Raw genomic sequence first — 60,948 nt, forward strand, 5'->3', positions numbered from 1 at the left:
AAAGTTTGATTTTCCTTGCAATGGTAGGGAATTAGAACATAACCATTTAAATTTTTTGTTTTACTATTCCTGTACCATTTGAGCATTGCCGATAAAAAGAAAATTGAGCAAAGACATTACTTGCCGCCATGAGAGAGCCCAGAAGGTTAGATGAAAGGAATGATTCATTAATTGCAGGGAGAGAGAGAGAGAAATAAAATTACCATAACACCCATTCACTTTAGTGGTTTTTAAAAAGAAAAGTGTGGGTTTTTGTTCCAAATACAAAAGGTGTACATTGCTAATGCACACCTTCTATTTTTTGAATGAGTGTGCATTAGCATTCCCCATATATATATATATATATATATATATATATATATATATATATATATATATATATATATATATATATATATATATATATGGGGTTTGCTACAATAGACCCATTCATTTTCATGAAGGTCTATTTTAGCAAGCAACACCTTTTCACTTAGACACAAATGCCCATGTTTTTGTTTTTTGAGAAAGTTAATACTAAAGGATACAAATGTAATTTCCATTAAAATGTTAGATTTTCTTTTTATTTTTGCGAGATCTACGCGGGTCCACTATTCTCTTTCTTCCTTCTCTTTTGCTATTCTTCTTCTCTCACCATTTTACCTGAGTTTACGATTCATCATCAATCTCTTGAATTTACATAATTGTTACCTGCGTCAATTTCTTTTCACCAAACATGTTTTTGGTTAAACAGAGAAAAAATGAACCACCGTTAATTCCAGGAAATGACAATGATTCAATATCACAAATCTCTACCATGAGGGATTTTTACTCTTATTCCTAAAAGTTTGATTATCACTGAGTAAAAAATTGAGGTCGATAACATTTGCATTCCTTTGTTTTCTTTCTTGTTGAAGTTTAGATTTTTGTTCACGTGGCACTTACAATCCTCTACCAATATAGTGTTGAAAAAAGAGGTTGTATAGTTTTGTTTTATTGAATTTTAATTCAATTGAATTGTATCGACAATCATGTGTTGAATCTTAAAAAAACTTTTTTTTTTGAGAGAAATCTTAAAACAAACTTCTGGAGTTGTTGTTGTTTTCTTTTACCCATCACGTCCTTTTTTGTTTTTTTTATAAGGCTAAAATCTAATTTAATGATACACAATATAATACCTCTTATTCAGTAAAAGAATTCCTGCATATGATTTCAAGTGAATGGAAGCAAAGTAGAGTAGAAACACATCACCAATTCATAGAACATGGTGAGCGGCAATAACAAAAGAGAAGGAAGAAAAGGAATGGTGGACCTGTATAGATCTCGTAATAATAAAAAGAAAATCTAACATTTTAATGGAAATTACATTTGTATCCTTTAGTATTAACTTTCTCAAAAAACAAAAACATGGGCATTTGTGTCTAAGTGAAAAGGTGTTGCTTGCTAAAATAGACCTTCATGAAAATGAATGGTTCTATTGTAGCAAACCCATATATATATATATATATATATATATATATATATATATATATATATATATATATATATATATATATATATATATAGGGTTATGTTACAAGCCACCCTTTGGTGGTGTCTTTTATCAAGTCACACCTTTAAGGTGTGATTTTCACTTTTTAGTTATAACTTTGATAAAAGACACCTTCCTAAAAGTAAGTTGGTGTCTTTTCGCAAATGCTCATAGAGTAACTTGATAAAAGACACCTTCATAAAAGGTGTCTTCTATCATAACCCATATATATATATATATAGGGGAAATTGTCACTTTAGTCCCTGAATGAGGAAAGAATAGTCACAATAGTCCCTCAATGTATCGAAATTTCAAAATAGTATCTGATTGTGCATTTTGTTAGTCAAAATAGTCCTTTATATTAAAATATTTCGTTAATATTGTCATATTAGTCCTTAATAGACTTACTTATTATCATATTAGTCCTTATACGTACTTACTTATTGTCATATTAGTCCCTATATAAAAAGAGTTATTGTGAGTATTAAAGGATTATTTAAGCATTAGGGACTATTTTGACTAACAAAGTGGACAATCAGGGACTATTTTAGAATTTTGATACATTGAAGGACTATTATGACTACTTGCTACACATTCAGGGACCAAAGTGACTATTACCCCATATATAAGAGAAGAAACTGCACAAGATACACCAAAAGAGCCGTCAAAAGACGCTCCCGATAAACAATCCCTAGGAAAAACAACACGAAGAAAAGGAAAAAAAAATAAATACAACGGGAACAAAAGCAAAGAAAAAACCCCAGAAGCCGGCCAGGAGGGAAGAGACAGAGAGCCCCCACCCAACCCCACACAACCAAGGAAAACCACCACCAGAAACCCTACCGCTGCCAACACAGGACGGGCTGCACCTCCCACTCATGGTAAGTGCAGGAATAGCAGGGCACTTAGCTAGGAATCACTTCCAAGCTAAGAGAATCGCTCTATCCACCACAAACTCCTCACGGAGAATTATATTTTGCCTCATAGTAGAATTATAATTTCATCTAGCTTCGTCATTGTCCCTCTCAGTTAAAATCAAAGTTTTTCGCTCCAAACAGATTATAGTTGTCACGAAAAAATAACTTCTTAAAAACACCCTAATTAAGTTGGTAATCATTATTAGAGACTAGTGGCTCAATGATAAGTGAATTAGAAGAATGAATTGGAAAAAAAAGCTATACATAATTCACTGCAACTGCTTGGAGTTTCAGTGTTTGTTAATGTTGGTCGGCATTGTATAAGAGACCGACTGTCCATAACATCGTATGATAAATATGTGTATAGTTTAGTTTATTACACAACTCACTACTACTGGCTTGGAGGCATGCATCTTTATTCTTTTTCAGTAGATGGATCCAACTAATATGTAGTTTTGAGACATTCAATTGTTAAGTACTGCAAGAGGTTTGTATCATTAATTTCATGAGAGAATCCAATTTGATAAGAGGAAATCCATTCCTATTATATTCTTTACCTTATCCTCACAATCCTCTGCTTAACTGGCATTAGTGTGCCTTTTATCTTTCTCACACACTCAACATTATACGGTCATTGACTTCCACATATCTATTTTTAGGTACAATTATATATATCCATAAAGTATATTTTCCTTCCGTCAAAGAAATAGTATATTTTCCACGTAAAGTTATTATTTTTTGTTTCCTTCTAAGATTCTCAATGCTTTGGTATCATGGCTGATTTGATTCTCATTCAAAACCCACTATAGAACAACTTTTAGCATCATTATAGAAACGCAAATCCAAGTGAACCTTTGTACGGAACACCTAACTTTGGACCTTTCTTATGGGAGCAATGTTCTATTATATGAACATCTAAAAATCAACAATTTTTAGACAACTAGTATAAAAATACATCAATTATAACTAGTGATGTGACTATAAGAGAGAGAAACAACTAATTAAAAAAATGATATAGTATCTATACAGTATAGAAATACGATGTTGGACAACCAAAAGGTTGTCAATATATCATTTCTCTTCTTATGGCCTCCTAATTGGTTAGTTCATCTCTCCTTACCTATACAATCTAATGTAAGGTCTAAAATGTTTTGGGGGTTAGTTAAGTTCTTATGAATCACTACTATTTTACCAAATGTTATCCTTACAAGGACAATGTTTCTTCATATCACTTTTATTCTCACATAAATCATAGTGAATATCAAAAAAGCATTCCATTGAAATTTACATGGATATAAACAAGTGATGAGGATGTTGTTTCCAATTTAATAGTAAGACCCACTTAGTGAATCTCATAAGTTTTAGTTCCTAATGATAAAAAGGTATATTAAAAAGAGTATATTACTAACTTTTCTTTAATTAAAAGTTTTGGTGTAACTAAGTGAAATCAATTGGTAAAAAAGTATATGTATCTGCTTTCCTCAGGAATATCAAACTAAATTTTTTTTATACATAGAAATCAAAATAGGTAGATTGAGTTTACAACACTCATACATCCTGCGCACCAACCACATGAACAAAACACTAGTGGTAGAAGAAGATCAAACTAACATATACATAATACATGTCATATTAAAAATAATTTCTCTTAAAATTATCGATTTTGAAGGCAAATTTAAGCTAGCTACTAATAGTTCACCCTTACTCTCGTTAAAAAAAAAAAAAAAAAATCACCCTTACACAACACTACGAACATAACACCAGGGTTAAATAACAGAGGAAATCAGCAAGGACTTGAAGCATTGGGTTTACATCAATTGGGTTGACCATGACATAAATGACCTCTGAACAGTTAAGCCACAAATGGTACGCTTTTGTTCTTTGTCCGGCAAAGAAAAAGGTAAATATCTCTTGTTTATAGGGATTAAAAGATTCATTACCAACTTAGAAGTTCAAACAGAATATTCCTTAAGCCACAAATGATATTATCTAATCATTATAGCTGAGCTGACTATGTAATAGCAAATTAACAAAAGGTAAATATCTCTTGTTTATTGGGATTAAAAGATTCATTACAAACTTAGAAGTTCAAACAGAATATTCCTTAAGTAAAAAAAGATAAAAATCCTTCGACCTTAGTGCCAAACGAAGTCTTTTTTTTTTTGTTGATAATTTTGGTTGTGTATTCTTTCCCATTAAGATGGTTTGATGGATGGATTCTTTTCATTATCACAAACCTTTATCTCATGCACACGGTTGTTCTATCTCCTCCCATGTCCTCCGGTCACAGTTACTTTGAAGTGATGGTGTGCATCTGGGCCTCCCGGACTCACTCGAAGGGGTTTAAAATACCGGTTTCTTGTTGCGTTACTCTCTCTGAAGCCAATGCTGAAAGAGACCTTGGCACTTGTTTTCAACATTTTATGATCTATCTTTGCCAAGCTTCTTCCTTTTGATCCTGAATAAAGGTAGTGTTTGACAGTACCAAGGAAGAGACTAGAACTTGCAGGGAAATGAAAAGAAAATGGATTGTGATTCCTCAGCAGCCGAGTCTCGGAAACAGAGAATGAAAGCAACAGGAGTAAAGTACAGAGACAAAAACTTAGTCTTGCCATTTTTATTTCCCACCTTTGATTTTGAAGAATGCTAGTTAACTTGATATATTCAAGCAAGGAAGGTACGATATATATAAGCAACATGGTTATTCATAATTTTTTGTTATAGTGATCCAAGTGGAAGTCCAAGGACATCAAAACATTTGTCTGAGTATGTATCGCAATTTGTTTTTGTATCTTAATGAGCACTTCCAACTAATCGCCAAAAGCACACAAGCTTTTAATCGTCCTTAATATACGTTAAAATAAATACACACGAATCTCTGTTTGGACATATGTTAAAAAGATACATCTTGGATTTATATGTAGAGACAAAATTGATGTATTCGATCCTCAACCACATCATTCACCTCCCTAGTGCTAATTGTTGCCTACTGAGTGTGTTGCTATGTCGTATACGGAAAAAAAAAAATTAAAAAAGGCTAGTCTGACAGAAACGAGTATCCCCATTTTTCACTCGTGTCTGCCTTCTGACCTTTGAAGTTTGAAGAGTCAATTGTCAAACTTATGTTGGAGTTTTTTTTTTGACCGAAAACTTATGTTGGAGTTAACTAACATGCATAGTTGCTTACTTAACCGTTCAAATTATGTATTTCGAGTGGTGTTTAACATGGGAAATGGTTTTGATGCTGTAATAAACAACACAGTTTTGATCTCAACCATTTCTACTGTTTTAACTCTATCAGTTTGAAAGAAAAAGTTAAGGAGTGGATGCATACATAGGCCTAAAAAATTATTTGGATTCTGTTTCACCCCCTATTGTATATTCTTGCTACAGCCTACATATTGAAGATTGCTCGTTTGATAAGCGTGTATTCCTCACTCTCACACTACAGTTGATTATATTAAATTTTGCTACAAGAAAAATTAGGTTTCATTTTCCACCCGCTTTACAAAAGATTAGCATGAAATACTATTCAATTCAAGCATACAAAATGCTTTCAAAATGACTAAAATATATTTTCAAGTCTCCTCTGACGGAATTATTTTTGTCTAATAATCCATGCCTTGTGGTCAGCATCTAGTTTATAATATGACTGAGGAACAAAGACATTAGAAAGAAAAAAAGGACTTAGTGTGATTAGAAGAAGCAGCTGATTTTGAATGGATGGAAACTTGACGCAGTGTTGTTTAGCAAAGCAAGGAACATAGACAGCAGAAGGCCTTGCTGAAAACACAACAGAAGGATTCGTTATTGAAATTGTTATCACAGTAATAGTATCAAAATTTAACTTGCTAATAACTCAGACCGTGAATAGGATAGATATAGGAACAAACAAACAGGAGCCTCCCTCTGTTTCTCGGAACTTTATAGTTTGGAAATTTTTCTATACCAAATTATTTCATAATCAACAACTAGCAACACTCTGTAATTACTAGAACTTGCTTCCTTTCCAGTAATTGGATTGACCTTAGTGGTGTTCTTTTAATTTGGCTACTAATTGTACAATACAGTTCAAATTTTAGCTCTGCACGTATGAACCGTCTTTCTACCTCACTATTTATTCTCAAGATCAAATATCTGACACTGGAATCTTCCTAGACATGCAAAATCTATTGCGAAACCTTTTTTTCTTCAACAACGTCAAAATGGACTTGTCATGCATCACAATAGACTTCATACAAACTTGAAACCTCAATAGACCAAAGAGATAATTTTTTTACAGTTTTTCATCTTAAGGAAATGACAAATGTTTCTCAAGTCCAGACAACACAGAAGGAGTAACCATACAAATTTTATATGAATGTACTCGGTCCTTAAATTCAAATGGTGACTAAAACCCAACAAATAGTATAGTGCAGAATAGGCTACATACCTTCGAATGTAACGATTTATTGCAGTTCAAGTTTGAATCTCCTTAGACATCATTTGAGAAGCAAATTTCTGAACCTTCCGGATGTTTAAAAATGTTAAGGAAATAACCAGCTGTAATATCTGCAAATAGGGTAGGAGAATATGGCTGAAAAGAAAAATGGAAGGATATTTTCTCTTCATAGATGGGATGATTAAGCATCAGCAAGTTATTGTCATTGACAACAGCTCTCACTAATAACTCTTTTGCTTCCTCATGCCTTTTTTTCAGCATGTTACAAATCTGCAAGTAATCACATTTAAAAAGAAATCAACAAGGTGCATTTTTTTTTTTTATTATAACGGATACATGGATGGAAAAGAGAATTCATCACCATCAAGTATTATTGAAAAAACTCAAATTTAAAATCAACGCAATTGCATAAAATTGCCATATCATTAAGCGATGATATTTTGGTTTGATTATACAAACAGTTAAATTAAACACAAGTTCTGTGAATTAAGGAACTAGAAATCGTGTTGTAAAAGGAGATACAAGTATCCTTCCTTTGCATGCTTCTTGATCAGTCTCAGGTCAGCACAGACATTTGTCTACATAACATGCTTCCTCCCAAATTCTAAAACGAGATACTACACATTATATTATTCAGAAGACACAAAAGCTAATATTTTATTTTTACACATTGGTTTGAATTTTATGATACTCGTGAAATTCGGTTTCAAAATGTCCTATATAGTGATACTGATTAAAATAAACATTTTCATTGTTACTAAAATTGAGCATTGGGTTATTTTAGTGGAAATGACAACATTTGAAAAGTAAAATGTAATTTTAGCTATCAGCTCACTTAACTTGCTGAATTCTATCAAACTGAGGTAATAACTCCTCACTTAACTTGCTAAATTTCACTTAGCTCACAGCACACACTAGGTTATAATATGGTAGAATAACTTCTCATATCTTATATTCCTTATCCGAGCCATCAAGCATATCCTTGTTGTTTTTCACTAGACTTTGAAATCCAGTAAATTGAATAATTTTTATTAGTAAGCTTATGATATAGTCTATAGATGAAAAATATGTTTAGATAACTCACATTTTCAAGTTCTTTCATATATGCTTCAGCCTTTTCAACATTACTGTTATCTTCCATGAGTACAGAATCAGGTATTTCCACTTCTGTTACTTTAATCTCTGATGGACTTTCAAGTCCGGAGGTTGAATGATACGCGAAGTCGCTGGACTTTCTCTCTACCTGATTTTCACATACAGGTGAAATTGACTAATATATATATGAACAAGAAGAAAGAAAACTAGTACTAACAAGTAACAATTATCACATTTAAAATATCCATCCCCAAGCCTCCTTGCATTTTTCTGTAATCATCAAAATATAAGACAACAGAACAAATAAAATAACGCCGACATTTGTTAATTTACCTGTTCAACTTTTTCTGAAGATTCTTTAGGTTCGGCATTTCTGGAGTTGTTAAGAACTATGTTACTCGAAAGAACCAATAAAAGAAAGAACAGATGATCTATGCAACAAAAAAGAAATCAATTTGTTCTGCAGGACCTGCTTCCAATTGGAGACTGAGATAGGCGCTTTAGGGGCCTCAAGGATGTTAAATCTGCTTCAGAAACCTGCAAAATAGAGTCTTATATATAGGTGTTCTTAGAAATTCTTTAGGATGATTATTTCCTGTATAGGAAGGTACTTAATCCTCCTATTAGAGTTATATAGTAGTGAAGTTCTACAACGTTCTTACTTTTTGTCATTATCTTTTCTTCCGTGGATAAAAAAAATTATTCCAGACATGCAGTTGAGAGTGGGCCAACGGGAATATTTATGAACCAAAAGTATACAGTAGGAGACATTAAATGAAGAAATTTGCAGCTTTGACATTAAGGGAGTAAAAAGGAGCAAAGACATAGGCTATGCCCATCAAATTATTTAGTGATGATTTCTCCCATCAATTGTTCAAAAGGAAAAAAGTCGTATCAAAACCTCAATACTCTTCCTCTTCAAGAACAGGGCTGAAGGCTTTTGATTGTCACCACTGCCAGTCAGATGATCACTCTTTGATACTGTAATAGTCTGTATCTCTTTTCTTTGTTCAGAACTTGCCAATGATTTTGCCTCTTTTTGGTGTAAAGACGTTGCTAAAACTGAGTTACCCCCAATGTTCCTGAGATAGCGAAAGACTTCATTCAAAATCCCCACAAGAGTTTAAAAAGAGCAACAAACTCGGTACAAACCTTGAAGTCTTTAAGCTAGAAAAAGCAGGTGTGATCTTGCAAGATTTAAAAGAAGAAAGTTTATTTCCTTCTATGGAAGTCATCTTTGATTTCTGAAAGGACTCCTTGCCAGAAGCTTCAGGTTGAGAATTTACAGATATCTGGGTAGTAATTTTAGCTGTCTTCTCTGTTAAGCTGCAAGGATTGACTTGAGAACTGAAAAATTTGACAAAGAAATAAAATGAATAAGTGATCACAATGAAGACCCTAGAAATGATATATGTCATAAAGTTCACAATATCAAATAAACATGTTTAAATTATTTCTATCATATTGTGTGAAAGAAATTTTCTAAAAATATCAAAATTGTAAATCACATAAACAGGAGACTACGGGAATGGGATCCAAATGTGTAAAGATGCATCATTATTCAAATTACTCCATGAACTAACTCTACAAATTTTAATCTGCCCGTTCAACTAATTTATCTCCATTAATCCATGGCATCGAGCATATGACCTCTTCGCATTGTCAAAATCATTCGAATGAAACTCATATTTTTTTGGCTATATCTACTGTGACATAATAAATTGCTGGCTATGAAGATGTCAATTCAACAACTTGAATTTTTACTATTTTGCCACAAAAGTAACTTGTCCGTAATTGTCACCTCATATTTGGAAATTTTAATCAACTTGATTAACCATTCACCAAATCATATCAGTTCTAAAAATCAATATCATGGTGGTATAATGAAATTGCAGTGTTTTGCAATAGATACTCGAAGGGATAGGATATGATGCAGACAGTGAGGTGCACATCTTGCGTATGTTTCTGGCCTTTGTGGTAATGGTGTACAACCCATAGTTGCCAAAGCGGAAATGCAAAGCGGGTATCGTGTACAACCTATCATACTTTCAGTAGGTTATATAGATGATAAAGAACACAATCAGTGGGTTTTTTACACTAGCAATTTTTTTCCCCTTTTGACTTCTAACTTGTGTCATTTTATCACTTTCTTAATCACATGAATTACTTACATGGTTTATCATCTTAATGCAAACTTAAATGTCTGTATTATTTATTGTGCATCAATTTGTTTTCTTATTCATATTTTTTACTTTTGTAACCTCCTTTCGTACCTTACCAGAGGTATTTTGATTTCTTTTTTCTCATTGTCCTTTCCCCCCATTTTTTCCTATAATTATTGAAAAGCCATTAAGTGGTAACATATGCACAAACAAGAATCAACCAAACAGCCAAAAGTTTGAGAACAAGAACAAGGCATGAGGGAGTGTTGAGAAAAAGTTGTCATGTTCTGGTTGTAAGGTGAGCTGTGTTAAAATTATATGATCATTCAGCTTTACAGAAGTTATAACTGAAGACATATGATGTGTATTATGTAAATATTAGAACATGTTTTGTAATTAAACAAAATTCAAACCGAAATTTATTTGCTAACTCATCGCACGCATGGGTTTACATCTAGTTTGAATAAAAGCGAAGCCAACAACAAAAATTCATATCTGGACTCTGTTATGATTTTTAGTTCTGCCACCAACTTGCAAAACAAAAGTCAGCAACAGCAGCCTTACCTCAAAATATTAACATTTTTTGCTGACATGCCAGTTTCAGGAAACATGGCCTTCCTTCTATTTACATCTTCGTGAAATGATTTCATATTTCCAGCCAACTTGCCTGCACTTGGTGTAACATCTAAAACAATGCCCTCCCTGGTCATGATCAGAATTCAGAAGTAACAGTCACATTCAACAACCTAACTTCCACAAAGATAGCATCTTTGCAGTTGCAAAAATAGTCTTTATAAAATAAGAAACTTCTCGTATAACAGAATTCCATGAGCATATATATTACCCGGTGTTACAACTTTTAAGATCATCTTTTCTGCCAAGCAACGCTGGTGCATCCCTCGTTACTTTGCTAGAACCTGGGAGTGAACCGCTTGCCATTTTGCTTCCAAATTTTGTCTCATTTGATTTGACGCTGTTCCTGTTGTGGAGTATATATTATATATAACATTCTACAATAAAAAGACCATCAAATACATTTGTTGAGGTAAGCATAACATACCTTTCTTGGGTTATGGATCTCTGGTGTATGTTAGCATTTATTTCAGAGTCAAAAGAGACACTCTTTGTCCCAGCTGTTGATGAATTATTCTTTAAAGACAATTTGTTCTCTGGTATACTGAATATATTTGACTTCTTAACTTGGAGCTCTGTATCTTTCATCAACATGGTTTTATCAACTATGGGGTTACTGCATTAAATGAGTGAAAAACAGTAAATACTTATAAAAAAATAACCATTATGTCCTCACTACCTTGCAGAATAGGAGTTTCAGCAACTCAGCTGATGATAAAAATAAACTTGCAAAGACGTGATTATAAAAAGGACAGTAACAGTTCGACCTGCTTGCTGTAGTCAAATGACACTCCAAAGCTGTTCTTTTATTTTCTCTTATCCTATTGTCGCTTGAATTCCTCGTCGAGGCGTCAATTTTGGTAATACTTTCATGACTTGAATCACTCTTTTCTGGTTGAGGATCATTGAAATTTTCTTCAGCACTGCTACCTACATTAACTGCTTCTTTAACAATGCCACCTGATTCAGTGGTAAGAGGTGGGGATGAATGTTCTAGCTGTATGTCTACAACATCTGAATCTTCAAATGCTGCCTTATCATTAACCTCTTTTTTATCAGATGCAACATTAATTACTCTTGTTCCAGATAAAGGAACCTTTGCATGCTGTTCTGAGATAGTGTCATGCTCTAAATCACTTTGACCTACAGACTGGGAAGATACCTTGTTGAGAACCTGCTCAGATTTCGATTCTGTTGACTTTGTCTCCTCAGGTAAGTCTTTTTCTTGGTCCATTTCTTTCATACTTGTTATTTTACTTATATCAGAAGTCTGATTCTCTGTGGCCATGTCAAGATTCTCAGAGGAAGAAAATTTTGAAACAGAAACATCCTGTCTGGAAACTAGATTCCCTGGGTTACCAACTGAAGTATCAGTGTTCAAAGTTTCCAGCCTCTCTGATGCTTGAGGTTTCGTAGTCATATTATCATTATATGCACGAACACTTTCGTCATCATCCCCGTCATTGATTTTAGGCTTTTTAGCACCTTCACTATCATTTCCTTCTGTAGTAATTCCTTTCTTTCTCAGGTTACTGTCATCATTACTAGCATCTACTTTTAATAAGTTTGAATCGAGATTAAAGCTATCCAACCTACACCAGTAAAAGGAAAGAAAATATGAGAATATGTATATACCTTTAATCGCTCAAATTGATGCTGCAGAACTCAAAAATAACATATATGTGCATTAAGATGCCTTCAATAATTACCCCCCCACTTACTCATTAAAGTCAAAGTTAAAATTGAACCCATCTTTCTTCCCTGCTTTTGCACTAGAAGCTTCTCCCTTTTTATCCGTAGACTGGGAAGACTTTTTGGGCGAGCATGTAAAATCAAGGTCTGACATGTCCACTTTAAATGATGACATTTTGCCAAAATCAGTATCCAGGTCGAAATTCATATCCCTGGCAAAGATCGTTTGTTAACTGGTAAGGAAGTAACTCACAAATACATTGTATAAGCATATATGTATATCCAAATAATATGTTCCTTAAATGAGATATTATTTTACATAAACAATCATAATCACTGTAAATCTGCATAAAAATCAAATTATTGCACACTTAATTCATCTGCAATACTGACCGTGGAATCTGTCAGCCTAAAAACAGAGAAGGTTTCAGAATGAAACCATTAACTGAGTCCTTGCTATCCATATTTGACTTTAAATAATTGAAACTAACTTTAGGGGGGCTTACATTTTGTCAAAGTTGAATGTCTTTTTCTTGCTTTTAGAAACTGTGTCAAAGCTAAAATCCATGGCATCATCATCTGCCATTGACATGGATTTCCAGGAGCCAAGAAACTCCTTCCCAAAATCATCATCTGCTTGAATTAAAAAAATATATATCCAAAGGAAAAGAAAAATCAATACTTTTGTAATGTCATCGTTATTGTTTAAAGACAATCACTGAAAAACGAAACACCGTGTGTGTGTGTGTGTTTACTTTTTCCAGAGTGTTGATGAGAATGCAATCTCCCAAATTTACAAGAAGTTGAGAGAATCTAAGAATCTCATGTCAACCCTTAGGATAAAGCAATGGTATAATAGATAATAGCCCTAAAAAATGTAAGAAATATTTTTTTTTCCATTACAAACATTGTCAAGTTAAAGGGAAGATGAAAGAATCTACAAGTGGTACTCAATACATAATAAAAGTAAAAATCAATATAGAGAAAAACCTAGCAATGAATTTTTCTCCTTAGAATCTTTAGGAAGGGATTCCTTCTTTTGTTCTGCCATTCCTTGAGGTTGAAAATTTTCCTGGTTCACATCAGGTAGGATAAAGCTGTGATATTCCAAATAAAAAACAGGGAATTAAAGTTTCTACCCATAAATCCAGCCACCAGAAAAAACAATACCAATCATTAAGAATTATAAATGTTTTAGGAGGTTACAAAATGAAAATAAATCCAGGTGAAATGTCAAACGAGACAAGTCTTTAGGTTACTCTAATGGTGAAATATTGTGTCACATATTTACTGAAACAAGACCGGAAAATATGAATCACTGATAACTCATTTGAATAATAGAATATGGAGGATTATAACATACAGTATCCTATCGAACATATTCCCAACATAGAGAGACTTATTATATGCAATATCCTATTGATCAGATTTCTAACACAGAAGGCTTAAACCAAAGGACGATTGATGAAGTTTGCATATGAACTAACACTCAATGTTGTAGGCCACTCTTTTGGTCAATTTGCCTCAGTGTTGTTAAATAACAGCTATAGCAGTGCTATACCGCTATAATGCAGCAGAATTTGTCCGCTATTGTTCCGTGATACGCTATTTAGTACAAAATGTTGTCAAATATAGGCTGTAGTAGCGCTATAGCACTATTACCTAGCAGAATTTAAACAATCTGCTATTTTCCACTATCACGATTGGCAACATTGATCTGCCTAAATCAGAAATGTGTTTACCTATAAATCATAAATTGTAATTCAACCGGTAAGATATGATAAGTGCGAGTTCACAAGTTAAATAAAAAGTTCTAAAATGTTGTTTACATGCTTCGAGCTTCGGACTTCAAAGTATCATAATCGTACCAGAAAGCAAAGTATAAACAATATACTACCTAGAGCAACAGGAGAAAGAAAAAACTAACCTAATTATGTATTATGAAAAGGAAAAAAAATCGGAAACACAATGTCTTCAAAAATCAGAGAACGTTAAGTAGATAAAATTCAAAAATATAACAGAAAATTCAGATTCAGAAGTCCGATTCCAACCGTTTAGAGTATCAACAGTGACTATCCACGGAAAATTCAGATTCAGAAGTCCGATTCCAACCGAAAGACACCAAATCAACAATGTTCAGTGAAAAAAATATTCATAGTCAAGCAAATCGCAAGTTCGTAGTTAGTTGAAATCAAACAGAAATATATCAAAAATCAAGCACAATGCATGTATGATTATTGCATCAATTTGCATAAATTGAACTCCATAGATAGCAATTTCAACCAAATTGATGCAGCAAATGAAACGCGGTAACACAATTCGCAAATAGATATATTCAGAATTTCAGAACAAAGCGGAAATGCGTGATTTACAGATCGAAGAAACGGAGTGGAATCGGATACCGTATGATCTAGATTTTGAGGAGATGGAAGCGATTTGCAATTTCAGCAACCGAATGAGAGTGACGATCGACGGAGATAGGGTTTTGATGCGGTTGCGATGAGAAGAGAGATGCGAGAAAATTCACCGTTTGGTTCAGACGAAAATGAACGAGAAAGTTCTGAGAGGTTGAAGAGAAAACAGTGGAAATGAGCATTGTGATTTCGAATCGGGTTTATATAGTAACGGCTTCAGTGTTCGGACTTCGTAAAGGCGGGTAATGTAATTGACGAGAAATGGAGGCAAAACGATTTGGGATCAGGTGAGGTGAGGTTGACCAAGGTCAAATTTCATTATAGGTGTAGAATAATGTTTTTTTATTACTTGCATACTTCTCTAATTTATTACTTGCCAACTTGTATACTTCTCTAATTATTCATACCTTCATAGGTGATTATATTACTCCCTCCGTCTCACAATAATAGTCTCTTTAGCATTTTTTCTTTTTCTCAAAATAATTGTCACTTTAGAATATCAATGCAGCATTTATTATTTTTTTCTATTATTATACCCTTATTTATTGAATTTCATCAAACTTAACTACTCCACTAACTACAATTAATAAGGGTATTTTAGTAAATGATACTAATTTTATCATTGAAATCAACACAATCAATCATTTCCTTAATAACCGTGCACAAACCTTAAACGACAATAATTTAGAGACGGAGGGAGTATTTAGAAAAAATTATGGTCCCACCTACCGGTGGGATTTAGTATGGGAAAGGAGAGTTGTTTCCCACCATGGGAAAGTTTTTTTCAACCATTAGATCCAAAGGAACATTGATCTTATCATGATCTCTCATCACTAGATTTTTTGTTTACACTTTCTTCAACCTTTTAACCTTGAATGAAAACAGCCCAGTGGCTTCTTTCTTCATGCACTAATTTCGTTTATCTCACCAGTGGCTTCTTTCTTCTTTCTTTTTATCAGTAAAATCATGTTTAACAACTTTCTCTCTTAAAACATTAATTTCTCATAATTTCTACTATTCTCATCTTCAATTCAATAACTCAAATCAAAATCAAACCAATTTGAATATTCTCATCTTCTATTTGTGAAATGAAAGCTAGATATGTAAAAAATCCACTTTACATATCCAAATTTTAAAATACAAAAGAATAAAACTTCATTTTTCAGTTAAAAGAAGTTCATAATGTTTCCTTACATACCAAGAATCGGTGCTATTAATGTGAACTTTGTTATTGTCAACCTAGCATGTATAATCATTGGTTGGAAGAGTGTGTTTGAGCACTGAAAAAATTAAACCAACTACCAGAGCCGTGTACACTGGAAAAATTGCTTCCAAACATTCTTAGTCCATCTAATTGATTTTACACTTATGAGCCGGTTATAGATCTTAAAAAAAAAATTGCAGATTTAGGAAAGAAAAAAATTCCAGATCTGAACAAAAAAAAAAGTTGTAAGAGAAAGAGAAAGGAAAAAAAATATAGTATTGGCAGTCCATGATAAAATTGATACACCTCTTTAATCTAATAGTTGAAAAAAACTTTCCCATGGTGGGAAACAACTCTCCTTTCCCATACTAAATCTCACCCCTACCGACACTCTAACATTCAAGTTAATATAATGTTTGAGGTGGGTGAGAGGTTTAGAATATGACATACAGTGATAGATGATTATGTGATACTTACATAGACGGAAAGATGTTGTATTGAGTATGAGACAGTCTAAAGTCCACTCCAGAACATTGGCCCCCCTAATTTATTATTTATGGTGATATGAGAGAATCGACTTGTAAGCATAGTCATTTTTGGCGTAAACTTCTTAGCTTAATTGTTATATAAATAGGGTGCAATGAACACCATTAATGTGTTTTAAACGGAGAATACTTCGGTGCCATTAATGGCACCGTGACATTGCATCCTGTCCACACAAACAAAGCATCCTGCACATGTGTCAGAAAATGGATGGTATGGATGGGGTTGGGCAGCTATGGCACGGTGACATTAAGTCACTGAAGTGCTGCCCGTTTTAAACTCACTGTGGAATATGTGACTTTTAAAGATTGGAGTTTAGATGTAATATACTCGTGAGATGTCAAGGTCCTCTCTATCTAGCTGAAGAGCTAGGTGGGAACTCGACTTATCCTTTTATGTTGAATAGGCATGTTGGAGACAAGAGTAGTTATTCTCTCTCAACCAAGTGTGGGAGCTTAGATGAGAAAAATATGATAGTGTCATCTGTTTGGGATACCGACCTTGGCAATGAAAGTCTCTCTATATCATTTTCATCAATCAAATCATATTAACCTCGGTGGATTTAATGATGGTTTGATCACATGTGAATTAGTGAATAAGTGAGTTAGAGTATTTAACCAAAAGTATTGGACTCCCTACCAATCATAGGTGCTCAAATGGAAGATTTGACTCGGTGAAGTTGAATATAAGATTTCCTCAATCAAGTGTCGACACTCGAGAGGAAAATCTAACTTGTTGAATTAAATGATCGAGATTCTACATCAATACCTTGTATGTTATGTCATTTAAAGCATGTCACATCATTTTTTTGAAGTATAAAAATATGAAGAATGTATCAAAACTAATGAGTTTTAAAATGAGGGCCAATAGCACGTAATGAAAAAGCTCTAAATTATATTCGTTATGTGATTTTAATGAGGTTCTTGTAAGTTTTTCTTTGTAAAAAAAATGCATTTAAGAGGATTTTTTTTAAGTAATTTAAGTGGAATAATTAAAAACTATGAGAAATCAGAGATGGAGAGGAAACTAATCTAAAAAAATAAAATTTTAATATTATGTTTAAATTTTGATAGAAAAAAGCAAAAAGGGTAAAAACAATCACATTTGATAAAAATAAGCAAAAAGTCCTCGTGAACTTAACTGACAATGTATAAAATATACAAGGTCCGAGATTCAAACCCCGACCACAAAAAAAAAGAGCAAAAAGTATAAAAAAACTGAAATAATTACAAGACTATATTTTTAAGAACTAAAATATATTTTAGTCAAAGAAAAAAAGAACTAAAATATTGTATTGGTTAACAAAAACATTTTTAAATCTAATAAAAAACATATTTAAATATAAATTGTAGCAAATAAAAATGTACTTAAGCAGAATTTAACAAAAAATAAAATAAAAATGTACTTTGTGTACAAAAAAAAATAAAAGTATTTTGGAGCAGACATTGGTTTCGCTTTCTGGTAATCAAAAAAAGTCATTGGTTTCGCCTTCCAGTTTCCATATCAAGCAATTGTTTGTTAGTCATCGGCTGGACCTGCTGCCGCTGTAAAGTGTGCTTTGTTCTTCACGATTTCACATTCTGCGTTCATTTTGTAGGTTCATCTCTTTCACTTTCTCTTTTATTTTTCTTTAATAACTCTTATCCTGTGATCGCATCTGTTTCTGTTCCACCGGTGTAAGATAACATCATTCCTGTTAGAGCTTGTAATTACGAAAGTCTCTCTCCCCACTTATAATCAGGGCCTTAATTGGATTCTCTGATCTTGTTGAATTACTCGATTATACGAATTTGGGTTCAATTAGATGAAATTGATAGCAGTATTGACAATTATGTCCCTCCACTCATGTATAGGGGTTTTGATTCATCTCTTTCTTTAATACATTTTGTAAAATGATGAGGATGAGCACGAATACATTTTAATTTCAAAAAATTGACCTTCTGCTACAATCTTTATTACTATGCTGATTCATTGATTTCATTTGGTCCAAGTTTAGGTTAGAATGGACGAACAGCATCAGAAGCAGAAAAACAAGTACAGTATAATTGTTCCTACATATAACGAGCGACTCAACATAAGCCTCATTCTTTACCTTATATTCAAGCACCTTCAGTAATTTCTCTATCTCTTCATACTAAACATAATGCCTTGTTCTTCCCTTTTAGACTTTACAGACCTATCTTTTATGTCATTTGTCCATCTCTATATTATGATCAATCATCTTTATGAATACTCCGTTCTGTTTCTCAATTTTAGGGATGTTGATTTTGAAGTTATTGTTGTGGACGATGGGAGTCCTGATGGTACTCAGGATGTTGTAAAACAACTGCAACAGGTTTATGGAGAAGATCGAATTGTAAGCACTAAGCAGTAATATTTACAAAATTTATTTTTCATATATAAATGACAGTAACTCATGATCTTTTATATTTTCTGGGAGTTATCTCAATCCGTTTGCATCGTTTAGAGTAACGTGTTTATTCTTGTTGTTACAGTTGTTAAGAGCGAGACCTAGGAAGATGGGTTTAGGTATGTTCCTGATTCTTTTACTAACTGGATTTGATAAATTAGCCTCTGATGTGATAGAACATTATGGCGTCGTTTGATCCATGTTGCCTAACCCACTTAGTGGGATAAGGCTTGGTTGTTGTTGTTGTAGCCTCTGATGTGATTAATTTGCAGGAACGGCCTATATTCATGGCATGAAGCATGCTTCTGGAAATTTTGTTGTCATTATGGATGCTGATCTGTCACACCATGTAAGTTGTTCTGTTTAGTCACGAAGACAACAGTGTGCAGTTATGAACAATGATTCAATTTGTAAAGGAGTAAAAAATCAAGAAGACTTGGATGAACTTTGTATAAGATTTATTGTCTTGAGGATTTGTTAGTTGCAGCATTGTATTTTTATTAGGAAAATGCTAACAAGTGCCCTTAGGGCATTGTTTAAGCATCCAAAACTAGTAACTTTTACATTGAAAATTGTGTAGTTTACGACTTTTATGTGTTTGACTTGTATTTTCAAGATAAAATTTCTTTTTGTGGGTTCTTTAAACAATGCCCTTAAGGCACTTGTTAGCAAGAACCTTTTTATTATTATTATTATTATTATTATTATTATTATTATTATTATTATTATTATTATTATTATTATTATTATTATTATTATTATTATTATTATTATTATTATTATTATTATTATTATTATTATTATTATTATTATTATTATTATTATTATTATTATTATTATTATTATTATTATTATTATTATTATTATTATTATTATTATTATTATTATTATTATTATTATTATTATTATTATTATTATTATTATTATTATTATTATTATTATTATTATTATTATTATTATTATTATTTTTCTAATCTGTTTATTCTTCTGCAGCCAAAATATTTGCCAGGCTTCCTTAGGTTAGTAATAACCTTTTAATAACGTCTTTCTTTTTTTTCTTCTTACCTGCCACAACTTAACTCTTCCCTTTTGTTTTTCAGAAAACAGTTGGAAACTGGTGCTGATATAGTTACCGGGACTCGTTATGTTAAAGGTGGTGGTGTGCATGGATGGAATCTTATGCGCAAACTAACAAGCAGGGGAGCAAATGTTCTTGCACAAACACTTTTATGGCCTGGTGTCTCAGATTTGACGGGGTCTTTCAGGTATAGAGATTGATAATGGATACCTAAAAGTTTAGTGAGTGTTTTTGCTCCCTGTTGATCACTTGATTGGTTTGAGATTGATGTACTGTTGTTATTTGTAGACTTTATAGGAAATCAGCGCTTGAAGATATTATTAGTTGCTGTGTTAGTAAGGGATATGTCTTTCAAATGGAGATGATAGTTCGAGCATCCAGAAAAGGGTACCATATTGAAGAGGTGCAGTTGCTAATTTGTGTTTTCTATTCTTTACATTAACCTGGTTGTTATGTCAACTTCATAACTCATGAGTTAGATATGTAGTTAGCATTAATCATCACTATATGTGCTTGCCATTTATAACATCTTGATATATTGATCGTAATTTTCTTTTTCCAATATCTAACATGTACCTTTTATTCATAAAACTTGTGAACTGAATGATGGCACATCCTTTTTTGTAAAGGCAGTCAGCCATGTACTTATTCATGTAGACATTCTATTCCATATATTGATAGGCTATTGGTCTTCTGTAGGTCGCTGGTAAATTGAAATTTGTATGACATATAATTATTCTCAAAGATGCATTTGATATTACGTTGCCAATTTGACTGGCAGTCATACACACACTGTCTTGTCTTGTGCTTTGCAAACTTTCCGAAATGATAATCGCAAAACATGGAAATTATTCCAGGATTGTCCCGATTCTTTCTACTGTTAGTTATGGAGAAGTTTTGACACATTTGATGATTAGATAAAATATGATTCTCTAAATCTTAATATTGATAGGCCACTGGTATTCTGTAGCCGACCCCACTTAGTGGGATAAGACTTGGTTGTTGTTGTTGTAAATCTTAATATTTAAATCTATTTTGCATATATTTAAGTAGAGGATTTGAATGCTTGTTGGTTTAGCTTTTCCTTTTCTCTTTATTGTGTCTGTTCATTTCCTTCCCAAGTACTTGTTGCATAGATGGCTTAGAGTTCTATGTAATTACCCTGTTTGAGCTTATTCACTTTGTAGCTTACCTCAGTTTCACGTGTGTACAGGTTCCTATCACATTTGTCGATAGAGTATATGGAAGTTCAAAGCTTGGTGGATCAGAGATTGTTGAATACCTGAAAGGCCTCGTATATCTTCTGATCACAACATAAAACATAAACGATAACAACTTGGGACTCGTGTCTTTCAGTTTGACATGAACTCTTGAAGTTCAAAAACCTAATTATTGAGGACACAAGTTTGGGTGCTAGAATCTTCATAGCTCACTTTTTGAATTTTGTAGGAAGCATCTGTATGGAATATATACGGGTCCCTGTGTTTTTAAGCCTGTTGGCAAATATTGATGATTAATCGATTTTGATTTAGCTGAAGTTGTGATTTATACTGATCCATTTGCTGGTTTTTCCTTCTAGTCACCAATCATTAATATGTAACGCTTCCTAAATGGAAATAGAACTACTACTTTGTGACTCAGTCTAGGAGATATCTTGAACATGAGACAAACACGGACACATCGGTGTCGAATGTTGATAATGTTTTGAGAAAATTACATGATTTAATATAATCATGTGTTGGAATTGTGTCAATGTTGAACACCAACGTTTGTCTGACACAAAAACATGTCTAATCTGAGGAGTGTATATGCTTCAATGAGTGTGACTCCTAAGAACAAAGCTACATTTGTGAGAGGAGACTAATAAAGAGGCACCACCTACGGCATTTTGTTAGTTTTATAACTTTGGTGACAATTATTATTGTTTATGACTTGTTATATGGTGATGATGTACAAATGAAACAAGTCTTGTATCATGCATGACTTGTTATATGGTGATGATGTACAAATGAAACAAGTCTTGTATCATGCATAAACTTGTTGATACCATTGGATTAATAACTCTTACCTTTGAATCAAATGTGATATGATGTGACTTATTGATCCAAAGGCATAAAACAAATTTGTTACGTTACAATACTAATTTTGTTGTCCACACTAAACATAGACTTTATAATTTTCAATATATTTATAATCATGCCTTTCGATTAACCAATAATTTAATCTAGTGCAAATGATTGGTGTATACTCTATGTGAGTGTTGTAAACTCCATAATACCGATTTGCGATTTCTAGTTCTACTAAAAAAAAATCACTGTGGAGATAAATGAGTTTTTTTTTTCTTTCATTCCAAAGACAATAAAGAATCCTCAACTAAGAATTTTTCACCAAGAACATTAACTAAATAAAATAGATAGATCATCCCTAAAAAAATACAGATAGATCATGGAAATATTTATTATTATTTTTTTTTTTGAGGGAAGAATATAATATTGATATTAATTCATGGTAACCCGAAAAAATATTGAATATATTACTTTTTAATAACTAAAATGATTATCTCTCAGAAAAATAACTTTTTAAATGATTACATATTTCATAAATTATTAGTATTTTGTACACAGCTGATTTTTTTTTTTTTTTGAAGAATACACAACTGAAATATTGAAATCTGTCTTCTGCTTTTTCTCACATACCACCAAGGTTCTGAGTGATTTTGAATGTGAAGAAAAACACACAACACAAGGAAGAAGCTGAAGCTGCTGCTGCCGCTGCATAAAAGTTATGGCATCAACATTGAGAACTTCTTCAATTGCAGTCTTGTCTTCACGACGTCACTCTTCCCCTTCCATTCATTCTCTCCCCCTAACCAAAGGTAAACCCTCTTACAAACTTCACCTTCATCACAACCCGTTTCATTTCTGGTATTTATTTGGGCCAAAGCTATGAACTTTGTGATCTTGAAGACTTTTAAATGGAAATGGAAACTGGGTTTTTCATATTTAATGGTTGTTGCTTTGCAGGGAAAGTATTTGGGTGCAAGTTTTGTGGTGGAATTGGATTTCATGGCGTTAAGGGAAAGTCTCAGTTTTCAGTTTTGAGTGTTGCCACTGATTTTAACTCTACTGAGCAGGTAGGTGAGGGATCTTCCATTTTTGTACCTAGATTTTTGTTAAAAAGAAATTCATGTTTTCTAGTTCATTCAACTGTTGTCACTTATTTTAGCAAATCATAGATTGAATTGAAGACATAATTATTGGATCAAGAGGGTTTTTGTATCTACTGCACTTAACATAACTAGTGTGGAATTTCATAGTGATGAAATGTCAAATGAAAAATATGGTTGGGCTTAAATTGTAGTGTACAAATCTAGTTAGAATTTAAGAAACACGGACACGACACCGTGATGAGTCAATACTAGTTAGAATTTAAGAAAATGAATTAATTGAGTGTAATTATATGTGTCGGTGTAATGTCCGTGTTGAACACCTGACATGCCGTCAATTGGAAGAGTCATGCTACAAAGGCACACATGCCTTGCCAGTTTAAACCTTGTCAGTTTTTACTATTCTGTTTTTTACATTGCCATTTTTGCGTCTGTCATTGTTTGCAGTTTCTGTATTTTTTTTGTCTGTTTGGTAACATCTCAACTCTGTAAACTTAGCATATTCAGACTCAGAGGATTGCTTATAAAGAAAGCCAAAGGCCGGTGTACCCATTTTCCGCCATAGTTGGACAGGATGAGATGAAGCTTTGCCTTCTTCTAAATGTGATTGATCCCAAGATCGGAGGTGTAATGATCATGGGGGATAGGGGAACAGGGAAATCTACGACTGTTAGGTCATTGGTTGATTTGCTTCCTGAAATCAAAGTTGTTGCCGGCGACCCATATAATTCAGATCCAGAAGATCCGGAATTCATGGGTATTGAAGTGAGAGAGCGTGTGTTGAAAGGAGAGCAGCTTGAGGTTGTGTTTTCCAAAATTAACATGGTGGATTTGCCATTGGGAGCTACAGAAGATAGAGTCTGCGGAACAATTGATATCGAAAAAGCCTTAACCGAAGGTGTGAAGGCATTTGAGCCCGGTTTACTGGCTAAAGCTAATAGGGGAATTCTATATGTGGATGAAGTTAATCTCTTGGATGATCACTTAGTTGATGTCTTATTGGATTCTGCTGCATCAGGCTGGAACACGGTGGAGAGAGAAGGTATTTCAATCGCACATCCTGCTCGGTTCATCCTAATTGGTTCAGGAAATCCTGAAGAGGGGGAACTCAGGCCACAGCTGTTAGATAGGTTTGGAATGCATGCTCAAGTGGGGACTGTGAGGGATGCTGAACTAAGGGTTAAAATTGTAGAGGAGAGAGCTCGTTTCGACAAAAATCCAAAGGAGTTTCGAGATTCTTACAAAGCTGAGCAGGAAAAGCTCCAGCAACAAATTACCGCAGCAAGGAGTTTTCTTGCTTCCGTTCAAATAGATCATGAACTCAAGGTGAAAATTTCCAAGGTTTGTGCAGAGTTGAATGTGGATGGATTAAGAGGTGACATTGTAACAAATAGAGCTGCAAAAGCTCTTGCTGCCCTCAAGGGAATAGACAAAGTAAGTGCAGAGGATATTGCTACTGTCATTCCTAACTGTTTGAGACACCGTCTTCGAAAGGATCCATTGGAGTCTATAGACTCGGGTTTACTTGTCATTGAGAAATTTTATGAGATATTCACCTGAACATGGTATGACTTGGTCAGTCTTCTGTGGTATTTATTCCATATGTTACCACATCATGGTTTACAAATTGGATTCCGTTGTCCTAGAACCCGAAAGTAAGTTGTCCTAGAACCCGAAAGTAAGAAAGATTCTGAAATTCCATTCTTGGCTCTTTTTTAGTTTCTTCTGTGTGTGTGTTTAGTCTGCCAGGGTAAGATAGGTCCTTTAAACCAAAATGACGAATGATGAGGAAAAGCATGAGCTTGAGAGGCCTAAATGAGAACAGGACAATCAACAGTGAACAGGTTATTGTAAACTTGGTTCTTTCATTAGCTTTGTAAAGACAGTTAGTATTTTGTTAAAATGTTAATATCGTCTCTTGAGTACTTAGCCTTTTCAATATATATGTTTTACGCCTGAAGTAATTATCTGACAAGATATTCATACATATGCTTACATAAATATCCCCTACCCACGCCACTCTTAAGTTTAACTATGTACTGTCATATGATGCTTATGAACAAACATACAGATAAACAGCACCAAGTCACCAACAGTTTTTGTAGAACTGTCTTTCGTATAAGATGACTGGTGTTGCAGAGACAAGTAAGTCTATTCAGCTCAAAACTCACAAAGTACTGTCCTCAAGTCTATACATTCCAAGTTTCCAACACTCATTTGGCAATAGTGCTGTCCTGTGTTAGGATGGCAAATGTCCTGTGTTTGGTCTCTTAAAATCATGGATCTTCAACTAAGCAACGGGAAAAAATCAATGTGGTAGCAAAGTACCAGACCACTAGAGACGACGTATAAGGTGCATAAGACATTCAAGAGTAGTTAACTAAAGATACTAGAAGTCCTTAACAAATCAAAATTAGATACATGAACTTAAATAAAATATAAATTTCATTGAATAAAATCTTTAAAAACAAAGAAAGATGTCATTCTATCGAGAAAAAAAAATGTCAACATCTTAAATAGCAAACTGCCATCACATCTATGGATTAAAAATGATATGAACAATCCAAGTTCATTTTTCACCATCTTATTGCTTATCATTTCATACACTAGAATAAAACCTTTACAACATTTTATTATTCCAGATCCCAAAATTAGTCTGGAATTTTTTCACACCCCTTTTCCATTTGATTGATTCTACCGATCATTAGATATCCAAACACAAGGTGAGCAGAAATATGAATTCCAAGTGATGGACAGCTTCCTCTTCCTTTCTTTCAGGAGATATAAATTATATTCCTGACGAATATATATTATTGTATGATGAAGAAAAGAAATATATTGAGGACAATATGATACAAATAGATACTGCCGTCAAGTCATTGAACTATCCTTGCTTACAACCTGTGGAACTTTGAATTTGGGATTCTGCTCTATGAAAGCCGGTGGCCGTTTGTACACAATTGATGCAGCCCTAATCAAAATTCCGGCAGTCAATCCCCATATGAGATATTTTTTCTGCTCGATGTCAATATAGTCAAAAAAATGTATCAAATACTTCTCTCCCATCCACTCTCTCTCTTCCTGACTCCGATTTTCATCCTGCTTAAAGCAATCGCTTCAGATAACTTGAAGATGAATATGAAAAATGAAGATGACTTGAGATACAAATAAAACTAAGCATGGTACCTTGAGAAACATTTCTAAAGGTGCGTCAAATACTGATTCCACTTCTGCAGGATTCAGAACAGGTTTGAACGCTTTCTTATCATGAAGTATGCCGATGACAGGAACTACTCTTAGGAGGTGCTGTAAAAGAAACAATGATAGGTGAGATGAAGTACTGGTAAAATTTCCTCATTGAACACTTTCAATCCGAAGCAGATGAGGAATAGACTAATAGAAAAGGTGTGTAAACTATCCAACAACAGGGAATGTAAACATCATCACCAATAATACAAATTTATAACCCGTGACCGCGGACCGACTCTGAAATGGTCATACTTGTATACACATATACAGAACTTTTTAAAATATAGAATGCATAAAGTTTTGAAACTGTGGCCATTATCCAACAAATAAATTTCCGAAAAATTTCTCAAATTGATTCGTCACACCAATCGTTGCTAATAAGAACGTTGTTTGAATAGTCATGAGTGTTGTTATGCTGTCCTAAATCTATGGAGTGTTGTTATTTTGAACACTGTTATGCCTGTTTATGCTGAGCACTAAGTTAATCTCTACTGCTAGTTTCTCTGTGTAAAATTCATTATCAAAACATCACCTCTATCTAGTTCAAAGCATAAGTTCGTTATTGTGGACTCATTAAACAATGCCCAGTTTAATGACCTGCAATGGATACATGACTTTTACAGTTGGTGGCACGAGCAATGGCTTTTCAGCAATTTTCTTTAATAGGAAAAAAAGGCTGAAACAAACCATTGAATGCAACATTTCTTAGTACGTACAACCATGAACGTGGACAGTGAAGAAACCTAATCAGTTTGTTTACATCAGGTTCAAATTCCTGAAAACAATAAACAGGATAGAACTCTGATTTATAAATCATTTTAAGAAAAGGGTATGTATCTGATTCTTTAGGTCAATCCCATTCCCATTCACCAATGGCCACTGCATTACTTTATACAGACATGTACAGTTTGAGACAATTTGCATCCAAGACAACAATCATAATAAGGTGTATCAACAATATCCTCAGCACCTCAGCTGCACTTCATGTATCTGGACAGTGAGTTTGAGTTTACTCAAAATTTACAAGTAACACACCGATGATATTCAAGAATGAAGTTCTTTTATTTTCAGAGTCTGTTCTATCAAATTATCACTTCATAAATTATAACCCTCCATCTCCAATCATCTCAGACTCAGAGCACACATTGTACTTATTCCTCACACAGCATGGAATCTCCTTCATGAGCTAAATAATTACAAATCATGATTTAAAGACAGTCCAACAAAATCAACATTTTCTAGCACAGAAGTCTTCCATGAACTAACCATCAATCGCAGACATAAATTTCATAAAGATTCAAAATTCCAAGTGGAGAATACTCAATTAAGCATGGAAAGAATACTAAATAACTTCAGTTCAGTGAATAGATACCTTAGACAAGAATGGTTCAAGAACAGTAACAACATTGACTAGTTTTGGATCCAACCCAATTTCCTCTTCTGCCTCTCGTTTTGCAGTGGCCGCGTCGTCCTTATCCCCTTCCTCCGCTTTCCCACCAGGCAATGACACTTCACCTACATATAAAACACACACACCACCACAACCCTCAATTCATTCCCTCTAAATTCAAATAACCAAAATCACAATAACTAAAGTAACAAAATTGCAGTCCCCAAACCATTTGCCCAATAGTATAGGCTGGGACACAGAAAAAGTTCTATCTATGTAACTATGAAGCACATACACTTCTCATATTAGGCATGTCCCTGTGTCAGACACACACGTTATCTATCTTCTAACAAATTAACCACTAACATTTGTCTAAAAAAACAATTTTTACGATATAAAAATATAAACTATTGAATTTGAAACATCTTATACAAAATTAAGCTAGATTTGAAAAAGCTATACCTGAGTGAGTAGAGAGCTTGGAAGATCGTTTAGTGAGAATAACCCTTAGATCCCCATCATCACTTTCAAATAAACAAATCAAAACAGCAGCTTTTTTAGGACTAAAATTATCTGGATTTTGAATCATGGTAGCTGATTCAGGAAAACCCAATTGAGAAACAACTTTGCCACCACTCTCTTCAATGCTCTGTTCCAAAACATCTTCAGGAAAAGGTGGTGGTGGCTTGTAGAGACGAAGATGTTGTGCCAACGCAAGAAGTCTCTGAGATCCACCAGTGGTAACGTTGGAAGAAGAATCCATGACTTTGGTGACAGATACTGTTCTTGGTATTAACGTTGTTGTTATTGTTCTTAGAATTGAATTCATGTGTGTGATTATGCTTGAAATTAATAATATAAAGCATCAACACCCACCAACCCTATAGTATCAAATTGTTATTGTTTTGCAAAAGCTAATCTAAACCGGACAAGTAGTTAAACTAGCAGTTTAATGTTTGAAGGTCTGATCCTTGTCGGAATGAAATCTTTGTCTTAGATTTTACATGGAAATTTGATACGTTGGATGGAGTTGAATCCACAATTTCTACATCTCAACATGCACTTAAACTTGTTTGAATTGAGCTTATGCAAAAGAGAGTAAATAAGTGTTTATTTATTATTCACGAGCTTGTTAAGATAGTTTATGAAAAAACAATTTATAAAGATAAAATTTTGGTTAGTGAAAACTTATGAATTAATATAAAATCTTATTTATTTGCATAAGCTATTTTTCATAAGCTTAAAATAAACTCAATCCAAACAGGGCATAGTAGATATTTGTAACCGTGATGGGCATGCAATAATCATATGGTAGAGATGAAGCTACGGCCCGTAGCTTCACCTTAAAGGTATGTTTTATTAATTCTGAAGTGGGAAAAAACATTTATTTAGTGGGTAAATTTTGTCACTAAACTGATGAAAAAACCTTTAGTACAGTATAAACTCTTTGAATTAATACTCAGTAAATTAATAAACTCTCTAAAATAATAAATTTGTCCGGTCCCGACTTGGGCCAATGTAAAAAATTGAAAAACTTGATAAAATAATAAGATAATAATTTTTCGAGAGATCCCTTTATAATTTTCGGTCCCAAGAAAATCATAAATTAATAATTCATAGAAACTGAAAAAAAAAATATATTAAGAATACATTGAACACATTTGTTCATCTTGTTTACATTTACTGTACTTCAAAAGTCATTATTGATTTCCAATGCATATGAACACAGTATTTACTAATTTACGTTGAGTCCCAAGGTTCACTGCAACGTAATTCTAAGAGGCATAGACTAATTTGCCTTTTTGTTTGGTATGTACGGTATAATTACTTAAAAACTCTTTAAATTAATAATTATTAATTTATCGATAAATTAATAAATTTCTCTGGTCCTGACATTATTAATATATAGAGTTTTAACTGTAATTTGGTTTTATTTTTATACACTCAGTTCTGCAATAAATATTTTTTCAACAAACAAATGGAATACTCAAATAGACAAGACAACAAAAAATTAGATGTCGAAACTTAGACAAACTACAATATTAAGCCACCAATTGTGATAATCAAAAGCAAAAGTAACATTTTTTTTTTTTTGCCTTCAATTTCAAAAAAGAGAGGAGCTTAATTCTATCAAGAATTGTGATAATGATTCTTCCTTACTTCCCTCAAAAAATGATTCTTCCTTACTATTAAAAATTTGATTATTCATTTCTCTCCAAATCGTCCAAGCACACGGAAACCATATTAAATGTAAAGCAGATCGAAGAGATTTGGAGTTACCGCCCATCGGACCAAACTGGAAAATCCAACACACAAATAGGATCAACAGTGAAAATGCCAAGGCAAAGTCGAATGAGATACCAAACTGAACCAAAAACGAAATCAACCCATAAAAAGATGATATGCCGACTCAACCAACCCACAACCAGACACACATAACTGAGAGCCATGATGAAGACTACCTCGTGTGAATATTATTTTGACACAAATTAAAAATAAAGAGAAAAAACAATTATACATTTTTGCAAGGAAATTTTTGACCTTATTCAGACGAAAAAAATTACTTTATTAACATTATTCATTATATTTTTTAAGGGTGCATAATTTAGTATTTGTGCGTTCAATATTATCATAAATGATAGTAGCAAGTATTAACTTGAGAGCGATACTCATAATATAAATTGAAGGCATAATTAAAAAAAATTAATTGAAGATGTAATTTAAAAAAAAAATAGTATTACATCAATAATAAAATGTGATATTTATTTTGTGACATTTAAAAAAATGATAATTATTATGGGACGGAAGAATTTTTTTTTTTAAGTAGTTTATTATAGAATTTTGCTCTTCACCCTGCACATTTTGCTCGCGCCCTGCAGCCGTTTCAATTATACCCTTGCGCATGTTAACTAACGCAAGTGTAAATTTATGCGTTAGTTAACATACGTTACGCAACGTAAGTAACGCAAGTGTAAAACACTGCGTGAGTTAACATGCGCAGCCATTAGCACATGCATGAGCACTGCGTGAGTTAACTTGCGTAGCCATTAGCACGTGCGTGAGTTAACATGCGCATCCATTAGCACATGCGTGAGTTAACTCACGCACATTCTGTGCATACAACCAGAAGAGGCAGAAACCTCTATTTTCCCTATTTTTTCAATCCTTCTTTCATACATTCACTCAAGAACAGAATTTTCATCATTCATTCAATAATGCATTCAATCAAGAGCAACTCATAATTATATTACGAAAAATAACGGAATAAAACAACGGAATAAAATAACGGATAATGTCATAAAAACGCTAAAAAGCGCAAGTGTGATAGTATTACACCCAAATCCAACAAAATGTCAACAAAAAAAAACTACACAAGTCATAAAAGCTACACAAGTCATGCTGGTCCATCCCGTGGACTCCTACTCCTCCTCCGCGGAGCCGGCACCTGCTCCAGCATGCTCCACTCAGACTGTATGCCCTGCATGATGCGAAGAACCTCTGGATTACCAAACACATCAGGATGCCCAATTGCACTGTCCACTCTAGCTCTGATGTTACTGATGATCTGGTATGGGTCGGGAGGATGTCTGGCCCACTGCTGCTCAACAAGAACCTCCTCGAAAGGAGGGACAGGACGAGGAGGGGCAGCAACTGCGTAGCCAGGAATAGCCGCAGGGGGGTTCACAATAGGATGTGATACTCTAACGAACCATTTCATGTACCCCCTAGTATGAGACCACGACTCGTTATCTAGAACCGGATGACCCCTCTGCTAATGGCTGAGGACATGTAGAGCAAACTCCGTGAAGGCCTGGGCCACGTCATCCGCCACAATAAGCTCAATGTCTGTAGGAGGCCTGGGAATTCCCTGGACATACCCGTACTGCTTAAGAACCCGCTCTGGCAAGTGACGGACCATCCTGTCACTGCCGGCCATGATCCATCCGGAGTACCAGCATATATCCTGAAAGGGCGTGATGTGTCGTCGTCTCTCGTACGACCTCCAGGTGACATGAGAAAGGTCCATCGAATCGATGGCAGCTCTGTAGTGTCCAGGATTAGAAAAGCCCCTGGGAGGTTTCCATTGACTCACAAGCGGGGAAACAGTAGAGTCATATGCCTCATCATCAATCCTCAGAATGATGTTCGAGAAGTGCGCCAAAGTCCATCCCTGCAAACACAAAGAAACAAATATTTATATCACCGCAAGAATTATACAAACAACTAAACATTTACGATCCAATAAGTAAAAAAGAAGAAAAACAAATATTACCACAAGCAATGTCATGTAACCACCAATGGAGGCCACAGATGAGTCGGAGGTAAGAGATAGCTGCTCATATAGGAAAGCAAGTCCCATCCCACCCCATGACCAGCTGTCCAACTCGTCCATATCTTGCAGCGCAAGCAGCCAGAGAAGATTAATGTTTTTGCTGTTCTTGGCGGAAAAAATGGTCCAGCCAAGCAAGAGCAACATAAACGCCTTAACACAGGCCACCCTAACTTGAGCTCGCTCGTTTTGCTCCTCAACTGTGTCAATCTCAAGAAGCTGATTACACCTATTCAAGAGCTCCTCGTATCACCTCTTCAGTACACCAAAACTAACATGAGAACCACCCTGTCTTGTCAGCTCCTTAGCGGCATCCTCCTCTGTAAACAGTAGGTCTGCCTGCATCATCTCTAGCCCCTCCTCACGGGTTAACTCTCTATCAGGAAGGAGTCTCCCAGTGATGGGGATGCCTAGGAGACATGCCACATCATCTAGTGTGATGGTCATCTCTCCAACAGGTAGATGGAAGCTGCTGGTCTCCTCATGCCATCTCTATGTCATCGCACAAACGAACCCGTGATATATGTTCTCATACCCACTAGTCAGAAGGGGAGTCAGACCGAACATATTCACTTCATCCCAAAACCACTCATTTTGTTCCCCCAGCATAGGCAATGCCAAATTTTAATGCTCAGCTTCTTCCCGTGCAAGATACCTTTCACCCTATGTTTTCTTCGAAACTGAAATACAAAAACAAAACACAACAAACAACACCATTAAATAAATAATAAGTAAAACAAACATTAAATATATGCTAACATAAATGTTAATTCTAACATTAAATAAGTAAAATAATAATTAGAATAAGTTGTATAAATAGTAAAAGAAGTAAAATAAACATTGAGTAAGAATAGCATAGACATTTAACAACAACATTAATTATTTTAATTGAATTTTAAAACAAAAAAGAAGTAAAATAAACATTAAATCATACTTACATCGGCATCGACCCATATCCTGCATGCCACATGTCCACCAAAGTGAGGTAAAAGCGTGAGATCAGAAGGCCCCCCTGCATAGCCGTCCGAGCCGGCCTCGTACACCACCCTCGGCACCCCCTGAAAACGAGCCCCACCATCATGCTGCTCAGGCTCATCATTCTGTTGAGGCTCCTCAATAACAGGCGGCTCCTCAACAACAGGCTCCTCAATAACAAACTGATACTGGTGAGGCTGAGGCTCCTGGAACTGATACGCATGATCCTGCGGCTGCTGATAGACCTCATTATGCTGCTGATACTGCGTCGGGTCCACCGTCTGGGATGGACCCGTCTGCGACTTTGACCCCCTGCAGCATCAAGTCTACTAAGTCTCGTTCCCCCACCTCTCCCTTGACCAGCCATAGGAGGGCGTAATGCTTCTTTCTCCCTCCGTGCACTACCAGTAGGGGCCATCCTCCCTGCCCTAAGTCTGTCACTCCTATCCTGAGGCGGCTCAGGAGGTCTCTGAGATGTATTCCTCCGAGGCATATCTGCACAACATTTAACAAAACACAAATTCAATATACATTTTCACACGCACATTGTGTCATTTCCAACAATTCAACAACAACACTAAAATTCCAACAATGTCATTTCAATCCGTAAACTACCACATTGCAGTCAAACATATTATAATAAAAATTAACAAACCATATGCTAACTAATTTGATAAGTCACAATCCAAAAAAACAAAATAATTACCATTGAGACATTTTACCAAACACATGGTGTGCAATTTTCAAACAACTACCTTAATCTAACAATTTGTAAACCCTAAACTACCACATTCTACTCTAAAGAACTTCTAAACAACAATTTCAAGTTAATTCGTCACTAACAATCATCAAAACTAACATGCAAGCAAAATTTATAAAAACCTAAAAATGTCATATTTCTTCAAAAAAAAAAACTAAAATTTCTACAAGTTATGCAATTAAGTAGGGTAATCATCACTTACTTGATAATGTGGGAGAAATTGGCTTTGAATGGCGCAAGAATGATGAAAATCGGATATGGGGGGAAAAATTTCGAAGTTGGGAAGTTGGAGAAGTGAGGGAAATGTGTTTCTGTTTTGCTGATATATGACTTAAGTAACGCTGTGCAAGTTAACTCACGCAACGCCACTTAAGTCACGCATAAAATACAACTTGCGCAAGTTAAGGTGCGCAGCGTGACTTAACTTGCGCAGGGGTAAAAATGGACGCTGCAGGGTGCGAGTGATTTGTGCTGGGTGAAGAGCAAAATTCTTTATTATATGGTCTATGTACAATATTGAAATAATTGATAGATGGGCCATAATTCCCATGAAAGGCTAAGTGTTAATTTAACTTGTCTTGATATAGGATTTTTTTTTACAATAACACCCCTTAAAAAACAGGTTACACCCTAGAAAAACTAAACCCTCAAATTAAAATTAAATTTTCAAGTATGTATACATAAATTCATTTTGTGTTTTGACATAAAAAACCGAGTTTGTGTAATTATAATCTTCTCGGTTTCAAGCTTCCTAACCTCTTTTAACGGTTAAAGATTCATCGAAAAGGTTGTGTTTTTTGACGTTGGAATTGAGGTGAAAGAATGTCGTGCTAGGGTTGGAGAAGAAGAGGATCCTTCATCCATGGAGGTGAGGGCTTTGAATTTGATGGAAACATCATTGTCATTAGAATGAGAGATGTTGGGAATTGAAAGGGAAGTGGGTTTGTGGAGAAATTGAAAGGGTCATGGTATCGGAGAAGAGGAATCTTCAGGTTTGGGAAAGTAGGTCATGGCGTATCCGTGTCTGATTCGTGAGAATGAAGCAAAATCTACCGATTTGTTTTTTTATATGATTGGGCTTTCTTTTGCATATTCTTTTTTCTTGACTTATAAACGACCTCTCAAAAGGTTCTTCACTAACAATATAATGATTTTGCAAATATCTAATAGTTGTCGTGTTATCTTCCACATCAGCATATATCCTATCTTTAGTTACTCTAGCATTGTTATCCTTCAAAAAATGCCAAAATATTTCCAAGTCATGAGCAGCATTGACATTTAAATTATCGACAATAAAACTAACATTTAGATATGTCATATTAGCAACCATAACCATTGAATGTAGATTTAATTTCATATCAAATGGGGTTTGATCAGGGACGGATCCCTTCAAGGCTGGGTGTGGCTATTGCCACACCAGCCCAACTAATTTTTTTTTATTTTTTTATTTTTTATATTTAATTCCAAATTTTATATCATATAATTTGGAAATGCAATTATATATGATGTAATGGTCTAGTGGTCAAGTGCATGTTTTCCTAACTCATATAGTCTTGGGTTCAAGTTTGGACTATTTTTTTTTTTTTTTTGTATTTTTTTAGAGAAATAATTAATATAACATAAATGTAAAAAAAAAAAACATGACGGAATCGACACGGCATAAACTTCAATAATAACTCATCAACCACTAGACTAAAGTGTTTGATATGTTTTATTAGTTGCAACATCATCATATATTAAAAGTTTGTAAATTACTCGTAGGTAATCAATATATATATATATATATATATATATATATATATATATATAGGGATACATTTTTCGGGTGAGATTTTTACTTCGAATTGACCATTTATTTAAATTTTTTATCTTTTTTATAATGTTATTTAAGTTACAATTAAAAAAGGTTAAGTTCCACTAAAATATGAACACTTTTTTATTTTTTTTAACGTAATTAACTTCGTTAAAATAATTAGCCACATTGATAATTTCTTCCCAGATCCGCCCCTGGGTTTGATGATTTTGGACAATACTTTCCTCTGACTTTGATCCACTCTCTATTGTTTGCGGTTAGCTGAATTAGGTGAGCTGAATCCAAATACCTAAAAAATAATATTTTTAGAACCCTATTTAGTAGAGAAACTAACATTCTCATTATAATTTACCGTTCTTTCCCAATCAAGAGTAGTTTTTTAACAAATTTTTCTCATCATAGCATCCCATATCTTTTGGATGCATGGTATCAACACTAACAACATCTCCATCAACAATGATTTTCAATTGAGTAGAATCCATAAATCTCAAAAGGGAATTATTATCAACACATATTTTAGCAGCATTATTTATTCCACACTTAGTTTTTTATTTTATTTTGAGGGAATTATTCTACACTTGTGATGTAGTTTTTTTACTTGATAAATATGCGGGAAGTTATACATTTTGTTACACGCTTGGAGGGCAGTTGGTATGGACAATGCATAAAAATATGCGAGGTCCGGGGTTCGAACCCCGGCCACCACCGGAAAAAAAAAATACGCTTGGAGGGCAAGTATTGGAGGGCAAGGAATTAAATTGGCATCTTTATTTTTGACTTTGAAATATCAGAGTAAACTAGTTAAAATCAGTTAAAAAAAATCATTTTGTTATGATTATGTTTATTAAAAAACATCGTTAGAATTAGTCAAAACGAATATAAGAAAGACAGATCATATTAGACTAGACTTGCAGCACATGAAACCTGGTTTTGGTTAGTATGACAATGATACTCATTTCCTCCATGGAAAGTGTTGTTTTACTTGGTCTATTCTCTTGCTGCAAAAAGTTTGGAAATTAGATTGGTCAGTCAATACATTAACTCACCGACTATATGATTTTGCGGTATTTTTAATTATTATTAATTAACAATATTGATGAGAGTCCACGGCTTAGAACTTTTATAATACGGCAAGATTTTATAGCTTTGTTCGTTTTTTTGAATTAATTATTAATATTCCTTCCATTATTAGTATTAAACAAGTTTGGACTCTCAGGCTCAGCTGCCTGGCTCCATAAGTTAGTTATTTGAATTTTTAGGAATCTTTAAGATTTGAGGATTTGCAGAATCTAATAGAAAATCCAACGCATGACCTCAACTTAGTTTCATAGCATATTAAATTTTAGTTATGGCTTAAACCATATACCCTTCAAAGTTTTTTTCTTGACAATATACCCTAAAAAGGCTGTTTATAGAACAATAATAATACGATATATATATTTACTTTTTCATGAAACAACCTTATTTAAAGCATTTCGCATTTTACATTGTAAAAGTGGCTCTATAGTAAACCTATAAGTTCCTTGAATCAGTGTAAGATTAATTTTTACATTGTAAAAGAAAAAGTGTCTGTTTTTACAAAAATTCTATCATTAATTAGCAATTACTTAATTATTAATATTACAAAAAGTGTCCTGTTTTTACAAAAATTCTATCATTAATTAGCAATTACTTAATTATTAATATTTTTTCATTTATTTCCATTATAAATATGTAGGAGATATCATGAGTTAAAAATGAGGTACACAATACTATTGATTTGAGAATTTAATGGAAATAGATGATGTCTTCTGACATGAAACAAAATAAAATGACACTTACTTTAGTATGGAAAAAGGTAAATAATACGATAGTAAAGACGACGAAAAACAACGAATAGTTAATAATCATTGGATTTCACTTTGATAATAGCTGTGTTGGACTTTTATTTATTTAAAAAATATAAAATTATTGTCACCTTTTATTGTATACCGTTTATACGATGATTCATTCGCACAATATAACATATCTCTTTTAGTATACTCCCTCTATCCCTAGTTATAAAACCCACATTCCAAACAAAACTTAGACATTAAGCATCAAATATTGCGTAAAAATATATCCATCAATTATATAATTTTCAAATGTGTCGAATCCTTAACAAGTACTGTCGTTGGTCCTTATACTTTGTCAATTCAATTTTTGGATTATCAGCCTCTAGATGGTTTATCAGCCTTAATGCACTGCTTACAATAAAATTTAAAATAAAGGTGTTGATTTCTACCACACCTTGCATAATGCATACTATTCTACCAAAAACTGTCACCATCAATATCGTTTTTCAACTTCATAACCGCGTATTCGGACAAAAGAATCTGTTACTGTAACATAGAAAAAACAATTAAAATAATATGCTCTTACGTAAAAAAAGCGAAATTGAAAATATTAAAAACAAACTTGTGCCAATCATTCTCATATATAATTTGTTTGTTTTTTAAAAGAATTTGCACGGCTTAATTTACTTTTTTTTTTACTGGTACTTTTTACTTCTATGACTTAATTTTTGAACAAGGCTATATAAAAAGTTTGTGCTTAATATCCCATTATCCCATGTCCAGTTTAGCATTCAAAGTCTCCAATATGTGAAGGTTCACGGCAATTATCAGTTTGCTCACAAAGTCACAAACTCTTTGTTGTCATATGCTCTATTTTCAGCATAATTTTGATGATTTGGTTTGGTTCAAACTTGCTACTACTGTGTTCCCATTGATGTTTTAAAAATCAGACCAAATAGACTAGTTCAAACGAGTTCGTCTGTTGGTTTGATCTCAATTATATTGTAGTTCGAGTGAACCAGAATTAAAACATGTTAACCAAATTATACCGTGATTGAACAATAATTGGTTCAAAATGGTTTTATTTTTTTGCATTTTTTTACTTTTAAATTATTAATCACATTGTTTATATGTTTTGTTAAGAGTTTCGCATTAGATGAGAGATAAGTTGAACATATGTTTACTGGTGAGGACAATATTCACCTTTAAAGTCAGTTTTTGTTGGATCTTGTGTTTGGGGGTCTGCTGCAATAACTTGACCAAGAAGATGATGAAGATGACTATGATGAAGTGTGCACATAAATTCCAAAGATTTGTTGTATATCTTGATTGTTGGGAAGATGCTGCTGTACTTGAAACCTGAAAAGATTAATGGTTATGCATGCAAACTCAAAGCGTATGGGGTTGCCATACTAACCTTTAGGTTCGATTCGCCCCCACCAATAACTGTATATTGGATGCAATAAGGAATGACCGGCGAATCCCCTTCAGGATACTATGAGTTCCTTGACGTGTATTGCACAACCACACCAAGCGTATCTCCTAACAGTATTTTACAGATTTATGGTTCCAGCAATTCACTCATGCATTAGAGAATTGATGGATGATTTAGAGTAAGAGAATGATGGAGAATTATGTTGTTGTTCTTTTTTGTGTGTCCAACTAATGCCCAAATGCCAAGCATTTATAGTGCATTATATGACCCTTCATATGAGAGAAAACACCCCTTTGATTTGAAACAATGTTATGGTTCATTAAACATCCCTTTGTCAAAGGTTATAATCATATACACTTGAATCAATGCAAAGGTTCATTAAGCACCCTTTTGCCAAAGGTTATAATCATATACATTTGAATCAATGCAAATGTTCATTAAGCATCTCTTTGCGAAAAGTTCCAATGTATATGAATGATTCCCATGAAGAGTTACAACTTTTGATTTAAAGTGATTCCATTATTTTGGAAATCACCAACAATCCCCCACCATTTTCAAAATACTAAATCACATAAATCCGGAAATTCCATGCCTTCAGATAATGGTATCTCGCGATTTGAACCATTACTTAGTAAGTTAAGTTTTCGCTCATTCCCAAATAGTATGGTAGGCAAGCTTTGAACCAACTATTCATTAGAACAAGTGTGCATAACTTACACATAGAATCTCGGTACCATTGATAAAGAGACTTGTAAGATGACACATTAAGAAGGCCTTGTGTCATATATCCCTTTTCATGAGAATTTAAGAGCAAACCCTTGAACTCCGTGAAGCGGCCAAACTTCATTCTCACATAGGTAGACTATATCGGAAATGCCCCATAAGTATGCATTCCAGCAAATATATGCTATATGTCCATTAAGAGGAAAACCTCATCCTACCCTTTTTCTTCTTATGGTCCAAGTACTTTTTCCCCTTGGGATGTATCTATTGTCAAGTACTTCAATTACTCTAATAGTGTACTTTCACCATTGAACCCAAGACTTGATGCTACTCAAGTGTGGGTTGAGTTTCCACCATTGGTAATCAATTAGATTTGGGTTTGTACCACATCCCTAATAATGTCTTCTATGTATTCAACATCATTTTCCAAAGACATCATTCCTTGTCAATCATTTCGTCAAATAATTGCAAGATTTTCTTTTAACTTTTATAAACTTTGAATATTCAATTCTTCACATAGATTTTGTATTCTCATAACTATGTCTATGGATCAACTTATATACTCTTGATAGTATTCACCAACTATCATCAAACCATGACACACTTTTGTCAATTGAGTATATTGTAATAATGCACAAACTTTTATGTCATTACACCTTTGCTATAACAATATTTAACATGCATTTCAATTTGAACTTCAACTTTTCTTTTATATCTAGCCAAGATATATCATACATTGAATGCATTAAACATACATAGCAAAATAAAAATTGATCATAAAAGAATGTCATAACCAAACTTCATAAGATGGGATTAAACATGTAAGTCATATACTCCACATAAAATTAAATATAACACAATCATTTTGATCTTAGTTATCATATAACTAATACATATATCATAAATTCATTGTGTTAAATTCAAGTTTATGTTTAAATATGTTCAATACTAAATTTCAATAAACAATGACATAGAAGAATAAACAATGAACCAAAATCATTAATATTTTCTATGACTTTCTTCCATGAACATATATCAACTTACAATAATTCAAAACATACCCAAATTATTTTAATATCATGATAAACAAGAAATTAACCATTACTTTTCATATTATCATGTACATATAATATCAACACAATACTAATGATAATAATCTCTTACACAAAGTAAATAATATCATTAAAGCAACCACTTGATATTTTGGCAATTTATCTACACTACTTTCATAAATAAAATAGTGTTTAAACATTCTTAACGTATTACTATACTCATCAAAATTCATATACTTGAACAATTTCTAAATCATGCATATATATGTCACCACATGTTAAATCTAACATATTCATATTTTACTTAGATACTATACACATGCATTTAGAACACTAAATATTTCATAATACGTCATCACTTATATGGATATTATCTCATGTTCAAATTAACATTAAACAGATTTCAAACGATAAATTTTATACATATCAAAATTTATCATGCATATATTATCTACAACCACATGTAAATTTAACATAAACACATCACATATGAAATATTTATCCATAAATTTCCATAACATATATTCATAAAAGGAATTTGTTTACCGTTCACCGTAGTCATGAATGAAAATGTAAGCTTTCATCTCACCCAAAATTGCAGCCATTAATCACAAGTAAATCATAAATCGAACCTAAAGATTGTTGGATCTTGTGTTTGGGGGTCTGCTGCAATAACTTGACCAAGAAGATGATGAAGATGACTATGATGAAGTGTGCACATAAATTCCAAAGATTTGTTGTATATCTTGATTGTTGGGAAGATGCTGCTGTACTTGAAACCTGAAAAGATTAATGGTTATGCATGCAAACTCAAAGCGTATGGGGTTGCCATACTAACCTTTAGGTTCGATTCGCCCCCACCAATAACTGTATATTGGATGCAATAAGGAATGACCGGCGAATCCCCTTCAGGATACTATGAGTTCCTTGACGTGTATTGCACAACCACACCAAGCGTATCTCCTAACAGTATTTTACAGATTTATGGTTCCAGCAATTCACTCATGCATTAGAGAATTGATGGATGATTTAGAGTAAGAGAATGATGGAGAATTATGTTGTTGTTCTTTTTTGTGTGTCCAACTAATGCCCAAATGCCAAGCATTTATAGTGCATTATATGACCCTTCATATGAGAGAAAACACCCTTTTGATTTGAAACAATGTTATGGTTCATTAAACATCCCTTTGTCAAAGGTTATAATCATATACACTTGAATCAATGCAAAGGTTCATTAAGCACCCTTTTGCCAAAGGTTATAATCATATACATTTGAATCAATGCAAATGTTCATTAAGCATCTCTTTGCGAAAAGTTCCAATGTATATGAATGATTCCCATGAAGAGTTACAACTTTTGATTTAAAGTGATTCCATTATTTTGGAAATCACCAACAGTTTTGTGTATAATTATTCTCACGATGTATGTTCAATTACTCTTAGTCAATAATGAAATATTATTTTCATATTCTATTATATTTGTCACCCGATTCAATTCAACCATTGTTGAGTCGATTGAACTAAGCTCCAAATGTCTCACTGAATCGATTTGCGAGCTAATTTTTAAAACATTTGTTACAACTTACAAGACAAACAAACCTTTTGTGTTATCAATTATGAGCTTCTAGTTGTAGTCACAAGTCACAACAAGTACTTCTTCACCCTTCTTTTCAAACAGAATATTGTCTTTAGAGAAGTCAAAACTCAAACCTACATAATTGACTGAATCAACAATCATGCTTCTTGCCCTCTACCCCACGGAATCCTTGGGGTCCTTGGGATCCATCACCATATAAATTTTCTCTTGCTAATAATATTTCCTCAAAAGTTTATTCACATATTGCTTGCATTGCATGAAACCTCTTTTATGCACAAATAATTCCAATAAATGCATTTCCCATTCACTAGTCCTCAATCACTAGCTATAACTTGCCTCTCCTATTCATTCATATCATTGGTTTTCATCAATGGCTACCAAGCTGAGGTTAGGAGTGGAAACAACAAAGTTATATCTATAGGTGTAATAATTGATGTTAACTCTAGAGTTGGGAAAGAACAAAGAGTAGCCATGAATATTGCAGCTCAAAATTACAATAACACTTCAAATGCCAACAAGCTGGCTCTCTATTTTCAAGAACCCACCAAGGGTTCCTTCAGAGCCACGTCTCTTGGTTAGTAACACCTAAGAAATAAGTTACAATTTTCATGCCTTTTTAAAACCAGTTTTTTGTTCTTTTTAAAAATAAAACGGGACGATTAATGAAAAGTGAACTTTTTCTTGCAGCTGAAGAAATGATGAAAAACCAGAAGGTGGATGTGATTGTAGGGATGCAAACATGGACAGAAGCAGCTTCAGTGGCTGAATTAGTACATGAAGATCAAGTTGAAGTTCCTATCATATCCTTTGTAGCACCGACAATTACTCCACAATTGATGCCGATTCGTTGGCCTTCTTTGGTAAGACTAGCTAACAATGGAACAGCATATGCGAAATGTGTTGCTGATTTGGTTCATGTTTATAATTGGCATAGTGTAGTAGCCATTTATGAAGATGATGCATATGGTGGTGAGTCTGGGATGCTAGCACTTCTATCTGAGGCCCTCCAAGAGATTGGTTCAACGATTGAATATCGTTTAGCTTTGCCATCACTTACTTATATGTCTAATCCAGGAGAGTTTATTCGACAAGAGCTGTTTAAGATAACCAAAAACACACAATCTCGGGTATTCGTTGTATTGAAATCATCATTAGAAATGGGCATTCATTTGTTTAAGGAAGCTTCTCAAATGGGACTGGTGGATAGAGATTCGGCTTGGATAGTCTCAGAGAGCATAACTAATTTGTTGGATTCTGTCAATAAGTCGAGTATTTCTTATATGGAAGGAGCTTTAGGAATCAAAACATACTACTCAGAAAACAGCAATGAATATAAGGATTTTGAGGTTCAGTTTAGGAAAGCTTTTCGAGACAAAAATCCTGACGAAGATAACCGGGATCCGGGATTTTATGCTTTGCAAGCATATGACAGCATTCAAATGGTTGGACATGCAATAAACAGAATGGCTAGTGACAAAAAGACTTTACTGCAAGAAATAGTGTCCAGCAATTTCCTTGGCTTAAGTGGAGAAATTCAATTTGAATCAGAACAGCTTTCGCAGAATCCTACATTGAGGATTGTCAATGTTGATGGGAAGAGTTACAGAGAATTAGACTTTTGGACTCTAGAAAATGGATTCTTCACTAACATCTCCACAGAACAAGTTAAAAATGGTGCTTCAAGGAACTCAGACAGTTTAAGTGGTGCAGTAATTTGGCCTGGAAAATTGCTTAGAGTTCCAAAGGGATGGAACCTACCTACTAAACAAAAACCAATGAGAATTGCAGTCCCTGGAAGAACTTCATTTTCCAAATTTGTCAAGGTTGATTATGATGAGCAAGGAAATCCAAAATATAGTGGATTTTGCATTGATATTTTTGACAAGGTTTTAAAAAATTTGGGCTATGATCTTCCATATGAATATCAACCGATCAACGCAACCTATAATGATCTGGTTCAACTTGTTTATAACAAGGTAATAACTTGCTCATTTTATTTTGGATTTTGCTTGAATTTGATTGATGTTTCATACACTAGCGTAGTAATAAAACATGAAAATATAGAATATCATATGTCAAGGTATTCAATATCTCCACATTCATGTCATGTTTTGTATATCTCGATTGCTTTTTGTCAAATTTTGAATTTTAGGCACGATATGTTCTCGTCTGAAAACATAAGTTAACCTCCCTTCTTTTTCGTTCATCTTTTCCTTCACTAACCATGATACTTCTACGGTTGTCGTTTAATATGATGTAGACTTATGACGGTGTTGTTGGCGACATGACCATACTGGCAGAGAGATTGCAATATGTAGATTTTACTGTGCCATATGCAGAGTCAGGATTGTCGATGATAGTTACGGAAAAGTCCGAAGAATCAGCATGGATGTTTATGAAGCCCTTCACCTGGCAAATGTGGGTGGTAACTGGTGTCATCTTGATTTATACAATGGTAGTAGTGTGGTACCTGGAAAGGGAAGACAATCCAGAGTTTCAAGGCAATTGGAAAAACCAAATCATCACTTCTTTTGGGTTTACTTTCTCCTCACTATTCTTTGCTCATAGTGAGTATCCATCTCATACTTCAACTAACATTTCGTTAAGAAAGATGCTAGTAACACGCTATTTAACACTCTTTTCAACACACTGTACTAATTCAAATGATGTCAATGATTTCATATTGCAGGAGAGAAAATGCATAGCAATTTATCTCGTATAGTAATGGTATCATGGCTGTTTCTAGTTTTGATTCTTAATTCAAGCTACACTGCAAGTCTTTCTTCAATGCTCACAGTTCAACAACTGCGAGCAAATATCACAAACATTGAGTGGCTGAAGAAGAACGACATGAAAATTGGTTGTGATGGAGATTCATTTGTTAGGACATACCTAGTGGAAGTCGAAAAATTCAAGCCAGAGAACATCGTAAACATTAGTAATGAAAATAATTATGACCCTGGATTCAAAAACTACTCAATTGCTGCTGCTTTTCTTGAACTCCCTTATGAGAAAGTATACATCAGTAAATACTGCAAGGGGTACTCTGCTTCTACACCTACCACTAGATTTGGAGGACTTGGATTTGTAAGTGACAAAAAATTTACAACTTAATTTGTATTCTTTACATATTTTATCTATCTCCCTTAATTTCTTATCAATCTCGTGACACAGATGTTCCAGAAAGGCTCTCCTTTGGCCAGAGATGTTTCTAAAGCTATTTTGCAGCTCTTACAGCAGGGTGAGTTGAAGAAACTAGAAGATATTTGGTTGAATCCCACAGATGTGTGCTCCAACAATTTGAACTCCAAGAGTACTGAAAGTTTGAAGCTGGGAAGTTTTTGGATTCTCTATGTGATTTCTGGTGCCACTTCTACTATTTGTTTTCTACTTTCTACCATCCACTCACTAAAAACTAAGGCACAAGAAAGTAATGGATCCCCAGATGATGTGAGCAGATGGAAAAGGGTGGTTACATTAACAAGGAAGATTTGTAGCAGAAAGCATAATAAAACCAGCCAGGTACAGGAAGATGTTACTGATTGTCCTTCCGGATGCGATTGTATCAGTACCCCTGAGCATCAGCAGGAAATGGCTCTTCAATTACCAGAAATCATAACAATATCTTCACCACCAACACATGATCAGGTGTAAACGACAACACTTGGTCAACTAGAAAAGATAACCAACAATTACCATTTTCACCCAATTATAGATCCAGGATTGTAACTACAAAAGTTAGGATGTACATAATTATAAATAGTACCATCAGACCAGGTTTTTAATTACTATCCTGCTTCTGAACCTAGGTCGCATGCTTCTTTATGGATTCAAAATCATTAGTAAACCTCTGCCAAGTCTCAAGACTCGTGTGAATTGATATTGTATCAAGGCTAGAACGCATTAAGCTAGACACTAGGGAACATTTGTATGTTTTTTTTTTTTTTTTATCAATAGGGAACATTTGTATATAGAAATTCATTTCATATTGCTTTTTTTCTAAAACACAATTTCATTTCATATTTCATAATGCTTTAAGCGGGCAACATTCTACATATCAGAAATGGCCTTCATATAAATCCACTTGTCATTACATTACATGCATACATAACCAAGGGGCATAAGATGTTCAGTCAACTGATTCCCACTTGCATCAAAAGGATAAGAAAATGATCAATAACTCGCATTCTACAGAAACAAACTTCGGAGAAAGTACAACTTAATGTAAAATGTCATTATCCTCTATAATCAAAACTTCCTCTGCCAAAGAATTTTAGTACAATAATTAAGAAGTCCTATTTGTATTCCGGTACAGTCTCCATGAAATTAGATCTTATCTATATGAGAACTGAGACAGAATCACCAATACCCTCTACCTCTACCTCTTCCACTTCCTCTTCCGCGACCACCCCAGCCTTGGCCCTGGCCCCGGCCCCTTGCTCCACCTCTACCTCCACCAGAGACTCTGCCTCTTCCTCCACCAGATAATCCGCCTAGTGCTCTATTGACAAGTTGATTTTGCATACCACCAGAACCTCGACCCTTCTTCAATGCAATATTGTTGGATCCATTGCCGGTAGTAGCCGGCCGTTTCGCTCTGCAGAAGTAAAATGTCAAAATTATCACTTAATTTTAAATAGTTTTTGTTGTCCAAATCAACACAAGATCTTTAAGATATTGAGCTTTGTATTAAATTGATAATCACTTGATTAGATATGATGATACAAAGTACTCTCAAAAGGGAAAAAAGAATAAAATATCTTCAAAAGCAAAAAAATAAATAAAATACAATACCCAACAGCTGGTGCGGTAGTTGATGCAGATTTGGTTGCTTCTTTCCAAGAAAGGTTGATTCTCTTATCTCCAATAAAAGAAGGTGCTTTTGCGTGCAATGGCTGGCCATACAAATTGAACAATTCAATAATTAAAAGATCAAGAAGGGTAAAGACATAACTGAAAATCACCCTCATATACGCAATAACTCATTCGCTAAATATTTTTTTAAAAAAGGTTGCATCTTTCTTACCTTTGTCATCGTCAAAATATTATTGCAGGTACGCAGCCCAGTTGTAGCATTCTGTTTTTTAGTTTTCTGCAACGTCGTGTAAAAATGTAAGTGTGATAACCCATAATAAAATAAAAGATTAAAAGCAAGACACAGCTAACAAACCACAAGATAAGACTCACAATTTTTTCCTTTTCTTCATCAGTTTTAGCATCTGCCATAGATTTGTTGTTTTCAGCCATTCCTTGAGTTAGTTTCTTGATTGTAGCCCGGGTGAACTCCTCAACGTTTTTCAATCTGGAGAAAGAATAAAAAATATACCAGAAATGTAACATAACAATTAACAACCCAAAATGACCGGCAAATCCCAAAGGAAAGATGGATACAAACGAGGCAACATTGACAAATCAATGAGAAGTGTATTAGTAAATGGAATAATTGCAACCAAATCAAGAGCTTTCACCATCCCAAACTACTGTACACTTATGAGACAGGTGACAAGTAAGACCAATATTACTATGACACATAACGACCCTCAAAAACAAGTGTCGGCATTTCCTGAACTGAAATTTTATTACAAATTTGCTATATATAAAGTTTGATTACACTAATAACATGCACAAATACTCTTGACCATAAATGTAAACCAGACCATACCAAAGGTTACCAAATCGAGATTTGAATCATGAATCAGAAGGCCTATTTTCTAGTGTAGTCAATTGCAGATCGCGAAAATTAGAGGTTTGCTCAAATTCTGCTATGCTACAGTGCCATAGTGCTGCTGCTATTGGCCAACACTTAGTACTACCCACTGCTATGCTCAAATCTTAAGCCCTTGTCCGGCCCCTTTGACAACATACTTTGTTCAACTTGCTGGATTCATAAATTAACAATATTTTACCCTAAACTCAAAGGTCTTGGAATCTTGGCGGTGGTCCTTCATTAGTATGGTCTGAATTAGAACAACCGTAAACCTTCACAAAGGCTTCTGCATGACCTAACCTCCCCTCAACATTTTTTATCCTAAATGACATGTGCGTACTACAAACAAAATTATCTAAAATATACAAACCAACGAGTAGGTAAATTCTTTATTTGTATAACATAACAAAAAAAAGTCCATACCTCTCGGTAAAATCATCATATTGCTCTGAGAAGTCTTCTCCAAGCCTATCAGATGGCTGACCAGTAACAATTTTGTAACCACATAAACTATTGGTGGCATTAGGAACCTACAAAACAACCAAGTTTGATTATGTGCTGCATATAAGTGACTCGCAACAGCTTAATATTTTTACTGGTCTAAAAAAGGTTTACCTTTTGAGCTAGGTGATGAAATGTGTACAACAAGCACTCAACATATGTAAAATTCATCTCTTCTCCGGTTTTCTTCCAAGTCATGTATTTCTGAAAAGAGCAAAGCACACAGCTTATAGCAAGTAAAAACAAAATTCATATATTGATCCCTGTTATATTGTGTTTAAATTTGGATTTAATCCTCCAATGATTACTAACAACAGCTAATTATGCCACTCTTTAATTTCAAATCAATCAATATGCAATGTTGCCCTCAAAAAGTTGGGTTCATAACAGTAACAATTTAATACATAACTGGACTTTAATCAAAATTTGAATATTAATGTGATCAATCGATTCAAATGAATTTGTAGGACTATATCAATGCAAATCCAATATTTGGTGATTGAACATGCACAACAAAATACCACTTTAGCTAGATGACAATGTTCTCGGAACATCCAAATAACAGCATAAACTAGAACAAAGTAAACAATAAATTTTGATCTTGATATACTTGAGGAAACTGGCTTGCTTGATTGTTGACCTAGTGACACTCCTATGGATCCCAACGTCAAGCTACTACTAGGTCAAGGGGAGCCATTGAACGACCCTGGTCAATATCGACGTCTAGTTGGAAAACTTAATTACCTCACAGTGACCAGGCCGGACGTTACTTTTGTTGTCAGAGTGGTTAGTCAATTTCTAAATGCTCCATGTGATGACCTTTGGAACACTGATTCACATTCTTAACTATATAAAGATTGCACCGGGTTAAGGGTTACTTTATGAAAACAAAGGTAACACCCAAGTTGTGGGTTATTCTGATGCTGATTGGGCAGGTTCACCAGCAGATAGAAGGTCCACTTACGGGTGTTGTGTCCTCATTGGAGGAAATTTGATCTCATGGCAGAGCAAGAAACAGAACATAGTTGCAAGGTCTAGTGCAGAAGCAGAATGTTGTGCTATGGCAGCAACAACTTGTGAACTCACATAGCTAAGACAATTACTCCAACAACTCAAATTAGGAGACGTCAAGGTAATGAAACTAATCTGTGACAATCAAGCTGCACTACATATTGCCTCCAACCCGGTTTTTCATGAAAAAACTAAGCACATAGAGATCAATTGTCGCTTTGTAAGAGATAAAGTTCTTTCAGGAGAAATCATAACTGATTTTATTGGTTCAAACTTCAAACGATCAATTGGCTGACATATTTACTAAGTGTCTGTTTGGAGTGGCATTTGATGAAGCAAAAACACATTTGCACAATATTCGATATAAATCTGCCGTGATTTTAAGAAGCTGAGAATTGGACCTTCTGAATTAAAGTGGTTTTTTGCTGTGTGATTTCAAGCAAAACGTGATCTGCAGCCACCCATCCAAACAGACACCAAGTCCCTTAGAGGACCTCGGGTTGAATCTATTTGTAACAAGTTTGGTGCATATGACATGTATGCTCCAGCTTGAGGAGGAGTGTTAGAATTAAGTGAATCTGTAGTTATTCCTTTCAATGTACAACTTCCTTTGATTGTTAATATTCATAGAGTATACAACTTCCTAGGTTAGTGCTTATTCATTAAGCATTCAATGTATTTATTGTAACACTATTATAAATACAAGCTGTGTGATCTTAGATAGACACAAAAATTACAGAATTTTATAATATTTTATAGCAGACCTGCCAATCATGCCATTTTTTAAGAAATGTTTACCTTCAGCAACTGAACAATAGAAGGAAGCATTTGTCGTGAATCTTGTGGTGTTGTGAAAGGTGAAAACTCTGCAAGGTTTCTGAGCAAATCTACTTTTCGTTCTCCAGGAAGCTGGCAGGAATAACAGCATCACAATAAGTTCTTCAACAAAAGAAAATTATACACATATTCGACTAATTTGAAAGCCACATTTACCAGTCAATCCAAGATCTATGAAGTTAACCAGTAAAAATCATCATAGATATGACTCGTTATTCAGACTTTCAGAAAATTGAACAAATTAAACTAAAGAATCGTAGCCGGGAAAGGTCTTTCCAGCTACAATTTTGACACGATTCCAGGCCGCAACTGCCAAGACTGTTGAAGACGCCTAGCAGGCATAAGGTGTCCCAATGGGAGCCCGTCACGCTATTCCGCAATAGTGTCGCTATCGACAACATAGATGATAAGTACTTCCAAAAGCAGAACTTATGACTAAAATTCAAATCTTGCTACCACCACAAACTTATTGTTACTTTTTTTGTCACATTAGAAGCAGATATACAAAATATGACAATAAAACTTTTAATCAATTATGGATGAAGAAAACGAACACTTTGTAAACCCAAAAAACAAGAAAACTCCAATATTCAAGCACAAACCAACAATTCAAACCAAACGATCTAATTACCTGGTCAAAAACAGGTATAATATAGTCGTTTATGAAGTTAATAAATTTGCTGCTAGATGCACCCCTCTGCAAGAAAAAAATTGAGTTGGTAGAAGAAAAATTGAACAGCAATGAATATGAGAAAAGATGAACAGTATAAAAAGTACTTACCACAACAATTGGAAGTGCCATGTGAAGGCATGATATCAACCTATGAATATGATCTGTTTGATTTGCATCAGCAACCTACAAATCATCAGTTAAATAAAAAATTAAAAACATGATACCCTCAACTTATTTGCACAGTTTTGACTTTTATCTGCCAGAATAGAAGTCTAAAATCAAGTGAATCTTTCACTTATACAGAACAGACTAATTTCATATATATATATAAAAAAATAAAAAAACACAGAAAAGGAAAAGAAAAATGAGTAATCACATTGAACGGTAGATCTAAATCAGCTTGTCCTTCAATGATTCCAAGCAGCTCTTCCATACGCTCAGCTGGAGCCTTTTCTCCAAATAGGCTCAAACTCTTCAGGAAATCCATAAACATTCGAAATTCTATACCAGTTACATCTTCTAAACTCTGAAATGAAACCACAGCATGCATAAACTCCAATTATGTTACAAAATATTCAACACTAATAAATCCGTAAATGAACTGGTAAAAAACAAATCAAAGAAACTGTGAATACATTTTTTATTAGATCGGTTATGTGTCGTTCCATTTCCTCTTGGGGCTTCAACAGTTCAGCTTTGATAGGGAAGACCTATATATTGAAGACATTTAGAATTCAGTATTCATTTCTCTATTAGAGATACAATAAAATAACCAATCACATGGTTTCTCACCTTATCTCTAACAAAATTTATAACCTTTTCACGACTAAGGTCATCCGAATTTTGCTCTTCAACATTACCACGAATGTGCTTAAACAAAGTCGTCAACGAAGCTGCATTCATAATTACACTACTATAAGGAAAAGAACAAAATGCAAAACTAATCATAAATGTCCAGAATCTGGAAAGCATATTTTGTGATTACTGACAGAAAAAAGTTTCAAAGAGTTTGGCAAGTAACATTTACAAAATTGTTAGACTTCCATAATTAATCACATTCTTGTACCAAGGCTCAAATCAAATGTTTCAAGTTTTACTACCACTTAAAGGCTCCTTGGCAGTCACCACATTAACAAGCTGCAAGAGATCATCTATACTGGAATCATAAAAAACAACTTCAAACATATAATTTATATTATACGGAAAACTATTCAATGCCATGTATATCAAAAAGGCTCAACCCATTGCAAATCCAATATCTTCAACGAAAACAATTTGTTAAACGAAAATGTTATGCGCATTAAATAGGTGCAAGATAAGATCACTGTTAGATTAGCCCTCTCTTTAATTTATTTTATATAGAAGATAGGTTGGCCACTAGTTTTACCACTATAAGGGACAAAGTTGTAGAAAGAGTAAGTAACATGAACGATAATCTTAAGCAGTGTGTAGCTTGAACTAAAAATTTGGGGAAGCAAAATTAAGTAAAAACAATAAATCAATAATTTATTGAAATTTTATCAAAAGTTTTAAACACTTATATTTTTATAATTTAGTTCAAATTTCATTAACAGTAAATCAATAAATTATTTTTCATAAGTTTTAAGCAAAGATATTTCATAAAAATAACACACAAATATGCCAGCCATATCAGCTCTTTGGTTTCATGAATATGGCATAAATTTATTTATAAACTAACAGCAGAGACTATGTAAGTTTTCGAAAAGAATAAGAAAGACGCCTTTCGGGGTGGGGGGGCTTTGGCTTTGGGGAGCTAGCACTCGTGATTGGTACATAATTCTAAAATGTTTGAGGAGGTCTTCCGGCTGTGGCATCCCTATGCAACAACCGAGCTTTGCCTTTGATCTTAAGAAAAAGAATACACAATCAAGAAGATTGAGACATCAATTTGTAGCTAAATTTTACGCTGTACTGAAACATAAACAACACGCAGCTCAAAATTTACCATACTGGCTGGTAATGAAATCAGAAGCATTTATTGATCAAAGATCCTTCAGGTAATTTCAAATATAGCATTTATCTACCAATATCTTCTATAATTGACATAAAGACGTCAAATTACCTTTCACATCCTGCCTCAGCAGAGACATCAGAGCCTTATGCACAGCATCACGCTCCACAAATTCATCTAAAAAAATCAAATCAAAGAAAAATATCAAAATTGAGACCATGTTCTCAACTCTCAAGAATGCAATATCTTAATAAACCACAACTTACCCGAGGAAAGAAGTTGCACAAGAATATCAACCATTTTTCCAATATTCTCAGGTGTATCCTTGCAGAAAAGAGGCAGTCCTCTTATCGCTTGCACCCGAACCTGTACAGTAATAGAAAAACACCAAAAAAAAAAAATACAAAATTCACTTCTGATTGAAAGTGTGACCAACACATGTGATTACATTGAATTATTATCGGTGTCATGAATCAAATGAAAAGATATCATACCCCGAGTTCATCAGCCTCAACCAAATCAAGATGAGTATTGAGTGCAAGACCGGAAAGTTCAGGAAAGAACTTGAAGAACTTAGGAATAAGCTGTGCAGCGAGTTGTTTAGCTTTAACACTAGTGTTAGCTGTATCTATGATTCCTTGATAATCCTTGACGTTCTGCGAAAATTGAAAACCCTAATTTAGAATAAAGTTGAAATCTAAAACCCTAAATAAATGAAAAAACGAAGATATGATTTAACCTGAGATTTGTCTTTGGAAGAGTTGAGTTGCTCGCCATATTGGTAGAGCTTCTCGATGTAAGCAGCTTCTTCGGAAGGTTCAGCAGTCATTGGAAGCTTCTTCGTTCTGGAATTTCGATTTCGAAGTTGAAGAACCAAATAAGCATGCGATAGAGGAGAGAGAGTTTCTGATTTGAATTTGATTTGAGGGAAGCAAAAAAATACAGATAGGGTAACTGACCTGAAACAAAGTGAACAAGGGTTTCTTGTTTCGTTTTGATTTGATTTTGAGTAGTAGATTACTAGAGAGAGAGAATGTGTGTTTTTTTTTATTTGATCAATGAACTATGAGAGAGAGAGAGAGAGAGAGTGTGTTTAGTTTAGTACTTTGTGTGTGTGACTCGACTCGGGATTCAGTGATGTATGTAAAGCGCATATTGGATTCTCCCTCCGCTCATTATTATAAGGAAAAATCAATTTTTTAGATTTATTTATTAAATGATATATCAAATACATCATTTAATAAATAAACTTAAAAAGTTAATTTTTACTTATAATAGTGATCAGACGGAGTATTTTCTTAGGGTAGTAGTCATTTTTGTTAATCAATGTGTAACCAGTAGTTACAAGTTGCAACCATCATTTGGTATATCAAAATTTTAAAATAATTTTTTACGATGTACTCTGTTAATTAAAATAATCATTTAATGTTAATCAAAATAGTGACGTTAAAATAATCCTTCAATATGACAATAATTTTTTTCTTAAAAGGACTCTTCGTAAGATGACATTAGATTTTTTTTTTCTCAGGTTAACTCAATTAGTAGAAACAATACATAATACATGTAAAGTTTGGGGTTTAAACTCCGACTATCATCCAAAGAAGATACTTATTTTTTAAGAATGACGAGAAGTAGCTCTTTTTCTATAAGTAACTATTATTCTGATATTAGAGAGAGACACCGTAAGAAAGGACTATTAGGGCATTTTTTTCTCTCGCCGAAACCACATCAAATGCGCCTTGAACACCAAGATCATCATATACCCACATTAGAATTGTTTAAGTAAACCTTCTTTTTTTTACAACCGTACAAGTAAAACATATTTTGGTCTCTATTCTTTATATGCGGTCAATTTAGATATGAAATGTTTTGTTTGTAATTTCAATACATTTAGGGTGAATTTGATTTACTAAAAAATTTAATAATATGACAGAATAATTTCAGTTGTAAGATGTTTGATTTGTAAAACTATTTCGGCTCTGTTTGGTAAAATTAGCTGATAGCTGATAAGCTAGCTGATAGCTTTTAGCTGATAAGCTAGCTGATAGCTTTTAGCTGATAAGCTAGTTGAAGTGTTTGGTAAAATTAGCTGATAGCTTTTGCTTTGAATAATAAGGGTAAATATGGAAGAAAAAATGAGAAGCTAAAAGCTATAAGCTCAAAAGCTACTTGAAGTAGCTTCTGAAAAATAGCTTATAAGCTCCTGAAATAAGCTATAAGCTCGTTGTACCAAACAGAGCTAAAGTGTTACCAAACAGAGCTTTTTTTGTCAAATGAGCTTATAAGTTAAAAGCTAAGAGCTAAAAGCTCTTTTTTTGGGTTTACCAAACAGAGCCTTCATGGAAAAGACAAACCAAAAGTAGGATGGCAATAGACAATTGAAATTATTGTTCCTCTTTAAACTTAAACATAACTTTTTGTCTCACATACAAGTTGTCTAAAATGTCAAAATATCTTTTTGTCCATCAAAAATTGTATAGGACCAAACATTATTCAATACCATAAAAATTTGTCACGTGTTGTTCTGCCTTGTGTTTGTGTTGTTCTGTCTTGTGGTGTTCGATCCAATACTTACTGTTTAACATATCAAACGCATTCTTAAAGATTATAGAAACAATGACCCACACATTCAAAAAATCAAAATAGTTGTTTTCTCCTTTTATTTTTAGAAACATTAGAAATATAAATCTTTCAACCAACGAAATATAAATCTTTCAACCAACTGTTTTATGAACCGTTATTTGACATAAAACAAAAACCAAACTTGTATCCTCTCCAAGTGAGGTTATCATCCAATGGAATCTCAACCATTGAAATGAGTATTTAAAATATAAAATGAAAAGAGAGAGAGAAAAAAAGGATTTCAAAATCTTACAGGAGGTTAATAGGTTATCCATTCCCCACAAAAAACTAACACCATATTTAACATTGTGTTTGATGTGTGGCCCGATGAGAAAGAGATCGGATTGGGGGAGAGAGAGATCTAGTGGAGAGAGATAGAGAGATGATGCAAAATGTTGAGTAAAATCATGATGGGTCAATATAATTCTGACATATCCACCGTGTTATCAAGCATACATGTAAATTATATTTTGGGGGATTACTACAATGGTTCGTCAAACTTACGGAGAATCCAAACATACATTTAAATATAGAAATAGAAATAACTTAAACATAATCACTAATAAGATAAACACTTATTCAATAACCATTTAAATTAAGTTGTTTATCCAAACCAACCCATTGTCTATATCAAACAATTCTAATAAGCCTCAATTTTATTTTATTTTTTTTGAAGGAAAGCCTCGATTTTATTTTGTTGGTCAAATACCTCCCACAACCTTTTAAATTAGATGCTTGTAACAAATTAGTCCTTTGATTTTTTATTTTTTTATAATAAATTAGTCTTTTAGTTATTATTTATTTTGTAATCACTCTGTCCTTTAAATCATAAAACAATAACATTGTTACCCATTTTTCATCTAACTTCATTAACAAAAGCTTACATCACCATTTAATATCGAGGTGACGGATCAAAAAAGTGTTTATGACATCATACATGATTACTTAGACATATTTCTTCCTTGTTTCTGAATTCAAACCTAATTTTACAAATAAATGTTTCATGAATAACAATATCAATCAAGTAATTGATCGATTCTCCTTCCCAAAAAGGTAATCGATCAATTTTATTTAAAACCAAAACTGAATAACACGCACATAAATCATAGTTTTGAGAGTCATGTTTGTACCCACCAACTTAGCATTAAACGTCCACATAAACACTTTTTAACTTAGTTTGATTAAAAGAGGGAAATGTAAAAATATTTTATGACTTAAAGGACCAACTAGTTGAAAAAAAACTTAAAAAACTAACTTGTTAAAAACATCTAACTTAAAATCCACCTAAGGTATCTGACCTACTTTGACCTACTTGTTTGCTGTAGTACAGTACAAATGTAAACATTCAACCAAAATTTGAATCAAATATCTCCTTATTTAAACTAGAAAATGAATGTTCAGCAGGAAAACAAAGACTGGTTCTAAGACTATAATAGAAAGTTCAGATCAAGACTCTCCTGATCGTACCATGAAGGAAAAACAACCAAAAAATAATTTGAATACAACATATGAAAAATCCCTCTCCCAACATTCTATGACATTCCCTTTTTGTCTCCTCCTTTTCCTTATTCCCAACTTATCCTCGCTCTAAACAACTCTTTCAACTTTTGCTTGATTGCTATAAATTAGTTCAGAAGCTGTCCAATTGAAAATGGTTACAAAATAGGCATGTTCAATGCTCGCAGGACATCCTTGAACTCAAATTCACTTGGATCTTTATTGAATCTCTCGACTAGTTTGTACCTCACATCATTCAAATAAAAAGACTGAGCAGTTTCCACAAGCCATTTCGCCTCCGAGTCAGTCAGCTTGCTGGTAAATACAACATCCCCACGGATCAGTACCAAGTCCTTGCTCTCTGCAAATTCTGTGTAAAATGATACAGTATAGTAGGGAGATGCTTGTGTTCCTCTAGCCTTGTAATCTTCAAGACCAGTAAAAAGCATGTGCGGCGTCTGAACTGCAAGAAAAGAATGCTCATGTATGTGAGACATCAATTGAAGTGTAAAGAAGATTAACATACACAAATACTCAGAATAAAAATATCCATTTGTTAATTAATATATATTATATTTGTTTCAACATGCTTTGTTCGAGTTTTGATAGGTAAAAAAGGCTTTTGGTTTACATCTCAACTATCAAGGATATCTATCACTTATATTTAAACCATTTCCAATTGTTTCAAGATATAATTAAATTTTTTAAACCTGCTATCATATTGGAAGTTCCATAAAAATGTTAAAAACTAAGCATGGTCTAAAAAATTACACAACACATAGATATAATCATTTTGCTGTTGACAGTTGTTTAATTATCCAAAAAATATGTACCATTAGGAAATATGAAACAACTTAAAACAAAAAAATTGGTACTGGTTTTTGACCCTATAGTTGCCAATAAAAATTGGCAGGAAACCCATAGTCACATTGAAGATAACCAAGGAAGCAACTTTTTTCCTGCTACAGTGATTTTTATTTTCTTTCTAAACAAAACATGAGACTTCTATCGAACACCTTTAGGCTTGTTGATGTTTTAAAATTCTCATTTCTGGGCAAACCATTTTTGACATTGGCCACTTTGAAGTTTGAACAGTTTATTTCAAAACTTTAACTGATAATAGCCGGACTCTACAAGTTATTTAACTTCAAGGATAGTGCAGGATTTCTATTGGTCCTTGTGTTCCTGATTGAAATATTTTAATCCAACATTTTTACTTCAAATTTAGATCTTCTGTTGTCCATCAGTCATGATCTGTTCGATTGCAAGGCAGGACCACCACGACCCCTTCTTTGTTAAAGTTAAATGAGAAAATCACATACTGATATATTTTTAAAGTGCATTTTTCTAAATAAAAATCTCAAGACATTCCGTGGATCTCAATATGATATAATTTCAACAACTGATCGATCCCCATAAGATCATTTTGGAATATGCTTCATGTTTGTCAAATGTTTCATCAAGCATCCAGTTCTATATATCTGATCCTGAAGGAAAACTAAAATTTGAAGCTCAAATTCTTGTATCTGTAAGAATATTAGGGTGTTGTATGCTAAATAGATGGAGCTAAGCTATATTCTCTCTGTATGTTGCGAGTGTGATAAGATTGGACTCGTATAGTTGAACAAGTACTTCACAAAGTTTATTGGTAGACACGGGAAAATAAGGTCAACGCAAAGTATCACAACGATTCAGAGTCTCTTTTAAATTATACTAATATATGTGCTTCATCTCTATCCCGCTTTCTCTTTTCCATGTAACCCTACAACATAAACAATTTCCTTGAATGGCCTTTTTTTTTACTTTCCTTTTTTCCCACCCACTTCAACTTTTCAATTTCTCTCATATACTACCCATATCCAAGAAGGTTGAGTGTTTGATCCCCACCCCTAGCATAATACTAACAATACTAACATCTGGCGTTACCCATATTTAAATGGAAAAAGGGTTTCTATTTTACAAATACAGACCAGCAATCAGGTGCAAACAGTTTTCATTCACATTAACAGCTATTGAACTCATTTGAATAAATGACAAGAGAGGGTAACTTTAATCAAACCTTGAACAAACATTGTTATATAACCACTTCCCCTCCACAAAGGAATGACAAAATATCGGCTGCAAAAGAATAAGCAAAGGTAAGAATGTGAAATCTAGAAGCTCGCAAATTCACAGAACAAGTATTGATTAAAATGAATACCATTCTTTAGCTCTATGCTCCAGCAAGTGATAAAGACTTGCTTTCATAGTTGCTCCAATATGACCTCTACCTATGTGATACTGAAAAAAAAAAACAGCCACGTTATATAGTTAACAACAAAGAAATTATCATAAATCACATCAATATTCCATCAAAACATAGACAATCTACTGAGTCAATTATGTAAATGAATCATACAAGTTATTTCTACAACAAAAGCTATAAGCTACTTTCATATAAACTATAAATATTTTACATAACCTATCATGGACTCAAATAAATTAATCCAAACAAGTCATAGACTCCTATCAACATTTGTAAACAATACAATTACCAAAGAGAAAACGAATAAAGAACAAATGATTGAAATTGCGAGAAATAAGACATTACATCATCCCAAATGGAAGTGATATTTTCAGGATCCCGATCCTTAAGCCTCTCAATATCTACGATAGAATCCAATGGCTTGAGTTGCAAAGGATTGAAGCCAGTAGCGAATCTTGACGTCCTGCAGAATCCAAGCGAACCCCATTTCAGAAAATTGCAGGGGAGTTGCGGTTGATGGAATTTCTGGGAAGTTGCTGCGGCAGAAACTGTTGTGAAAGAATGGGCATGAGGTTCGTTGAAGATTGAGATGTTTTTTCTGGCATTGGATGCTATGGTTCTCCAAATTCTGGAGGTTGAAGATACTCTTTGCATTGCAGAATCAGAAAAAGAAATGAATTTAATGAATTTGAGAATTGGCACCGTGGCGTGGCGTGGCGTGGCCGGTTAGACGGGGTTTGAGCTAAGCGGAGTTGGGGGGGTGTGTTAGAGAAACGGGTTAGAACCATATGAACAAGAATCGGGTTTGATTTATTTTTTTAATTACACAATTTATTCGGGTTTGATTTATTTTTTTAATTACACAATTTATGGATTAATTATACAATTTTTAATGCAATAATTATTACTCCCTCCATTTTAAAATGAGTGTCGTTTTAGGTGTTTACACACATATTAAGAAATACAATGATTAAGAGAAAGAGAATGATTATTTTACCAAATTATCCTTATTAACTATTGGTTAGTTTTAAAAGTAATAATTTGAAAGTAGTGTGTTGAGTATTAATTGGAGGGTACAATTGAAAAGAAAAAATTATTATTGCATTGGAAACTGAAAGCGACACTCATTTTGAAACAATTTTTTTTTGCTAAAGCGACACTCATTTTGAAACGGAAGGAGTATATGATTTCCTTTTTAGGTATTCTTAATCAATGTCCCGAGGACATCGATTAGTACGACATTTTCTTTATTCATGAATGTATACCCTTTGGTCAATAATATAAGCAAACGTTTGATTTTTAGATTCATTCATTAAATGACGTATGTAGTCTTTATTATAGACTACATACGTCATTTAATGAATGAATCTAAAAATCAAATTTTTGCTTATATTAGTGACCGGAGGGTGTAGCTTGTATAATGTTGAATTCAAATCTTTAATTCCTCACTTATTCATTGGTGAGGGAAATTTCTAGCTACT

At 33.8% G+C, this 60,948-nt stretch overlaps 8 protein-coding genes across 21 annotated transcripts; 3 read left to right on the top strand and 5 right to left on the bottom strand.

Moving 5' to 3' along the window:
* Positions 1-4,453: 4,453 nt before the first annotated feature.
* LOC146932233 (uncharacterized protein At4g18490) lies at positions 4,454-15,206 on the bottom strand. 9 transcript variants are annotated; one of them, XM_085703889.1, is made up of 16 exons: positions 14,853-15,174; positions 13,441-13,522; positions 12,957-13,086; positions 12,480-12,662; positions 11,526-12,350; positions 11,186-11,374; positions 10,970-11,104; positions 10,690-10,827; positions 9,116-9,310; positions 8,865-9,045; positions 8,433-8,500; positions 8,297-8,336; positions 7,953-8,111; positions 7,026-7,138; positions 6,860-6,940; positions 4,454-4,885 (listed from the first exon to the last, which is right to left on the bottom strand). In XM_085703889.1, the coding sequence occupies exons 2-15, from the start codon at positions 13,499-13,501 to the stop codon at positions 6,886-6,888; spliced, it is 2,472 nt and encodes an 823-aa protein (XP_085560015.1). In that variant the 5' UTR covers positions 13,502-13,522; positions 14,853-15,174; the 3' UTR covers positions 4,454-4,885; positions 6,860-6,885. The 9 variants fall into 9 exon arrangements, 8 of the variants coding, with proteins under 8 accessions (XP_085560015.1, XP_085560014.1, XP_085560016.1 ...); XM_085703888.1 differs by having other exon boundaries at positions 4,454-4,929; XM_085703890.1 differs by lacking the exon at positions 4,454-4,885 and adding an exon at positions 5,843-6,210 and having other exon boundaries at positions 12,957-13,083; positions 14,853-15,206.
* Positions 15,207-18,048: 2,842 nt separating this feature from the next.
* On the top strand, positions 18,049-21,636 carry LOC146932234 (dolichol-phosphate mannosyltransferase subunit 1). 4 transcript variants are annotated; one of them, XM_085703897.1, is made up of 9 exons: positions 18,049-18,208; positions 18,603-18,723; positions 18,868-18,967; positions 19,107-19,140; positions 19,294-19,370; positions 20,015-20,040; positions 20,122-20,286; positions 20,388-20,502; positions 21,313-21,636. In XM_085703897.1, exons 2-9 carry the CDS (start codon positions 18,614-18,616, stop codon positions 21,415-21,417), a joined length of 732 nt encoding a protein of 243 aa, XP_085560023.1. In that variant the 5' UTR covers positions 18,049-18,208; positions 18,603-18,613; the 3' UTR covers positions 21,418-21,636. The 4 variants fall into 4 exon arrangements, with proteins under 4 accessions (XP_085560023.1, XP_085560020.1, XP_085560022.1 ...); XM_085703894.1 differs by having other exon boundaries at positions 18,608-18,723; XM_085703896.1 differs by having other exon boundaries at positions 18,049-18,204.
* A 1,136-nt stretch (positions 21,637-22,772) lies between these two features.
* On the top strand, positions 22,773-25,190 carry LOC146932235 (magnesium-chelatase subunit ChlI, chloroplastic-like). Of its 2 annotated transcripts, none has more exons than XM_085703898.1 (3): positions 22,773-22,974; positions 23,123-23,232; positions 23,764-25,190. In XM_085703898.1, exons 1-3 carry the CDS (start codon positions 22,884-22,886, stop codon positions 24,823-24,825), a joined length of 1,263 nt encoding a protein of 420 aa, XP_085560024.1. In that variant the 5' UTR covers positions 22,773-22,883; the 3' UTR covers positions 24,826-25,190. The 2 variants fall into 2 exon arrangements, with proteins under 2 accessions (XP_085560024.1, XP_085560025.1); XM_085703899.1 differs by having other exon boundaries at positions 23,773-25,190.
* A 535-nt stretch (positions 25,191-25,725) lies between these two features.
* Positions 25,726-28,936, bottom strand: LOC146932236 (nudix hydrolase 15, mitochondrial-like). Its single transcript, XM_085703900.1, has 4 exons — positions 28,367-28,936; positions 27,887-28,029; positions 26,452-26,571; positions 25,726-26,364 (listed from the first exon to the last, which is right to left on the bottom strand). Exons 1-4 carry the CDS (start codon positions 28,731-28,733, stop codon positions 26,137-26,139), a joined length of 858 nt encoding a protein of 285 aa, XP_085560026.1. The 5' UTR covers positions 28,734-28,936; the 3' UTR covers positions 25,726-26,136.
* Positions 28,937-32,483: 3,547 nt separating this feature from the next.
* On the bottom strand, positions 32,484-33,702 carry LOC146932237 (uncharacterized). The gene is made up of 3 exons (XM_085707737.1): positions 33,502-33,702; positions 33,173-33,415; positions 32,484-32,726 (listed from the first exon to the last, which is right to left on the bottom strand). The coding sequence occupies exons 1-3, from the start codon at positions 33,700-33,702 to the stop codon at positions 32,484-32,486; spliced, it is 687 nt and encodes a 228-aa protein (XP_085563863.1).
* An 8,659-nt stretch (positions 33,703-42,361) lies between these two features.
* On the top strand, positions 42,362-46,422 carry LOC146932238 (glutamate receptor 2.7-like). The gene is made up of 5 exons (XM_085703901.1): positions 42,362-42,976; positions 43,090-44,378; positions 44,663-44,969; positions 45,092-45,489; positions 45,577-46,422. The coding sequence occupies exons 1-5, from the start codon at positions 42,694-42,696 to the stop codon at positions 46,054-46,056; spliced, it is 2,757 nt and encodes a 918-aa protein (XP_085560027.1). The 5' UTR covers positions 42,362-42,693; the 3' UTR covers positions 46,057-46,422.
* Positions 46,423-46,457: 35 nt separating this feature from the next.
* Positions 46,458-54,217, bottom strand: LOC146932239 (Apoptosis inhibitory protein 5 (API5)). 2 transcript variants are annotated; one of them, XM_085703903.1, is made up of 17 exons: positions 54,063-54,217; positions 53,843-53,948; positions 53,598-53,759; positions 53,370-53,469; positions 53,215-53,280; positions 51,924-52,024; positions 51,767-51,841; positions 51,508-51,657; positions 51,240-51,314; positions 51,090-51,155; positions 50,420-50,530; positions 48,725-48,814; positions 48,533-48,639; positions 47,590-47,704; positions 47,429-47,494; positions 47,197-47,297; positions 46,458-46,999 (listed from the first exon to the last, which is right to left on the bottom strand). In XM_085703903.1, exons 2-17 carry the CDS (start codon positions 53,930-53,932, stop codon positions 46,762-46,764), a joined length of 1,713 nt encoding a protein of 570 aa, XP_085560029.1. In that variant the 5' UTR covers positions 53,933-53,948; positions 54,063-54,217; the 3' UTR covers positions 46,458-46,761. The 2 variants fall into 2 exon arrangements, with proteins under 2 accessions (XP_085560029.1, XP_085560030.1); XM_085703904.1 differs by having other exon boundaries at positions 53,843-54,217.
* A 2,863-nt stretch (positions 54,218-57,080) lies between these two features.
* LOC146932240 (ATP synthase F1 complex assembly factor) lies at positions 57,081-60,274 on the bottom strand. Its single transcript, XM_085703905.1, has 4 exons — positions 59,813-60,274; positions 59,423-59,502; positions 59,282-59,340; positions 57,081-57,685 (listed from the first exon to the last, which is right to left on the bottom strand). Exons 1-4 carry the CDS (start codon positions 60,119-60,121, stop codon positions 57,381-57,383), a joined length of 753 nt encoding a protein of 250 aa, XP_085560031.1. The 5' UTR covers positions 60,122-60,274; the 3' UTR covers positions 57,081-57,380.
* Positions 60,275-60,948: the final 674 nt, after the last annotated feature.

Source organism: Medicago sativa, chromosome 4, assembly GCF_051527215.1.
Source record: "Medicago sativa cultivar Bolivia chromosome 4, Bolivia_mono, whole genome shotgun sequence".
NCBI lineage: Eukaryota > Viridiplantae > Streptophyta > Magnoliopsida > Fabales > Fabaceae > Medicago > Medicago sativa.

Bases quoted from the DNA above. Each gene is read 5' to 3' on its own strand.
- LOC146932240 (XM_085703905.1), bottom strand. From the start codon at position 60,121: ATGCAAAGAGTATCTTCAACCTCCAGAATTTGGAGAACCATAGCATCC. The intron at 59,503-59,812 runs GTAATGTCTTAT...TTTTTTTTTCAG, and splicing joins TCACTTCCATTTGGGATGAT to TATCACATAGGTAGAGGTCA. The intron at 57,686-59,281 runs GTTTGATTAAAG...CTTTTCTTGCAG, and splicing joins TATAACAATGTTTGTTCAAG to TTCAGACGCCGCACATGCTT.
- LOC146932233 (XM_085703889.1), bottom strand. From the start codon at position 13,501: ATGGCAGAACAAAAGAAGGAATCCCTTCCTAAAGATTCTAAGGAGAAA. The intron at 10,828-10,969 runs GTAATATATATG...GATCATGACCAG, and splicing joins CTTAAAAGTTGTAACACCGG to GGAGGGCATTGTTTTAGATG. The intron at 8,501-8,864 runs GTTTTGATACGA...TCTATTTTGCAG, and splicing joins TGAAGAGGAAGAGTATTGAG to GTTTCTGAAGCAGATTTAAC.
- LOC146932237 (XM_085707737.1), bottom strand. From the start codon at position 33,702: ATGCCTCGGAGGAATACATCTCAGAGACCTCCTGAGCCGCCTCAGGAT. The intron at 33,416-33,501 runs GTCCATCCCAGA...TATCAGTTCCAG, and splicing joins GGGGTCAAAGTCGCAGACGG to GAGCCTCAGCCTCACCAGTA. The intron at 32,727-33,172 runs GTAAGTATGATT...GCGATGACATAG, and splicing joins GGATATGGGTCGATGCCGAT to AGATGGCATGAGGAGACCAG.
- LOC146932235 (XM_085703898.1), top strand. From the start codon at position 22,884: ATGGCATCAACATTGAGAACTTCTTCAATTGCAGTCTTGTCTTCACGA. The intron at 22,975-23,122 runs GTAAACCCTCTT...GTTGCTTTGCAG, and splicing joins TTCTCTCCCCCTAACCAAAG to GGAAAGTATTTGGGTGCAAG. The intron at 23,233-23,763 runs GTAGGTGAGGGA...CTGTAAACTTAG, and splicing joins ATTTTAACTCTACTGAGCAG to CATATTCAGACTCAGAGGAT.
- LOC146932239 (XM_085703903.1), bottom strand. From the start codon at position 53,932: ATGACTGCTGAACCTTCCGAAGAAGCTGCTTACATCGAGAAGCTCTAC. The intron at 51,842-51,923 runs GTGAGAAACCAT...TTCAATATATAG, and splicing joins TAAATTTTGTTAGAGATAAG to GTCTTCCCTATCAAAGCTGA. The intron at 51,315-51,507 runs GTGATTACTCAT...GATGATTTGTAG, and splicing joins ATTTAGATCTACCGTTCAAT to GTTGCTGATGCAAATCAAAC.
- LOC146932238 (XM_085703901.1), top strand. From the start codon at position 42,694: ATGCATTTCCCATTCACTAGTCCTCAATCACTAGCTATAACTTGCCTC. The intron at 44,379-44,662 runs GTAATAACTTGC...AATATGATGTAG, and splicing joins TTCAACTTGTTTATAACAAG to ACTTATGACGGTGTTGTTGG. The intron at 45,490-45,576 runs GTAAGTGACAAA...CTCGTGACACAG, and splicing joins GATTTGGAGGACTTGGATTT to ATGTTCCAGAAAGGCTCTCC.
- LOC146932234 (XM_085703897.1), top strand. From the start codon at position 18,614: ATGGACGAACAGCATCAGAAGCAGAAAAACAAGTACAGTATAATTGTT. The intron at 19,371-20,014 runs GTAAGTTGTTCT...ATTCTTCTGCAG, and splicing joins ATGCTGATCTGTCACACCAT to CCAAAATATTTGCCAGGCTT. The intron at 20,041-20,121 runs GTTAGTAATAAC...TTTGTTTTTCAG, and splicing joins TATTTGCCAGGCTTCCTTAG to AAAACAGTTGGAAACTGGTG.
- LOC146932236 (XM_085703900.1), bottom strand. From the start codon at position 28,733: ATGAATTCAATTCTAAGAACAATAACAACAACGTTAATACCAAGAACA. The intron at 28,030-28,366 runs GTATAGCTTTTT...TTTTATATGTAG, and splicing joins CAAGCTCTCTACTCACTCAG to GTGAAGTGTCATTGCCTGGT. The intron at 26,572-27,886 runs GTATCTATTCAC...TTTCTTTTACAG, and splicing joins TTGAACCATTCTTGTCTAAG to CACCTCCTAAGAGTAGTTCC.